Source organism: Trifolium pratense, linkage group LG1 (assembly GCF_020283565.1).
Source record: "Trifolium pratense cultivar HEN17-A07 linkage group LG1, ARS_RC_1.1, whole genome shotgun sequence".
Taxonomy (NCBI): Eukaryota; Viridiplantae; Streptophyta; class Magnoliopsida; order Fabales; family Fabaceae; genus Trifolium; species Trifolium pratense.
Window position 1 is genome coordinate 52451551 of NC_060059.1, and position 72089 is coordinate 52523639.

The following is a 72089-nucleotide window of genomic DNA, read 5'->3' on the forward strand; positions in this document are numbered from 1 at the left end:
ATGTGTATAGTTGTGAAAAACACGTTTTCACAATTTCGCAAAATGAGTGCTTCAAATCGGTCTGTTAATAACAATAGGGCGACATCTCATGCATTTTCAGTTAAGTTTCGCGGTAACGACGAGTTGTTCTGCGTTGACCTGTCGAACAATTTAACGACTATTCAAGCTCTTAAACGCCAGATCGAAGTCATGTATCGCTTCAAATACGGCAGACAAATCAAAATAGAAAAAATTGCGTATTACGAATCGACAATCGATCTGGCCAGTGATAATGTCGGTGGATATGATGAGCAACCGCGAAAATACGAGTGGAAGGAGTTGAAAAATGATGACGATGTGAACGACATGTTCAATGGGGTAGAAGTGGATCCGAAGTATCCACGTTTGTATGCTACCTTAGTAGTTACAAACTGAAATTTGGTTATTCATGTTGTTGAATTCTCAGTTATGTTGTCGTTGCATTTTCGTTTACGTTATCGCTGATTTTTCAGTTATGTTGATGTTGACTTTTTAATTAATGAATGCTTTTATGTTGCACATTTTTTATGCTCCATCTAAATTTTCTAAACGCTCGTCAAACGAATCAACACCCACCTACCGCATTTAAGCCCACCTAACTCCGTTAACTACCAATCCACCTCATTAACGCTCACCTACCGCCATAATGTGCACCAAACCCATCTTTAAATTCACGTGTTTTGTTGAATTCAACACTCGACAGAAAAAAAATAACGGGAAAATGGATGTCTCACTCACACAACGAATGAGATCTACTCTTGCGGCAGTTTACTTCGGCGATGGAAAACCGCATTTGTTTCGAATAAATGACGGTGAAACGTTCGAAGGTCTGAAACAGCAGCTGTACCAACTGAATCGCACCGTCAACAACCCGAACGACAATAGAACGGTATCAAATCTCCTGTATCGAAAGCCATCAATTGGTTCTGACGGACGCGTTGCTTTCACTCGTATGGCTGTTGAAAACAACGATGATGTTGAAACTATGTGTTCAATCTTCGAGCAGTACTCCTCCACGGGGCCTATCGAGCTAGATGTGACACTGACAAGATCAGTTGAAGCCATCCTTGCTTGTCTTGTTGGGCCGGAAGACCCAAATAGGCAAACTAAGTGATGCGACCGTGTTGTTATCGTTTTGTTTTTTAATTTGCCTAAGTGTGTTTTCCTTTTCATCTTTGTTGTGATTTTTAGTTTGCCTAAGTGTGTTTCATTTTCTTGAAGTTATAGTTAATACTAGTCGGTGTAATTTCAAAGATTTCGGTGAGATTGAATACCAAATTTTATTTCGGTAAAAGCATACCAAATTGTTCCCAGATTTCGGTATTTAGGTACCGAAATTTTGACTCGCTCACTGGAAATAGGTAGTTTCGGCAAAACTTTACCGAACTCGGTATTTCGGTAACTGAAACCCGAATATTACCCAGATTTCGGTAATATCCTCCCGAACTTTTCTCTGGCTCACTGTTTTAGTATGTTTCGGCAGAGTTTTACCGAAATATATCTTTTCCCAACAAATGACTTTAAACTATGTATCACCCGTGGGATCATATCCACGCGAAATCACCTGTTCGGATATAATCGTATTTCAAATGAAATTCATACATTCCAATCCAAATCTAATAAAAAAACAAATTAAAATGGAAACCGCATTCAATATAAATCCATGTTCATACATCCCAAGCAAAACGAAATTATACGGACAAATTGTTCCATTGTACACGGTCGGTTTAAAAAAAAAATAAAACATAGCGAAAACAAAAAATAAAAAACTACAAGCTGCTTGTTCCGGCATCTTCCGTTGTTGTCTTCTTCTTCTTCTTCCTCTTCTTTGTTCCTTCACCCGAGTCTCTTTTCCTCTTCCGTCGCACCAAATATGCATCTACAGGCTCCAAATCAGTGTAGGCTTTTTCAATAACCACCAAAGCATCGGCCAAATTGAGTTGACCATCGAGCGCTTTCCTCAAATCCGCTCGAACCTTCTTAGTCACTTCAGACACGTCGCATTCACCGCTCACGTTGTCCTCCTCAAGGTTAGCATGTGTTGGTGGATCCGCTTCAACCGGTGGCAATATCTTCGGATGAGAAACACGGTATAACCATGGAATGTATCCGGGTACGGTATCAAATGCACGCACAACTTTTGGTCCTCGCATCTCCTCTGTCACATAGTTGGCAGTCAGGTAGGAAGCAAATGCATCAGCAATCGTAAACCGATTCATACCAGCCTTTGCAGATACATCAGGGTGCCTAGGGATAGACTGGACATGTCCGAATTGTCGGAGGACACGCTCTGGCAAGTGTGGATTGATAATAGCACTTCCACACATAATCCAACCAGTGTACCAACTGCTATCTTGAAAGGGTCTGGTTTGCCGGTGCTCCTCATATGGGCAAAACACCACTTCATCCATGCGCATTGTATCCAATGCGGACCTATGCTCCCCTGGAAATTTTGGTCCTTTTAAAGGCAAAAATCTTGCCGCATAGGGATTGTCGTGGATGTATTTTGGATCAACAAAACGTCCACTAAAAGTTTTGAAATGCGCCATAATCCCGGCCTATTGAAAACACATGATATGGGTAAGTAAAATATTTAATTATAACAACCGATATTCAGTTAAAAGGCAAAACGCATTTTGAGTTTGTATGTATACCTGAAATAGACAATTATAACCACCATGATTTCCACATCTCGGGCGGCTTGCAGCATCCAAGTAGTTGTACAGATATGCCAGCCCAGAAGCACCCCAATTCCATGTGTTAACTAAACTGAGGTCTCGCAAGTAGGTAAGAAAAATGACGTCCACGTACTGCATACTTTTGTTGGTGAAAATGGTTCACCGATCAAGTATAGCAGATAGCATCTAATGGTGCATTCCCTGAGGAATTCAACATCTTCAGCAGGCTTCTTTAACCTTTCAGCTTTCAAGGCATCCCTCAAATTATCGATATACAAATCCTTCAACGTCTTAAACCCTATATGTGCTCCTTTCATTTTTTTAAACTCCTTCTTGCACTTATTGATAGGGAAGTTCAGATACTCTACGCACATCTCTTCACCATCTTCCTTTGTACATGACATTCCGTTGTGGTCGAGCATTTTTCCGGTAATCGGAATATGAAGCAATGAGGACACGTCGTCCAAGGTTATAGTCATCTCACCAATTGGAAGATGGAAAGTACCGGTCTCGGGATGCCATCGCTCTGCAAATGCTGTCAACAGCCCCCAATCGGTGTGATTGTAACTTGTCCGCCGCAAGGTTTCGAGTCCGGACGCATTAACGACATTCCAAAACCACGAGTACTCTTTCGGACATATCTTGAATTTATTGATTTTTTTCCCGTTGTTCATTACCCTCAAATACCGGGATTGGAGCTGCAAAACATTACACTTCATTACACTTCATAACAATCGACATCGAAAATAAATAGTGTTATCTGAATTGTAACTTACCTCTCCTTTCCACAACGGGACAACAACATGTTTTCCAAATCCCGGCAACAAAGACAAGTCAGACGGACCACCATCATAACATGTAACTGGTGGTGGTTTTACTCGTGGTGGGTTCCTTCCTTGTGTTACTCGCGTAACCTTTTTCCGTGGTTTTTTAGGTTCTGGTGGTGGTTGTTCAGACTCCTCTTCCTCCTCCATTTCCTCTTCCGTTTCGTCATCCACTTCTTCTACCCCTTCGTCCTCCCCCTCTTGATCCGCTTCCTCGTCAACTTCTTCTTCCCCATCATCATCCCCCTCTTTACCCGCTTCCTCGTCCGCTTCCTCCGCTTCCTCATCCACTCCTTCCTCCCCTTCCTCTTCCCCTTCTTCAGAAAAATTTTCTTCCACGTCTTCATTCTCCTCTTGCGATTCTGCATCCTCCAGTCGAGGCTCATCCGTCGTGGTTGAAACTGCTTTCCCTTTAGCTCGACTTGGAATTTTATCTACATTGACCGCAGCCTGTCTACGTGCAGAGCTATGTGCTTTGCTTGCACCGCCACGTCTTGTTCGGCCAACTTTGTCGTCCGTCATGATTCCTACAAGAAAACAGTCACCATAAGTATCTACGAAATCAATACTCATCGGTTACTCATTCAAACAATTTTTATACATAAATCAATACTCATACAAGCATTTTGTCAAACACTACTCATACAAGCATTTTGTCAAACACTTGGTGCACATTAACAAGAATACAAATCCAATTCATATGCCCTAAAATAAATTACCCTATACAAGTCCAATCATACAACCCCAAATTTAGTGGAATCAAAACAATAATCACGAGCATTATCAAATCAAAATAAAAAATAAAAATAAAAAGAAGGTTTTAAGTTTGAAAATGAGAGAGTTGAGTTTGAAATCTTACTTGTAGAGATGAGTTTGGTGACTATCAGAGAGAAATTGAATGATTAGAAGATAGAAATTGTCGCTCTACTGGTGAAACCTTCAATTTGCGATTGAAACCTCCAAAATCGCCCTAGCCTCTGTTACAAACCGTTTTCGCGCAAATGGCGAAGGTTTTAAGTTTTTTCTAATATATTAGTTAGTTTCGGTAACTGCGAACCGAACTACAGCGTTTTCGGCAGTTGTTTACCGAAATTCACACAGATTTCGGTAAATAGTCCCCGGAAATTTCATTGGTTCACTGGAATATGATCTGTTCGGCAGAAAACTACCGAAATGTATATTCGGTTACCAGGTACCGAAATCTACCCAGATATCGGTACGTGGATACTGAAATTTTCATTGGTTCACTGGAATTAGGTTGATTCGGCAGAAAACTACCGAAATGTATATTTGGTTACCAGGTACCGAAATCTACCCAGATATCGGTACGTGGATACCGAAATTTTCATTGGTTCACTGGAATTAGGCTGATTCGGCAGAAAACTACCGAAATGTATATTCGGTTACCATGTACCGATATATACCCAGATATCGGTAAATGGATACCGAAATGAATTGCATAATTTTCTTTTTTTTTTGGGTCTTGCACATTTATGTAACGTCATAAAATATCATAACATAGCTGAGTATTAGACACATCACATTAACGGAAATTAAAAAAAGGTAACGGATAATTAAACGTAGTCAAATACACCAAATTGTTGAAATCAAACTACATCCAAATTCGACAAATTTAAATAATAAAATTACATTAAACAACAACTGAGTTACAATATTAGCTAAGCCTACTCTCGAGTGTTGTATCGTCTCCCTCTACCCCGCTTAAGTCGCCGACACGTCAAAACAGGGTTAAGCAAATTCAAAATCCTCCGCAAAGTACCATGAACAGGAGTTCCTTCCACCGCCTCACCTTCGCGAAGTGACCTCTCCACCTCATCCCTAACACCACGGCATACCTGAAGCATATTAGGGTCATTCCTTGCTTCCGCGGCCTCTATCAACACCTCTAAGTTAGGTGGCCTTGGTGGTGACGCCGGAGCTTGTACGGGTCGCATACCTGGATGTGACACTTTGTAAAACCATGTCATGTATCCAGGTTCATGGTCCCATGCGCTAACCACAGCCTGACCCCTCATCTCTTCAGCAATCATCCTCAAATCCAACTCCTCCATAAAAACGCGATCAATCTCACATAGGCTCATCCCCGGAGTCGCAGGCAAATCCGGTTTTCTTGGAATGCCTTGGACATGTTTAAATTGTCTAAGCACGCGTTCAAGCAAGTGCTTTGCTTTCAAATTACCACATCTCAACCATCCAGAAAACCAGCATGAATTTATCAAAGGGCGGACGTGTCGGTGATCATCATATGGACTGAATACGCAGCCGTACGTCTGAATATTATCCAAACTGTTTCTATAGCTACTTGGTTCCCTATGTCCAGCTCCGGGAACAAACTTTGCATTTCGAGGCATGCCCTCAGAATAGATAGGATCCTGCGCCCACACACTAAGTCCCGGAAAATGAGAAATTATCCAGCCCTGAAAGCATGACAAACAAGTTTCATTATATTGACGGGCATTACATATCATACATGTTGAATAATTTTCGTAAGCGCACGTTTATGTTACCTGAAGCAAAGACATGTACCCAGCCATCTGATTCACTGTCACCAAACACGCATCATCCAGATAATGTTGCAAATGAACCAGAGCAGCAGCACCCCAATTCCATTCACGGACAGCCGACAAATCCTGAAAATACTGCAGGTATACTACGTCCACGTAGTAACTGCTTTTGTTGCTAAATATGGTACAACAGACCAAAAATAGCAAGAAAGCCCGTATGGTCCTGTCCCTATACAGCTTAATCTCATGCGCCGACTTACCTTCAGCAACAGCTTTATCAGCTAATCCGTGGTTAACACTATAGATATCCTCCACGTCAGAATGCTTCAGATGGAGCCCGTTCATTTTGGCAAAATGACCCATAACAACATTCCGATCAACTCCTAGAAATGAATTAACCATGTCAGCCGCTTCATCCCTTGACATTTTGCCATGGTTCAGAAACTTTCCCTCGATCGGAATATGCAACAGACACTGGACATCGTCCAATGTGATGGCCAGCTCACCCAATGGAATGTGGAATGAACTCGTCTCCGTATGCCATCTTTCAACAAATGCCCAGAGGAGCCCGTAGTCAAGCACGCTAAAATTAGTCCGGGTAAGCGGCTCCAAACTCGATGCTTCAACCACATCCCAAAACCACCTGTCCGTGCGGCGGGACAGTTTTTGTATATTAATAACTTTTTTTCCGCTGGCGATGCAACGTAAATTTACCGCTAAAATCTGAAAAATTCCAATAACACAAAAAATTATCGAGCTAACGTAATCACAACATTTTTAATAAAATAATCGTCGTATTTTAAATTGGTTTACCTCTTTGTCATTTGGGTCTGCATACCATATCGGAATAGCCATATGCTTATCGTACTCCGTTAACAAGGACAAATCCGTCGGTCCTCCTCCAAAACCTACTTCATCATCATTACGTGAACACTTTGGTGGTTTTCGGCGTACTGGTTTGCGCCGTTGTTGTCGAGGTGGTTGTTGCGGTGGGTCTTGCGGTTCATCTTGCGGTGAGTGTTGCGGTGAGACTTGTGGTGAGACTTGTGGTGATCCAAGATCATCATAATCAAAACACGCATTTAAAAATTGGTCGGCATCAAATTCATCTTGCACCACCAATGATTGTCCTAGACGTGTCCGTCCACGTGTATGCGACCCACCCGCCTCGGCATCATGTGTACCTTGCCCTGGAGTTGGTCCTTTGCGACGACCTCGTTTGGACGGATGATTTGCAGCAAGCTCTCTACGAGCGGAAGCATGTGCATTGATTGCCTTTCCATGCCTACCCCTAGGTAGATTTTCTTCCATATCTATACATAGATAAATAAATTCACAATCAATACAAACAATTAATCTATGATAAATTCATACTTATAATTCAATCGAACACATGATTCTTGCAACAATGGAAACATAATTCAAATGGAAACATGCATTCATATTCACTCGTACATTTTGACAAACACTTAGAGTACACTATAACTCAATTAGCTTCATATTCACATTTAACTCAATTAGCAACATTCATTCATGCTAGTATGTAACCAATCTAACAACTAACCAATAATCAACGATTCAAACAACATAATCAACAATTTAACTCAATAATCAGATATTGAAATTTTGGAATTTTTATAGGGAAGAACAAAAAATGAATTTGAAATGTCATGGTGATGAGGAATGCATAGAATGACAAATAAAGGAAAGAAACTTACTTGATGAAATGTGATTTGAAGTTGGATGTTGAAGTTGGCCGCAAATGTGTAGAAGAAAGGAAGAGAGGAGTTTTGTGGTTTGTTTTTCAAAATAAAACGAACTTACTGAAATTGTTCATATGTAAGACAACTTCGGTTAATATCAACCGAAGCAACCCTACGGTTAATATCAACCGAAGCAACCCTACATTCGGTTCGCAGTTACCGAACGATGTCAACACCACGTTCGGTTCGCAGTTACCGAAATGTTTCAACATGTCAAAAGACTTCGGTTTTTATAAACCGCAGTACCCCCCAAGGGTAAAAACGGAAATTCAGGGGGTATAAAAGAAATGAGGGGGGTCGGGAGAGAAAACTTCAAGATCTATAAAGCTGGCAGCCCAATTACATTTTAAACCCAACAACACTATCCGTTATCCAAGCTAAGGCGCCTCGCCTCATGGTGCATTGTCCATAGCCCATAAATGACCTGACCCCTCTCCATGATCACTGTATTCTTATATATGCTCCCCACCCATAGTAGATAAATGACATCTATCACAAGATATTCATGACTCATTCTACTCATACAATAGGAGCACGAAACAATTATTCACATCATATCCTTTATATACATGCACATGCACTCATCCTCAAGGTACACACATTTCACCCATTTCATATACACTCATCTTGAACGCATGGCCGATTTTGAGGTCCAGGGCAAATACTAAAAATGAACCCCTAATAAAAAATGCGTTTTTTTAACAAAACATCATTTATTTAAATTGTAAATAATGTTAACAACATCAAAAATAATTATTTATTTGTGTAACTAACATAAAAAAATATCATATATATTCTGCAACATTGAAATTGATTAACAAATAAAATTGATAGTGTAACTAAAAAATTAAGAGATAATTAATAAATAAAATTAACATTTAAACAACAAATAAATGAATAACAAAATTGATAGTGTTTTGATGATCTCAAAAAAATTGATAGTGCTTTTTAATAAAAATTACAATTTAATTTTATAAATTAATTCTTTATTTTCAAAGTAATTTTTCAAAGAAAATAACAAAATATAGTTTTTTTAAATATAAATAAAGTAGTAAAGTTATTTATGAGTTATAAACTAATTTTATTAATAAAAAAAATCATCATTTTGTAAAAAGAAATAATTTTTGTATTTGTTTGATTTATAATTTTTATGGTGGTATTGAATCATGATTGTCATTTGTTTTTTTATTTTTTACAGATTTTTTTTTTTATAAGCAAAAAATGAATTATAAGGAGTACAAGGGGTACTCAACCCTTACAATTCAGAATAGATCACTTTACATGCGTTTTTTTATTTTTTTACAGAATGATTGTCATTTGTTGAAAGTTGAAACCTAATCTATCTTGATATCTTTATCTTTATCTTTATCTTTATATCTTTATCTTTATCTTTATCTTTGAAATCTGGCACGCAGTGAACACAATGCTGCACAAGATGCTATAGCATACGTTGCAGCAAGACAGTCGCAGAACACAGGAAATAAATAAATAAATTGCAGAATAATAAATAAGACAGATAGTTGTTAACCCAGTTCAGTGCAACGTCACCTACTCTGGGGGATACCAATCCAGGAATGAATCCACTATAATAGCTCTAGTTCAAAGCCCTCGACCAACACCCGGTACTTGACTTATCACCTAGACACTACCCGTGCAATCCTACCTAAGAACCTCTTAGATAATGAGACCCCGTCCCAAATTCCCTCTAACAACACGTACCATGTTGCTGTCAATAATAACGATCAAGATGGAGACACTCTCCTAGAAACTAGACCACACTCTTGCTTAAAAGCTTTTGAGTGAATCACACACGCTAACTCCGTGCTTCAAAGCTTAGGAGTAGCTTACAATTAACAACCAAAACACAGTCCTAAACTTGCATCAAATTGACACAAGAAAGGCTGACAAAAGACACAAACTCTAAACCTTAAAAACTCACACTTTGTAAAAAACACGGTTTAGAATACACGAGTTGTAAAGGCTTGAGGCTTCACATATTTATAGTCTTCAATTGTCTTGATGTCCAAGTTAGGTCTTCAGACATGTACAGCTGTAGGAATTTCGGCCCAACCCTAAATTAATTTCAAAAATATAATTTGTTTGTTTCATGTTGTACCAAACAAAAAAAAAACGCAAAAATATAATATAATTATATTTTTGTTTTAAATAATGTTCCTTCAGCCGACTTCAATAAAACTTGCTGAGCAAGGCTCGTTTTGCCCAGACGCACGTGCCTGAATATATAATTGAAGCAAATCTTGACTCAGATTTGAAATAAAAATTCTGCACGAAAAACAGAGTATCAGGATGCTGTACGATGATGCTACAGCATCGCGATCCAGCATCTGGCTGGTTGGCTTTTGCAAAATGTAGCCAATCAAAACACCAACAATCTCCCCCTTTGGCAAATTTTGGCTAAAACAACCTTAGGCCAGTGCATAGAGAGATACAGTCTAAACTTTCCTTCGAGTCAACATAAGCACACAACTAGGAAAGAAAGTAGAACGATGCTAAGCTATTTAGACTTTCCTTCGAGTCAACATACGCACACAACTAGGAAAGAGAGTAAAGAAATTCATCAGATGAATAGATAGCTAGCACGTAAGCATCAGAGGCATGCAACAGCGGAACATAACACATCTTAGCCTCAAAGTACAGATAGAGAGAAATAAACTCTCACATAGTGGATTCAAGATAGGAGAAATAAACTCCTTAAAAATTAAGTAACGCCACAGAGAATAGGAAAAATAAATTCCTATATAAGCATGCATATTAAAAGTAGTAGAAAAATAATTCTACCTACTCTCCCTCAATATATGCATAATCTTCACTCCCCCTCAAAACATGCATATAAACCAACATGCTATACTAGATGCTATAGCATTTTTCATCACATCATGCACATACACATACATATTTTACTCCCCCTTTTTAGCCATAAATTCTGCTATACTAAAGTCAGTACAATAGAATAGGAGCAAAACACATATTTCCACAGAGTTATCAGATCATAGAGAACATAGAGTGCAGAGAGAATCAGAGCATAGGAACTCATAAAGTGCATATACAAACCATCAGGGCATAGAAAACCTGGAGTATCAGACCCAAAAGACATGGATTATGCATGTTACAATCCAGAGAGCATCAGGGCGTAGCCCAACAAATTAAAATCCGAAAGGATATGCAAATAAAGCATAAGCAAGTCATATAGAAGGACTAGCATCAGTGTCCTCCTCCTCTACCTCAGTATCACCACCTGTATTATCATCGAGAACACCAGGATTGACATTGGAAAACACCTTGAGGTCAACAGTCATTTGCTTCCTAGGCAAAACATCAGTTTGACTGATTGACAGATGATGCAGCACAGTCTGCAGCATGTGTACCCTCAAACAGTCTAAAATCAAAAGACAAATCACAACCTCTCCTACTAGGAACACCAGCCTTAGTACAAATGTCAGGATGTTGAGCTAGAATAATGTCACACATCAATGTAGGAAAGACTATAGGCATCTTCACAGTACATGACTTACCATGCAGAACAGTTTCATCAAGAATATAAGAACCAAAGTCAAAAGGTGATCTGGTCCCTACAACATATATAAGCCGAGCCAAACCTGTGGCCAGAGTATTGGAATGAGTAGTTAGAGCCCAGTTGTAGTTTTCATCAATCTGGCTGCATTAATCAAATCAACAAGCTATTGACATTGTAAAAAATCTTCACTTAAATTCCTCTCCACAGCAAGCCTTCTTTTCATCACAAATTTCCACCTGTCAACATTTTCAATATGATGAAAGGAAATGTTGTCAATGGGTACAGGGGTTACATCTTGAGGGATCCTCTTTTTCTTCACAGACTTCTTTGAGGATGATGCAGGAGATGTTGTAGCATGTTGGTCTTCCTCAAACTCTGAATCACTAGAGGAAATAGTCTTCCTCTTAAAAAGCTTCTTCTTTGGCTCAGAGGGCCTAGTAATCTTACTCCACTGTCTTTTAAGACCATAGATTTTCTTTTCCTTGGCAGTCTTGACAGGAACATTAGAAACAGCTACACCTTTACCAGCATTGCTCCTTAACCTCCTAGTACTAGAAGCAGGAGTCCTCTCAGTAAGGTTGAGATTGTCCACATAAATAACATTTGAATCTTTCTCAGCAGATTCATCAACATTCAAAGGAACAAACATAGTTTTACCACTATCATCAACATAAGGGATCACATAGATATCATGAACAAAAACATTATCAGTAGTAGTTGCTTCAGAACCCTTTTCTTTGTCAGGAACAATAACATCATCTGGAGACTCGGGTATCACGATGTTATCCAAATTTTCCCGTGCTGCAGATGTTGTAGCATCATGTGCAGCATCTTTCTCAGGAACACTCTTCTTGACATGTTCCAACACAAAGTCATCTTTGACCTCAGTTGGAGCGTTAATATCATTACCAACAAATGTTAAACACAGCAGGGGAGAACACCACATAACTTTCTCTGACAAATACTTTCTCACCACAAGAAACATCCTTATCATCAACAAACACACAATTCTTACCAAATCTTCAGATGTTTCAACATTACCCATAACAGCGTGCATTACTAAATAAGTTAAAGATAAAATTGCACGACACACTTGCAATAATTGCTATAACTCTTCAGATAGGCAAATCCCAAGTTTGCCTCGCAATTTTTCAAATTGGACCGCATCTAGAGCCTTAGTAAAAATATCAGCCAATTGTTCTTCAGTTGAAATATGCTCAAGAGTCACAATACCTTCTTCAACTAGGTCTCTAATAAAGTGGTGCCTAATATCAATATGCTTCGTCCTGCTATGTTGGATAGGATTCTTTGAAATATTGATGGCACTAAGATTGTCACAGTACAATGCCATAGCATCTTGTACCACATTGTACTCCAGCAACATTTGTTTCATCCATAATAGCTGGGAGCAGCTACTACCAGCAGCTATGTACTCAGCTTCAGCTGTAGATAAAGATACACAGTTCTGTTTCTTGCTGAACCAAGATATAAGATTGTTGCCTAAAAAGAAACAAGCTCCTGAGGTGCCTTTTCTATCATCTGCACAACCTGCCCAATCAGCATCACAATACCCCTCTAGCATAGACTTGTTCTTGTAGACCCACTTGGTACCAATCACATTAGTATTTTCTGGTCTAGGAACTAAGTCCCAAACTTCATTCTTCTTGAACTGATTTAGCTCTTCTTGCATAGCATTTATCCAAAACTCATCAGTGAGGGCTTCCATCACTTTTTTGGGTTCAAACATAGAAACAAAACAAGCATTAGGAACTAAGTCAAGTGTCCTTCTAGTAGTAATTCCATGATTAGGATTACCAATAATCAGATCTGTAGGATGATTCTTTTGAGTACGAATGGATGACCCTTTCTTTGAAGTAGCAAAGATTGGTTCAAGTGTAGTAATCTCTGTATCATTCTTGAATTCCTCAATAGTTTCAGAATCTATACTACCTGGGATAGATGTTGTAGCATCTTCTGTATCATCTTTCACAACTTCACTTGAAATATCATCTATTACTACATTTATAGATTTCATCATGGTTTTGGTTCTGTAGTTATATACTCTGTAGGCTCTGCTATTTGTTGAGTATCCCAAGAATATGCCTTCATCACTTTCAGGATCCATTTTAGTTCTTGGTTCTCTATCAGACAAGATATAACATTTACTTCCAAACACATGAAAGTACTTAACAGTAGGTTTTCTACCTTTCCACAATTCATACAGAGTAGATGTAGTTCCAGATCTCAAGGTGACACGATTATGAATATGACAAGCAGTGTTCATAGCTTCTGCCCAAAAACCATGAGAGAGTTTCTTTGCATGTAACATTACTCTTGCAGACTCTTGTATAATTCTATTCTTTCTTTCTACTACACCATTTTGTTGTTGTGTAATGAGAGATGAAAATTCATGGATGATGCCTTCAGAGGCACAAAAGTCAGAGAATCTAGAGTTTTCAAACTCCTTTCCATGATCACTTCTGATCTTTAACACAACATTGTTTTTCTCTCTTTGAAGTAGAATACATAGATCTTTGAATACGTCAAAGGTCTCTGATTTCTTTCCAATAAAATTTATCCAGGTATATCTAGAGAAATCATTTACAACAACATAGGCATACCTTTTTCCTCCTAAGCTTTCTGTTTGCATAGGTTCCATCAAATCCATGTGTAGAAGCTCAAGAACTCTGGTAGTGGTAAGATGCTGCAGCTTTGGATGTGGCTTCTTGGTTTGTTTTCCAATTTGACATTCACCACAAATGCTTCCTTCTTCGATCTTGAGATTTGGCAAGCCCTTGATGGCTTCTTCAGGTATAGCTTTCTTCATGCTTCTTAGGTTGAGATGACCAAGTTTTTGGTGCCACAATTTTATTTCATCTTCTTTCGTGATTAAGCATGTCGACACATTTGCCTCTTCTTGGGGAACCCATAAGTAGCAGTTGTCTTTTGATCTGACGCCCCTCATCAAAATTTCACCCTCATCATTTGTAACCAAACATTCAGACTTGGTGAAGTTTACCTTCATCCCTTGGTCGCATAATTGACTGATGCTTATTAAATTTGCAGTCAATCCTTTTACTAACAACACATTGCTTAGTTTAGGCAAGCTATTACTGTTGAGCTCCCCTATACCAACAATTTCTCCTTTAGTACCATTACCACAAGTTACAAAACTAGTTGAATAAGACTTTAAATCAACAAGAAATTTTCCAATTCCGGTCATGTGTCTTGAACAACCACTATCGAAATACCAGTCTTCCCTTGATGAAGCTCTAAGTGATGTGTGAGCAACCAGAGCAGTAATCTTCTTCTCAAGTTGAGTACCATCACTGGTCTTCACATTCTTACCTTTAGGTTTCCATTCTTGTTGAGTGGAGACAGTTGTGGAAACTGGTTTAGGCTGATGATGCCTGTTAGGGTATCCAAACAATTTGTAACAAAAAGGTCTTATATGCCCTTTTCTACCACAGTAGTGACATATCCAAGAGTGATGTTTTCTTTTGTTCTTTGACAAGGGATGCTGGTTATGATGTTGTAGCATCTGTTGAGGCATCTTTCGCTTATGATTTTCTTTTGGATGCATGTACATGAGATCTGAGCTGTAACCTTTGTGTTTGTTGACATTCTCATAACTAAGCCCAATATTTTTAGGCTTTAGAACATTTTTCTCTAAGATTTCTTCTAGTTGACCATCAGCTTTATGAAGTTTATCAAGATGATCATCATCTTTATACAGCATATCAGAGAACTTTCTCAAACGCCAAATGTCAGCATTTAATTTTTCATTGACTTCCTTAGCTTCATCAAGATCAGAGGATAGATAATTTACCTTCTTCTGGAGCTCATCCATCTTTGAAATATTTTCAAATTTTTCTGCCTTCAATTGATTGATGGTTACCTTTTGTTTCTCAATGACTCTGCATATTTCTCCACTCTTGAGGCAGAGTTCTTTGTAAGAATCAGCAAGTTCTTCGTAGGTTACCTCTCCATCACAAGATTCTGTATCAGATGTAATAGTACCTGTTAAGACTGAGATATGTTTGGCAGTCACAGATGCTGTATCATCTTCCGAGTCATCATCATCAGACCAACTGACAGTTAGTCCTTTCTTCGTTCTTTTCTGATATGTTGGACATTCAGGTCTGATGTGACCATATCCCTCGCATTCATGACATTGAATATTCTTGTTTAAGCTTGACTTTTCATCACTCTTAGGTTTTCCTTGATTCACAATGCTGCGCATAGTTCCTGGAGCATCATTCTTAGAATTTGGTCTGGGTCTTTTGTCCATTTGTTTTAGAACTTTGTTGAACTGTTTTCCCAGCAACTCCATAGCTTCATAGATACCTTCATTAGATTCTTCATCCTCCTCCAGATCTTCTTCATCATTTTTGGATGAAAAAGCAATGCTCTTATTTTTCTTTTCACTTCTTCCATTTGCGGCACTTTCATAGGTTTGGAGTGATCCAACCAGTTCATCCAGCTTCATCTGAGATATGTTTTTGGCTTCTTCCATAGCTGTGACTTTCATATCAAATTTCTTTGGAAGAGATCTGAGCATTTTTCTTACTAACTTTTCTTCGGGAATTTTCTCCCCCAAAGAATCAAATTGATTATCATAATCTAGAATAGTCATATGAAAATCTTGGATTGTTTCCTCATCCTTCATACGTAAATTTTCAAACTGAGTAGTAAGGATCTGTAATTTAGACATCTTTACCTGAGGAGTACCTTCATGAACAGTTTCAAGAATCTTCCAAGCTTCCTTTGCTGAGACACATTTTTTGATCAGCTTGAAGATGTGTTTGTCTACCCCATTGTATAATGCATATAATGCTTTTGAGTTTCCCAAAGCAAGCTCATCTTCTTCTTTAGACCAGTCCTCCTCAGCTTTTAGTTCAAGTGTTGGCTTTCCATCTTTGTCCATGACCACAGGGGGGTCCCATTCTTTCAGAACAGCTTTCCAAGTTTTTCTATCCATAGATTTTAGGAAAGCAATCATGCGTGATTTCCAATAATCATAGTTGGAGACACCAACGAGAAGCGGTGGTCTGCTTACAAGCCCTCCTTCTTTGTCCATGTTGCCAGACATTCTCCCTGGAGCTCACCCTATAACCAGAAAGGGTGCCTGCTCTGATGCCAATTGAAATCTGGCACGCAGTGAACACAATGCTGCACAAGATGCTATAGCATACGTTGCAGCAAGACAGTCGCAGAACACAGGAAATAAATAAATAAATTGCAGAATAATAAATAAGACAGATAGTTGTTAACCCAGTTCAGTGCAACGTCACCTACTCTGGGGGATACCAATCCAGGAATGAATCCACTATAATAGCTCTAGTTCAAAGCCCTCGACCAACACCCGGTACTTGACTTATCACCTAGACACTACCCGTGCAATCCTACCTAAGAACCTCTTAGATAATGAGACCCCGTCCCAAATTCCCTCTAACAACACGTACCATGTTGCTGTCAATAATAACGATCAAGATGGAGACACTCTCCTAGAAACTAGACCACACTCTTGCTTAAAAGCTTTTGAGTGAATCACACACGCTAACTCCGTGCTTCAAAGCTTAGGAGTAGCTTACAATTAACAACCAAAACACAGTCCTAAACTTGCATCAAATTGACACAAGAAAGGCTGACAAAAGACACAAACTCTAAACCTTAAAAACTCACACTTTGTAAAAAACACGGTTTAGAATACACGAGTTGTAAAGGCTTGAGGCTTCACATATTTATAGTCTTCAATTGTCTTGATGTCCAAGTTAGGTCTTCAGACATGTACAGCTGTAGGAATTTCGGCCCAACCCTAAATTAATTTCAAAAATATAATTTGTTTGTTTCATGTTGTACCAAACAAAAAAAAAACGCAAAAATATAATATAATTATATTTTTGTTTTAAATAATGTTCCTTCAGCCGACTTCAATAAAACTTGCTGAGCAAGGCTCGTTTTGCCCAGACGCACGTGCCTGAATATATAATTGAAGCAAATCTTGACTCAGATTTGAAATAAAAATTCTGCACGAAAAACAGAGTATCAGGATGCTGTACGATGATGCTACAGCATCGCGATCCAGCATCTGGCTGGTTGGCTTTTGCAAAATGTAGCCAATCAAAACACCAACAATCTTTATCTTTATCTTTATCTTTATCTTTATCTTTATCTTTATCTTTATCTTTATCTTGATCTTTATCTTTATCTTTATCTTTATCTTTATCTTTATCTTTATCTTTATATATATAAAAGTTGTAATGCCTCTAACTAAACCTAATTTAACCCTAATCCTAACCCTAATAATTCATATTAAGAGGGGTGTATTGGATTGAGATTTCAAGAGACAATTTTGTTAAAAAAAGTCTGGAAGATTTTAAAAGACTTTGTGACATTATATTGACTCTGTGAGATTTTAATAGACTTTTTTAAAAGACTTTTTGTAATCAGGATTTTAAGCACAAGATTTCAATGGATTTATCATTTAGATTTTTAAGATTTCAAAGGATTTTATGGATTTTTAAAATTTCAAATGACTCAAATTTTTTTTTTGAAGACTCAATATTCAATCCATAAACCGACTAATCCGAGAGACAAACATCAATCTCAGTTTTCATAAACTTTCACCACCATGTCAACATTCAAGTTTTAAGAAGATTTTGACAAAAAAAAAATATGAAAACTGTTTCATGTAGGAATTCTAAGAAAAGTAATTACGTTAAAATCTTAAAATCCCAGGTACAATACTTATTTGGATCTGAAGCCCCTTGATTGCTTAGATCGGTGCCAGATTTGTGCGATTTCTCAGTCTTTAAAATTGAGTGGTTTTAAGGTGTTAAGCATAAAGAAAATTGATCATGGGTGAACAATAATATGATTCCAGGATGATAGCATAATAGTGATTAGAGGGATGAGAAGAAAACAGTAGTATAGAACACAAGATCAAGACTGATCGTCGAACTGGCTGACGGCATAATAGTATATATGAACTATACCAAGTTTTGGTGAAGAAAAAAAAAAACTGACGGCAAAAAAAGTCTATGGAAAGTTGAGAAAGTCTTGAGGGTTTGAGTGAGATTGTTTGATGAGTGTTTTGTGTGTATTTTCAACTAAAAAGTCCATCAAAATCCATCCCAAAGAAGAATCCATCAAATTCTCTAGACTTTTGAATACCAATAGACATTTTAAAAGTAGTAAGAAATCTCAATTGAATACCAACAGATTTTATTGCCCTGAAAAAAAAATCTTGATTGTTTTAATTGAATACCACATGATTTATTTAACTTTTGTAAAAGTCTTGATTGAAATACCATAAGACTTTTTTATTATAAAAAAGTCTTTTAAAATCCTTTGAAATCTCAATCCAATACACCCCCCTAAAATGTTAAAAAAACACTCACCAGAATTCGAACCCATGACCTTTTAATTATATTTCTTTATATACTTACCACTAAGCCATATCAATTATGTTGAAACAATTTTGTAACCAACAAGTAATCAACATCATGTAATTGGATACTTTTTACACTTAATACGTTTTATTTTTCTTTCTAAAAACAAAAACCACTTTTTTTTTCCATCTAAAAAATCAAATATGTTACTAATTTTTTTTAATCTTTTTTATACAAAACGTTTTTTTTATACATATTCGTTTTTTTATTAAATAAAAATCATTAATTAAAAACACATCAATATATAGATGAAGTTTCACGTGTTTTCTGTTTTCATTGCCAATATGGATCATCAAAATAGAGAAACTCAACTTGCGCTACGTTGTTTAAAATGTTTTTATTGCTTTCATCTCTCTTTTATATGTTTTAACTAATCATTCTCGCCTTTTTTTATATTTATTGATGATTTTTTGTTGTTATTAACACATAGCACCATTGGATCCAAATCCAATAACTGACTTGGAGAAATACGTTAATTATTGTCGGAAGTATCAAACTTATTATGTTGAATTTCATCTTGATGAAGTAAGTATACCTATTATATCATATGATTGTATGTGTGGCACCGGTCCGACCTATTTATCTCGCTGTCGTCCATGAATATGTTGCCGCTTTTGCTCACCTGTTTCTTTGCTTTTGGGATGTATGTTGCTTTTGTCCATGAATATCTTGCCGCTTTTGCTCACCTGTTTCTTTTGCTCACTAAAATGGTAATTAATCTCTCTTTGTAACTCCAAATTTAGTAGGGTTTGATTCTATGGAAAGATAACTCGATTATGGTCATTTCGGTATCCGTTTGGTGAATTATTCATCCAAATTGAGTTGTGTACGAAGCTTTGAAGTTGTGACTCAAAAGCAGATTTTGTGCAGAATTTTGGGGGACATACCTTCACTAAAACGGTAATTAATCTCTTTTTGTAACTCCAAATTTAGTGGGGTTTGATTCTGTGGAAAGATAACTCGATTACAGTCATTTTGATATCCGTTTGATGAATTATTGATCCAAATTGAGTTGTGTGCGAAACTTTAAAGTTGTGACTCAAAAGCAGAATTTTAGGGGGGCAAAATCCAAAAAATTATAAAACAGGGGGTAAAAATCCGCGTTTTAAAATAGGGGGTAAAATTCCGATTTAATCAAAACAGGGGGGCAAAACTGCATTTAAGCCTATATATAGATTTCCCTATTTGGGGAAGTCAATAAGCTAGCTTATAGCTTATAATTAAGTTAAAAGATATGTTTCATAACATTTTTAAAAAAGAGCTTATAGCTTATTTTACTAGCTTATAACTTATTTTTCAAACACTATTTTAAGTAGCTTGTGAAAAAAAATTAAATATTAATTAACATATCTTACTAAAAGAAAAGATTTAGGGACGGAAATTAGAGAGAGAATTAAATCACTCACTAATTGCCACGAAATTTGCGACGGATTAGTGCAATTTTTAGAGAGCTCAAATTTACAAACATAAGTGACCGAATTTGTGATTAATCAATTTTCTTTATGTCATTTCATACTTATAAGTTAGTTCAACCGTTAATTTACTAAATACTATAAATTCAATCAGCTGATTTATTCGCTATAATCTAAAAGTTAGCTTATAAGTTATCGGCTATAAGTTAGCTTATCAGCTATCTGCTATATTTTACCAAATAGAGCCTATGTTTGGTAAGGTCAGATTGTGAGCTTATAGCTTATAAGCTCATATGACCATAAAAGACATGTTTGATAAAAGTTTTAAAAAGAGCTTATAGCTTATTTTAATAGCTTATATAGTTTATTTTTCAAAAGCAATTTCAAGTAGATTATAACTTATCATTTTTTTCTTCAAATATTAGTAATTAAACGTATCTTTTTTATGTCATTTCATACTTATAAGTTAGTCCAACTGCTAATTACCAAACATTACAAATTCAATTCAATCATCTAGTTTATTCGCTATAAGCTATAACTTATAATCGCTTTAAATTCATTTGTTATATAAGCTAACCTATCAGTTATATTTCCACAATTTTTTTTACCAAACAGAGCCTATGTTATAGATTCACATTCAGGTAAAGAATTAATATAATAAATTTCGTATTTATAGGTTGAAATAAACTTTGGGACACGACTACTTCTTTTCTATTTTTTATCATTTTGGGTCCTTATATGCTACTCCCTCCGTCTTAACTCTCAATTGCTAAGCAAAAAAAGTTACTTTTTTTTTCCTAAATTATAAGTATAAACAACTAATTGTTATCATTTTTAATATTATTTTTATTTATTCTTATAAAAGTTAATGTAAATTGCATTTAATTTACTTTCTCTACTTTTTCTAATAATCTAACCGATTAAAATTCCTTTGACATAATTTTAAATTAACTCTATGGTAATCGAGTTTAAAAACTATTCTAGATTATTTGCAGAATACTTTGGATTACTTAGTAATAAATTTGTTTGAAAAAAAAAAAATTCAAAGAGCCTGGTTTAGAACATTAAGTTCCTGGTTAAGGAATTAACTCAGGTAAATTCATCTCCCCCTTAGTTTTACTTTTCCTTAAATCAAATTTAATATAAGAAATAAACTCCTCCTTTAGTCATCAACAAATCTAAGTAAAGATATTTCAGAAAACATAATCAATCGTAAGTAAAGATATTTCAGAAAACAGAACAAATTTAAGTAAAGATATAAGTAAGAAAGAGTCGATCCTTACTTTACAATGTGATTTTGTAAGAATAAGTTAGACTCAATTTTTTTTTTAAAGATAATATCTCAAAAATTCGTTGAGCCACCCACCATTTATCTCCGGACGTCGAATCCAATAATAGTGAAGAAGGTAAGTGAGTGTGTTAAGAGGTTGCCCAACTAATTAGAAGAGTCGGTAAAATTGGCACGTTAGTGACAAAACGTGACAATTTTTGTAAATGACAAACGGTACCTTACATAAACTGTCGCTTGGACAATGTTTTTTTTTTTTCTTTTAATGGCAACAAGGAAAATGCTCTTATTCCAATGAAGAGACATAAAAATACACGTTTATTGGTTATTTTAGAGCAACAATAAACGATTGTTCATCTAAATATATTCCTTGGCATCAAATCAACAAAGAAACACTTCACAACAGAAAGCCTAGAAAATTAAAGAATGCATGCAGCAGAATAACAAATGCACATACATATTACAAACTTTGTAGAAGATCCAAATTTATTCTTGTACCAAATTTTTCCACAAAAGTTTATTCTTGTACCAAATTTTTCCACTTGAATGCTAACTGAGAAAAAGACTTTGTAGAAGATCCATCTTCTTTGAGTGCACTATTAGCAGCTTCTTTCAAGTCCTTCATTCTATTGCGCAATTTCTCACCTTCTTCCCCTACAATGAGACACTTGATTACCTCAGCAATTTCTAATCTTTCCACAATGCCATTTTCATTAACTCTTGGCCTCATTCCCACTTTTATGCCATCACTCAGCAAAACGGCATTCATTCCTTGCTCAGCAAATAGAGGCCATGTGATTAATGGCACGCCATGCATCACACTCTCGAGGATCGAATTCCAACCACAATGAGTCAAAAACCCACCAACTGAATTGTGACTAAGGATTTCAATCTGGGGTGCCCATGATGGAATGACCAAACCTTTCTCCTTGGTTCTCTCTAAAAACCCAGAAGGTAAAAATTGTAAAGGGTCGACATCATTTTGTGCCGAAAGATATGCAGCGTCGGATGAACTACCTGTAGGTGCTCTTACTACCCATAAGAATTTTTGATTACTGAACTCCAAACCCATAGCCAGCTCAACAATTTGTTCCTGTGAAAGTGTACCCATATACTCCCAAAAGAGACATACAAAACTGAACAAGTTTTTTGTTTGTCTAACCATGACAGACACTCCAACGGGCCATTAGCATCACCATAACTTGTTACTTTCTGAATGATGGGTCCAACAGGATAAACAGAAGTGTTTCCCTTTGCAATTGCATCCTCATTTAATGCATTTATAGGACCCCTTTCAATTTCTAAGAAGCTATTAACCAGAATACCATCAGCATTACTTAAACTTAAAAGCTTAAAAAGTTGGCAGAAATATTTGTAATCCTGAGTTGATCTATCTTGAACATGGGTAAAAATATCCCTACCATGGAATGGTACACAACCAGGTAATTGGATAGGATTTGGAAGATCTTTGTACTCACATGATGTTTCCTCATCCAACTTAGGAAAATAGAAGCTCAAAGATAGTGTAGTACTTTTATGAACTCTGTGTCAAACAAATATGTGGTTTATACAAGCTAAATCTTTTAATTGATAATTTGGCAAAAAAAGAATTTTAAATTCATTAATTTTTTTTTTCGTTATCAATTTTTCCTTTTTTTGGCAAAATCTGATTTCTTATGTTTCTATGGTCAATATTTCTATATAAATGTTATCCTGACACAATTCTGTCCGGTGGACAAAAAATCTGGTTGAATGAATATAAAGCACACAATATTTCTTATGTTTATTCCAATAATAGCACGTACTACAACAACATTATTGGGTACAGAAATGTCACATGTGTGTGTGGACAGCTATAAAAAAAATTAAAAATTAAATAGAAATAGAGATATAAAGGAATACTTAGTATATTGTTGTATTTCTGGGATGGAAATGTTGGAATAACATTTCTGTATTGGGAATGATTCCCTTGTTTTTTTTTTCTTTGGCCATTTTATAGGGGAATGAATTCTTTCAATTTTATTTTTTTCAATTTCCTTAATTTTTTCAATTTTTACATTTTAATTGATTTTTTTTCTCTCTCCTCACAAATGAATAGTTAAGATTCAACTATTTTCCTCAAGTATTCTCATTTTATAGTACGCCTTGTTTTCTTGTGATTGGGTGTACCACGTACACATGTGTTTTGTGTGCATATAATATTTTTTTAAGTAGTTTAGGGACTTGAAATTCAATCCTTAAAATGGATAAGCGGGATTATCGAGGTTCGAATTTTTACCCCCTACATATATAATGTCGAGCTAAAGATAATGAGACGTGTGCATATGACATTTCTATTATTGTATGATATTAAATTTTGACTTTTCAAATATATTAAAATATTAATGTGTTTAGGCTATATTATTTATTAGATAAATACTTTTTAAATAGGGGGCTGGAACCACATGATGTCAGAACTGACCCCGGTTCCGAACCATATTCAATTGGTGGTGAAAAACCAAAAGAATTTAAAAAATTAAACATTGTTTATAAATGAAATCGAAGAGAGTATATTATATTTAGAGAATGTTAACTTGTGGCCTAAAGACACGTGTTAATGAAACTAATATAAAGAATATATATATTTTACAGAAAAAGAAAAATATAATAAATAAAAATAAAAGATTCTTATAAAATGGACCAAGCCTGCCACCGGACGTTTTAAATGTAACATAGATTATTCTTTCTCATCTCAATATAATAAAGTGAGAATTTACATATGCATTAGAGACGATCTTGAAGCCTTTGTTTTGGCTAGGTATGACCAATTTACTCCTGTGTGTGCGGTTCATATTGGAGAAGCTCTTGGGTTACTCTCTGCTCTTACTTGAGTTCATGAGTTAAATTTGGGACCGGTTGATTTTGAGCTCGACTCAAAGAAAGTAGTAGACATGTTCCATGCACGTACACATGATGCTACTGAATTTGGTGATATAATCACGCATTGTAAGAGTATTTTTTCCCAATTTTATTATAACTCTCGTGTTAAGTTTATTAGGCGACAAGCAAATGAGGTTGCTCATAGTTTAGCTAAGGCGGCCACATCTTTAGCTAGTCCCCAAATTTTAGTTGATATACCATATTGTATTGAACACGTTCTGATTAACGAAATGCTAATTGTTTAACCTAGATATTTATCTAAATGATTGATGATTGACAAGTTATACCTATTCAAATGATTAACTTTTCTATTCAAACATACAACTGATTTGGCTACCAAAGAATGGTCTTATCAAGAAAATACCCCACAAAAATCGGTTTCACTACCCAAAGAACAACTGTTAATGTCGTGGGATCATTGAACACCTAAAGTATGTAAATAACTTAATTCAGCCACTTAATTCAAACTACTAAACTACTATTATCAAGTAAATAGAAATAATCTAAAGTGTATGCTAAATAGAAATAGAAGGCTTCAAGAGACCAAACACCCAACCATTTAACCTGCAATGTTTTAAAGAAAGCCTGTCCTAAAGAGAAATTCACTGGTTATGAATTTCTGCCATATATAAGTACCTAGAAACATACACCTAGCAATATTGCCTATGACATACACAATAGTGAAAACCTGGACAAAGCTTATTATAAAAGAAAGTGCTTCATCTACAAAGGTAATTCCACCACAGTATTATTGAAATGGTGCAAACTAAATCCAATGCTAGTGATTTTGATTTTATGTGGTATCAACACGAAGATAATGGATTGAGGGTTGAGAGATCACACCTTAGGAGATACAGCTCAGGGCTCAGGCAAATTTAAGTTGACACGTTTCACATTCCCTTCGTACATTTGATAATCTTTTCATAATCTGGCACTTCTTTTGGTCCAAGGAAATATCAGAAACTATCATAGTCTCTAAAACCAGACCATTTCGCAAAGCATCTTAATCAAGGAAACTGATTTGTACCATATCAACTATCAAAGGAACATTTACAGAGTAACCTCATTCAACAAGCTTTCCTGTTATCACTTGGTTACAAAAGCTAGAAACTCAAGTTATGATATCACAATCCAAGTACATTCTTAACATACAACTCTCAAAGCAACATAACATAGACCAAAATAACCACATGCCAAGTACAAAAAAAGCACAACAACAACAGAGAAATTTGTAATACTTAACCGGAAAAAAATCACTAAATGGTATAATAATTTTCAACAACTCCTGCAAATATTTTCTATTCATTTCCAAACATTCATATCCAGAGATAAAAATTTACCTCATTGATAGCAAAGAACTTGACCATTGCCAGAGGCGTCTCGCACACATGTGCGAGATGTGCGATGGCATCGGGCCTCAAAATTTTGAGGGTCTCAACTCAAAATTTTGAGGTCCTATAGTATTACTTATATATACCTATAAAATATCAAATGTGTATTAATAGATTGATTTTTAGGCCCTAAAATAATAGTTATATATTGCTAATGTTCATAATATATCATAATATCATATGTATCAATAGATTAGTTATCTATAATCATAAATATAGTTCTAGTCCATTTTAATGCATACAATTTGATCTTAGATTAGGATGTTCCTTTTTGACGTTATATACAAAGATAATTATTTTGTATTTCTTGTTCCATTTAATTTAATGCAATTGATTTAATATAGATAATTTATATGTATAAGAATGATTTATTTTTTTTATATTATATGCAATTTAAATCAACATTTTTTTTTAAAATTATATTTTTTTTATTAAGGGGTCATTTTTATATTTTGCACAGAGTCTCCTAAAACTCGGAGACGCTCCTGACCATTGCTCTTCTTCACCTTACTCAAAAAATACCTAGTCAAAATCAATAAACCCAAAATTAAAACCAAAAACATTCAATTTCAGAAATCTAAAAAATTAATAGATCAATCAAAATCTTATATTACACTACAGATCTAACTAAAAGAAACCATAAACCTAAAAATAAATAAAAAAATTACAATCATCAAAAAATCGAAATGAGATTTATATTTTGATTACCAGAATTTGGACTTAGCACGAACTTCATTAGTAGCCCAAAGTTTCATACGAAATTTTTTTGGGTTTGGATCTGATTCCGTTGGGAAACCTCTCCCGACAACCTGGTACCGATGGAACTACAAAACCAAAAACAAACAAACACCGTTTAACAAACATTAATCGAATCAACAGAAAATACGAATAATTTTGTGAATGATGTGTTTAGGGTTTCCGTTCGAGAGTGAGCTTCGCGTGAAAGGGATAGTGAGATTTAGTGAGAGGGAGAGGGAACGAGAGAGATGAGCGTTCAAGAGATGAGAGAGTTCAAGAGATGAGAGAGTTCGAGAGATGAGAGGCTCAGTTAGGGTTTTGGTTCAAGAGAGATGAGCGAGAGTGGTGACTGGTGAGGAAATGGCCAGCGCATTAGTATAATTTCCACTTGAAAGATATTTTACATCTGGGGGATATTATGGTCAGATGGAAATTTATTTTAGACAATTTTCGCCATAATTATACTGCCACCGCGTTCAGTTATGCTTCTGATACATTGAAACCAGATGTAAAAAGTTTTTTCTATATATTTTTCACTTCTGTGGATATTGAAACCAGATATAAAGACTACTCCATATAGCTTTTCACATCTGACATATGTTCCACATATGTAAAATGCTTATGTAATATGTCATTTTTCTACTAGTTTGAGGATATAATCCCAAAGAATTATTACAAGTGTGAAAAGTGTGTGCGTAAGAAAAGGAAAGCTTGCGGCGCACAATGAAGAAAGTGTGTGTTCGGGAAATGAAATGTTCTTGGGTTCGTGAAATTTGAGTATGTTGTTTTAGTTAGTTTATGTAAGTTTTGAAATAATCACTTCTTAATTTGATTACGAGTAGCTTCATCATTGATGGTAATCATTTATATTTTGATAGTTCTTAGAGAAAGTAGGAAACATTGGTTGTACTTATTATTTGATTATAGTAGAGTAATTTTTTTGTCTGCACGACTCATGGTTTTTACTCTTATGTTGAGAGACGTTAAAATTGAGTTGTTCTTATTTACAGTTTTTACTCATTTTATTGCTATTATTGTTGGTGTTATAGTTGTGCTCAAGATTATCAAAATTGGACCGGCCGGCCGGTCGGACCGTGAACCAGTCATGAAAACGGTTCGGTTTTGAGTGAAAAACGGATAGGAAACCGACCGGCAAAAAAACACGTGAACCGGTCATGAAAACGGTTCGGTTTTGAGCGAAAAACGGATAGGAAAACGACCGGCAAAAAAACGCGTGAACCGGGGTCAAACCAGGACGAACCGGTGAATCGGCCAGGGCGGTTCAAACGATTTTGTAGTTTTTTTTTAAAAAAAAAAAACAGGACAAGAAGACGTCTTTTAACTTCTTCTTTTAAAAAAAATCTGAAACAAAACAACGACGTGGAATATGAAATGTTTTTGTTTTTCATTTGGTTTTAATTATAAATTTTATTTTATTTTGACTTGTGATATTTTATCTTTTTAATGTGTGAAATTATGAAATATATATTGAGCAATTATTCATATATTTTTATTTATATATTAATTAAAATATATATTTAATTAAAAACTGTTCGACCCTGATTGAACCTGGTCCGACCAATTGAACCTTGAACCGGTGAACTCGCCAGTTCGATGACCGGTCCGATTCTGACAACCTTGGTTGTGCTGGATAATTTGGTTGTTCATATTTCACAAGAAATAGATAATTTAAACACGTGGCAACGACGATATAAGTGTATGGATGAAAAAAATGCCATTTGACAGGGAACACAAAGAATTGAATGACTTACGCTTAAGAGAGAGTGTTGTGGCAAGTAGAGCTGGGTATACGGACCAAGGTCTGCGGGCCAACCCGTTTAACCCGCAGCCCGCGCGGTCTTAAGACCATTTTTTTTTGGCCCGTTTATATTTTTGCCCGTGTGGGTTGGACCGTTAAAACCGCGGGTTATGCTGGTTAAATCCGCGGGTTCGCGGGTTAGCCCGTGGCCCGCATTCTTTTTTTATATATGTAATTAATTACAAAATTTACCATTTATAAATAATTTGGTCCATATCCAAATCCAACACTTTTAACAAAAAAAAAGAAGTCTAAACCTAATTATAAAAAGCAATAACACACTCCTATTTTTACTCACGTGGACAACAACACAAAACATCATGATCCAATTCAAGTGTTACAATGGAGGCATCGAGCAGGAGTGACTATTTAGTATTTTCCTTCAGTTTTCATTTAGTTAATTATATACATTATTGTTTTGTTTTTGAATCGGTTGGTGGTATTAGATTTTTTGTTGTACTTTTAATATTAGTTTGGACTATTAAATTTCTTTTTTATATTTTGAACAAGTTAAAGTTCTTATTCAATATCATCTGGGTTTATTTTATGGATTTGAAGTATGTGTGGAGAAATAATTACGATAAAAACGAGTTGAATTTGATTTTAGTTGCATTATTTTCAAAGATAAGATAAATAAACTCAATGATATATCACAAACTTTATTTATTTTTATTTGTTAGTTCAAGTTATAACATAAAATTATTAATAATATAGTTTTTTTTAGCTTTTATTATATCAATATTTTACTAATTTTGTTTATTATTTTGAAAAAAGTTTTTTTTTTTGTAATAGTCCGCGGGTTAACCGTTTAACCCGCGGGCTTACGCGGACCGAACTCGGACTTAATTTTAAAACTCGTTTATATTTTATGACGGGCTTGTTCGCCCCGTTTAATATGCGGGCTTATGCGGGGCGGGTTAAACGGGGCGGGCTAGCCCGCATATCCAACTCTAGTGGCAAGTGTTGTAAGTTAAGTCTCGCATCAATTATATCAGATTTAGAAAAGCCCATTTAAAAACAAAACAAAGTGGCAATTTTGTAAATAAGTGACTAATTCTCAATTTACGTAATCAATGTAAATCGGCCTAAATGATATTGTACTGTATAAAACTTTTTGATTTATAACTTTTTTTAATAAAATAAAAAAGCAGTATTGAAATCTGAAACCCTAGATGTACCCTAGATGTTTCTCTACAGAGCTCCCTCTTCTTCTCCGCCACTAGAAGCCTCCCTCTTCTCCTCCTTTATCAGGCATCGAGACTATTTTCCCCTTTAGTATTTAGTAAGTATTTTATCTAAATGATTGACAAATTATACCTATTCAAATGATTGACTTTTCTATTCAAACATACAAGTGATTTGGCTACCCAAAGAACAAGATCTGCCAAGAACATACCAATAAAAAAGCAAATGTATGTCACCAAATAAACAAGTTAACATGACGCAAGAAAAAAGAAAAATGGCTTGATGCAACAAAATAAAAACAAAAACATCAAAATTCCAAAAGATGAGATTTAACTAAACCCTATGAGAGTCATACTAACGATATATATGAGATTTAACAAATAAAATTCCAAACCAATTCTACCAAATACAAAAGATTCTATAATCCATCATCCCCTCTGCTCTGTTAAATGAAGCATTAAGAAAAATAATACAAATAATAAGGCGAAATTAATATGTGGTTTTATTATTAATAAAAAAAATAAAAAAAATTATTAATTTATAAATGGCCAGAGGCTGTCATTAAAATACCAGTAAGTAACATCATATTGCTATTGAGTGTACGAATGGAAGAAACATCAACTATTTTTTCATTAGCTAAGCCACGTTCACACATCTCAACTCCATCTGCAGCATATCTAGCAGCCAAGCTTATAGTTTTCGGATCTTCAAACATCACAGCCTTTAACTCGTTAACTACATAATCATAATCAGTGGTTGCACATTCTTTAATAGCTTGAGAAGAAGGATATTTATTCATCATTTCTTTAATGGAATTTTGGGCTTTTAACGCCTCCCCTATTGCCACCATCTTTGCAAATAACTGGCAAAAAGTAAGATAATCTTTCGCCAAAGTAATTTCAGGGTAGACTTCTATAAGTATCAAGCAACGTTGTTCAAAGTCTTTTGAACCTCGTTCTTTACATACATTTTGGTACAATTTAGGGCTAAATGTTGGTGATGCATGAGAAATAAAGATGACTGAAACGACGAGTAACAAGAATAAATATTTTGAAGGTGACATTCTCGCTTCTCTGAATAATAATGTATAATGATGGATGATAGAAGTTCCTTTACAATTCTTAATTTATAGACGCTAGAACTTTCACCCGTGCGGTGCATCAATCTAATTAGTCGTAGTATACTAATTATTATGTATGTATCAATCAAATATTTGATCTTCGTTTTAATTTGGAATGGACACAAATTTCAAGGAGAAAATCACTAATCAGTATTATTATTTTTTTTAATTTTAATGTGATCATCATATTAAAAGAAAACAAGATTTTTTTTATTATAATGTAATCACATAAATAATAATTATTATTTTCTTAACATTCTTTTCTTTTTAAAAAATGTATTCGTTCCTTTTTCTTTTTTTTCTTTTTGCAAACCACACTATTTCATTTTTTACTAATATTCAATGTATTTAATTTTGATAAAATAATCTAAATCATTTTTTAACATTAGTGAAAAAAAATAAATGAAGATGAAATTTGTGTCTTGTGAATTTGTTAGCCAATGAATGAATGAACCCTTAGTGAAAGCGAAGATTTAATTTTTATGATAGTTTTTTATCAAAATAAAAAATTAAATTTGGAATTAAAAATAAAATTAATTTTAATAAAAAATTACGTTTGATATATGTCATATACACTAAGAAATATTAAGAAATTATTTTTTGATGATAGATTTATTCATATATGTCAGTTTTGAATTTAAATTAAGAAATATGGAAATTGAAAGGTGAATACGGTAAAAATGATATTATATTAAAGATATTAATTAACTTCTAAAATTAAACTACGTTAAATATATTAATTAACTTCCAAATTAAAAAATATGAGAATGGAAAGGTGAACGTCTTAATAAAAAAAATGCCAAAAATAAGAAATATGAAAATAGAAATGTGAATGTCTTAATTAAAAAAAATATTGATCGGTCATGTTAGCTTAGCTCAGTTGGTAGGGACAACACATTACATATGCAGGGTGTCTGGGCTCGAACCGCAATCATCCCACTTATGCATATTAAGGGTGAAATTTATAGTCACTAAGCTACTTGATTAAGAAAAAAACGTGACAAAAAAAGGGCATCATGGGGTTGTGTTTTATTTTTTTAAAAAAATGAATAAATTTATCATCATAATAAAATCTTTTAGTATTGAACAATTTAAACATTAAAATTTTAGTTAAAGTTTTGTATCACTTAAAATTACTGATAATTAAAATTATTACGTAATTTTTTTAACACAATATTTATTTGATATTTTATATTCAAGTACTTTTTTCATGTTTAATAAATAAAGTAAAAATTTGTTTATCAACTTTGATGATATTGATTTTTTGGCAAAACGACCCTATATATATATAATTTTTTACTAATGTGTTTTTGGTAATGAGTTTTTTTTGTAAACCAAAGGTATCTTCCGCGTGCAAAGGAATTTTGACTAATATTGAATGTGTTTAATTTTGAGAAAATAATAAAAAATCAATTTTTAATCGGAGAAAAATGTGAAAAAACTTTAATTATCATTTATGATGATTACGTTTAAGTAAATATATTTTGTAATTGCACGTTTAAGTAACTTCTAAAATTAAGAAATATTAAAAAATCATTTTATGATGATAAATTTATTCATATATGTCAGTTTTGAATTTAAATTAAGAAATATGGAAATGAAAAGGTGAATACTATAAAAAAAAATTGTATAAAAGAGGACCAAAGCCTAAAAATACTGTTTGGTGAACCCACTTGGGTTGGTATATTGGTATTGGCTTGAGACCTGGAAGTGCGCTCCTCTTGAGGTCTGGGATTCGATTCTCTCTGGTGCCAATTTGTGTTGGCTAATTTAGCTTCTTCAAAAAAAAAAAATATACCGTTTGGTGCGCAGGATAAAAGACATGATAGGATAACTATATCATATCCTGTCTCAATCCAATGTTTGGTGCGACAGCAAGATATGATAAGTTAATCCTGAAACTTATCATATCCTGTCTCTCAAGTTAAAATTATTATCCTGAATTTGAGCTGGGTTACCGGCAGGATAGGATAAGAAAATAATTTATTGATAATTTTTTTTAATAAAATATAAAATAAAAAAATATAAATTAATAAAATATAAATAATAAAATAATAAATATAAATAACAATTAAATATAAATAATTAAATATTAAATAATAAAAAATATAAATAATTAAATAATTTGGTATTAAATTTAAAATAAAATAATTAATTTTTAAATATATAAACAATTTTCTCGTAAGGGTAATTTTGTAATTTACATAATCTAAAAAAATAAAAATTCTACTAAAATTACAATATTTTAAAGTAAAATAATTATTAAAAAATTGCAAAAAAATGATATTAATTTAAATTTTATAACAAATTAAATATAATTCTTTTGCAATGGTAGTTTTATTATTACATATGAGATATATCATATATTTATTTAGCATATCTAACATATATAATTGAGTTATTTATTTGATTATGATTCATATAAAAAAAATTAACTTTTTTATTTTCTCATGATGTTTATTTAAAAATTATATAAAGTTATTTGATTACTTATTTATATTTTTTATTTATAAAATTTAAGTTATTCCAATATAAGTTATAAAAATAATAATTGTTTTAAGAGGGTAATTTTATCATTTAAGTATGCTATATATTTTATCATATTATTATGAGAGAGTATGTATTAAAAACATGATATGATAATTATCATGTTTGTTATCCTGTGTATACCAAACACATGATCGGATAACTCAGGATAACTGATATCATGCTTATATCTTATCCTATTCTTATATCATTCATGGACTTGGGCCCTCATTATTATGAAAATAAAATTATCATTCATGATTTCTTTTCTTGTTTTTTTTGACAAATATCATTCATGATGATTATGTTAAATTTTTAATAAAAATGTTTAGACTTAGCTTTTTAATATATTGTTTTCGTAAATATATATTTTTGAGACCTAAAAAATCATCGTACTCAAAATTATTGGTGTACTAGTCCCACACCCGTGCGATGCACGGGTGTTATGCGGTATTTTATATATTATAATGTTGAAAAATTATTCGTATAAATTGAAACAATAAGTATTATGAAAAATTTACAATGGATCCTATTGCATCTACCAAAATAAGTTGGTAATCCATAAATTGTCATGTCACTATGAAAACGATTTGTGGTCATACTCATACACTGTGCATTTGATTCTTAATTGGAAACAATAATTCAATATATAGTATAAAAGATTAATTAGTGTGTATAATTTAGTAAAAACTATTATTATTAGTTGAGTGAGTGTATGATGAAAAGTCATAGGTATATAAATGTAGGCATATGAAAAAGTGTATAGAGATGACAATGATGTAAGTAGAAGTGATGTGACATTATTGAGTGGTTTAATTGGATATAAGTGGCTGACGTAGATTAGAGTTAGATTAGTGGTTGCACAACTATCTATGAATTATATATATAGATATCGTTTTTAAGGAAAGAATATAAAATCAATAAAAGTGCTTCAAAATTATTGGTGTATATCTTTTTTAAATAAGGAGTAGAATACAAAATCACTTTTAATAAGGAAGAATATAAAAGGCTTAATTAGTAAAATGGTCCCTTAAAGATATTTTTGGTTTCAGATTGGTCCCTTAAAGAAAAAAAGGTCCAAATAGGTCCCTTAAAAAAAAAAGTCTGAATAGGTCCCTTAGGCTATGTTTGGATTGATGGTACATAACGGAATGGAGCGGAATGGAATAAGATGGAATGGAGCGGAGCGGGATGGAATGGAGCATAAAATGTATTCCATTGTTTGGACATTTTGTATTCCATCCCATACACCCCAAATTGGAGGGGAAGAAAAATAAGAGAAAATGATGGAATGGGATGGAATCCATACCATCACATACCACTCCATTCCATTCATTTTTAAAGAATCCAAACAATGGAACTTCACTTCATACCACCACATACCACTCCATTCCATCTCATACCACCAATCCAAACAAAGCCTTAAAGACATCTCCGTTAATTAGTTTGATCCTATTTAGACCTTTTTTTAGGGACCAAACTGATTAACGGAGATGTCTTTAAGGGACCTATTCGGACTTTTTTTTTCTTTAAGGGACCTATTTGGACCTTTTTTTTCTTTAAGGGACCAATCTGAAACCAAAAATGTCTTTAAGGGACCATATGTAGAAGACTTTTGATTGATCGCAAGTGGCTCGCCGTCGTGGTATAACTTGCAAGGGGTTTCTGCACTAATTAGGTAATTTTGGGGGGTTTTATTTGTTGGTTTGGCAGTTTAGGGATTTTTAAATTGGGATTTTCAACAATTCTGATTTTGTACTTCTTAAAATGGGTTTGAATTGTATTTGAGATTATAATATAAGTTTTAAATTGGGGTTTTAAAACTTGGTCTTCTTTGTTCTCCAATTTCTGAATCTAACAACGTGGTGATTCTTTTGTAGAGTTCCTTGGCAAATTAAGGTATTTTTCATTGTCCTTCTAATTTTTTATTAGTAAGTTGATAAATTTTGTGTTTCTTTTTTATGGCTTTTGATGCATCGAACTGGATTGTAGATAGAGTGGTTGATCAAGGTTGTTTTATGATTCTTAACTTTCAATGTTATTTCTATTCTTACTTAATAATTCTGAGTCCCAAGTTACTCTTACATATCTTGACCTATTTCACTAATAACATTTTAAATTTGTTTATCAAATTGAAGATTTTGTAAAAAACAATTACAATTAGTGACAATAGATGTATATTTGTGAACCATCTATGATATTTGCATCGTGTGGTGAACCACTACTAATGTTCATGTTATACAGTTTTATGATCTTTTATTTATTTCAATGATTTGTAACTTTTGGAATGTACTTATGTAGTTTTATGGCATTTGGAATGTTTTTATTTTCAGCCTCCGGTTCCTACGGGAAGGGAACTTAGTAGTCCAGAGTTCGGGGCAAGTTCTGATATCAAGTGGTTTCAATCCCCTCCCAAAAGCAGTTGCGGGATATCGAATCGTGATCCTCCCCACCAAGTTCAGCGTCAATTACCACTGCACCAACTAACATTTGATACTTGTAATATTTATTATAACAATTTAAATCATATATCTGACACGTCACAAAACATCACGGGGTCGGAGTCTAGTGATGTACTCCATCCGGACACAAATATAAGAAGAAAAAAAAAATTGGACACAAATATAAGCAAAAGTCAACTACTTTTAAACTAATTAATACTACTATTCCTAATATACCCTTATTTAATCATTTCACTTTTTAAAAATTTATGTATAAATCATTTTTCAAATGGTAATATAGTAAACTTAACTCATGGTTTGTGTTCTGGGCTGAGCTTAGACGCTCGGTTAGCCAATCATACGCGCTTGTATAGCTGGAGCACCATCTGATGCGCGGACATATCATGGATGCTCGTCATTCCAACGGTCATATTCCTTGGACGTCTGTAACGGCAAATTCACCGGAATGATGAGCATTAACTGCTCATCAAGGCTCACTAGCCGTTTTCCGGCAGCCACTTGATGACCATAAATGCCATCAAGGGCATTGGCCCTACGCTGGGGGCTATATATACGTGATCTCACTCTATTCACAAGGTACTTATTCATTAGCACAAAAAACCTCTGCTTCACTCTCACTGACTTGAGCGTCGGAGCACCTGCAGGTACACAACCCCCCTCCGTTTCAACAAGGGCATTCAAGAGCACAACGCCGGCGCGGTCGTTTTTTCTGATCAGACACGATCAGTTTGCATTAAATCAAGAAAATTAACTACACTTAACTAAATGTCTTCAACACCGCATAAACGATTATTTTTTCTTATATTTATGTCCGGAGAGAGTAAATATATAAGTTTAATTCTTTCTACATTCATCATTAGTTACAGAACAAAAAGTGTAGCAAACACCAAACACCAACATAGTGTTCTGAAGCAAAAAGGACACAGACAGAGATATAAATATCCATTAGATCAGATCTAATTAATTGAACATAAAATTAGGAGTGCTTTTTATGGTGCTCATCTGGTGGTTTCACAATGAGAATAGGTGCTTTTGCATGATGTGCACAATAGTCGCTTACACTTCCAAGAAATGCTCTGCCACCAAAAAAAAAGAAAAGAAAAACACATTAATCATCCCAAAATTTAATACTCCCTCCGTACCACAATATATGTCACTTTGTGAAAAAAAATTATATCGCAATATATGTCGCTTTATATTCTCAATGAAGCCTTTAATATTATTTTTTCTATTATATCCTTAACTATTTAATACTCTTTCTTCTTTCAATTATTCAATTTATTTTTTCTAGAGAGGGAGTAGTACTACCAAAATCCCTTCGTTGGAAGAAGTAAGTTTATTGAATAAACCACTTCGTTGTAGGACACTCAAATAGATCTATAACTTCATAGATATTTTAAGAAAATCCTTAAATTGTCAAATATTACTCATATTAGTCATTCTCAAACTATGCTAGAGACTAAATTAATAGGAAAGATAAACTTAGAGACAAAATTAATAATAGTAATTAGATAAAAGAAAAAAAATTAATCGTAAATGGTTAAATATAAAAAATTATTAAAATTTTCAACGATAGCTAATTTTTTTATTTAAAAAAACACCAGAACTAAAAATGCGTGCAAATGTGAGTTAAAGTTAGATATTAGATAAAAAAATGAAGTTATGCCACTAATTTTAGAGTTAAATATAAAATTTGATAATTTTTCAAGCAAGAAAAACTTATTTAATCCAAATTAAAATATAAGAGCATTCAACAAAACAGTGTACCTTTGAAGTTTGCCAAGGCCTCGACTACCCATGATTAAGAGATCAACTTGCATTTGTTCTGCAGCTTGGCAAATCATTTCCCTCGGATCTCCATTAAGAATTACACTTTCTGCTTTTATCTGCAATTAATTCCATTAATGAACATTTTCAACGGATGTATAGAGCTTCATAGTAAGTAATTTTTCGGTCATATTAATCCATAACCTCGAAGTACTTTTTTTTTTTTGACACAACCTCAAAGCACTTGTTAATAATATATAAAGAAATGTAACCTTTTTATACTTTTAAAATATTAAATGTACAGATTTTAACATAAATTTTTGTTATTAATATGTATAACTAATGTCTCAGAATTTTCCATAATTTTTCCATAGTTTTATTTAAGGACAAAGTATATATATGTACAAAAGTAGTTTTACCATAATCACTTATATATATGTTCAATCAAAATTTTTGTTGTGGCAAGTGTGAGTTAAATCAAACATTGTTTAGAAAAGTGGAGGTTGAACATTTTATAAGTAAGGAGACCGATAAACTTAACGCCTTAAGATTTTGGATTGAAGTGTGATGTTGTATAGTTGTTTTTAAACCCAGTGCAGATGATTCCCTAGCTTTCCTCTCGTAATCCAACAGTGGTATCTAAGCCTATGGTTCGACGAAGGGTTCGACCGAATCCTTGTATCGAAAGTCTTCTTGACAAAGGTGTTCATGTTGTGTGGAGATTGTTGTGGCAAGTGTGAGTTAAGTCTTACATTACTTAGAAAAGTGGAGGTTGAACATTATATAAGTGAGAGAACCTATAAACCTAATGCCTTAAGGTTTTAGATTAAAGTGTGGTGTCCAACTCACTTGTATATTTGTTTTTTTTTAACATGTGACAGGTTTTGAACCAAGTACTTCTTGCTTATTAATTTCTCAACCAAGTGACCCAACAACTTTATCTCGAAATGTCTGCATTCAATACCTTAAAAGTATTCAACAAGTAAAACCAAGTTGATCTCCTAATTTCATACTCTTCTTTTTTATACCACAAGTGCCTCTTGTATAGTTGTTCTTAAGCCAAATGTAGATGATCCCCGACTTTCCCCTCGTGACCCAACAACTTTATCTCAAAATGTCTGCATTTAATACCTCAAAAGTATAAAAAGTTATTTTCCCAATATTAATTTTATTTTCATTTCCTTTTCTAGTATGCTTAAGCTTAACAAGTTCTCCAAGGACATTGTTTAGTATAAGCCTTAAAAAATTAAGAGTGTATGGGATGAAAATTGGAATTAAAAAAATAAAACACATGGAGCGGAAATCAATGGAAAAGCAAAATTTTACATCATTTTATAAATATTATAATTTTGAAAATAATATTATTTATGCATCACATATCCATTACATCGTGAGAATGGATTCTCTCAAGTGTAATTACACTTGAGAGAATAAAGTATAATCTAACACCGTCTAAATTTACTTTCTCTAAATTTTTATATGTTTCTCTCTCTAGATCAATGGTAACAAATCACACTTTATTTTCTCAAGTGTAAATTACACATGAGAGAATTCATTCTCATTACATCACCATTACATTATTTTATACTCCTGATAAGCTTATAAGGAGTAATGAAGAAGTTCAACTCACGGTGCACGATGCTATTGTAAACCCTATAAATTTAGGTTACTTACTACCTCCGGTTCTTAATATAAGAGAATATTTACTTTTTAGATTCATTGAATTTTTAATGTATTTGGTCTATATTATAGACTAGATACGATCAAATTTCAATAAATCTGAAAAACAAATTTTCTGAATCGAAGGAAGTATAATGCAACTCTTCGAAACCCTCTTTATGTTCTAGTACTCCTCCGATCATTTTAAACCTGATATATTAATTTTTTTAATGAACTTAAAATGTAAAAATTTGTTTATATATGAAATTAGAGGAAGTATGTGTTACTCTCTTAATACCATGTTTAAGATTGGACATATGTAGTGTCAAGAATATTCATGATATTAGAGAAAAACAAGAGAATATTTTTAGAAGTTTATATCAAAAATAATAAAAATGATACAAAATAAAAAAGTGAGTATTCGACTACTTGACAAAAAAAAAAAGTGAGTATTCAAATGAGTCCACATGGACACATGGTACCTTATAATATATATTAAGGCTCTGTTTGGGAAGGTCAATAAGCTAGTTTAAAGCTTTTATTTTTAGCTTATAAGCTAAAAGCTCTATTTGGTAACAACTTTTAAAAACAAGCTTATAGCTTATTTTACTAGTTTATAGCTTATTTTTCAACGCTATTTCAAGTAGCTTGTGAACATATAGCTTTCATATTTTCTTCCAATCTTACCCCTACAATCTTACTTGGAAAAAAAATTAAATATTAATTAAACATATATTGTTTATATTATTTCATACTTATAAGCTAATCTAAGCGCTAATTTTAGCAAACACTACAAAATCAATCAGCTAGTTTATTCGCTATAAGCTAAAAGGTAGCTTATAAGTTAACCGCTATAAGCTCACCCGCTATTTTTTAGCGGGCAGAGTCTAAGTAACAAATGAGTATAACTATTTATATTATTTCAAGTTGAAGTATGACCTCATAATAAGAGTTTAACATATCTTTGAGAGATACTTAAATCATCTTAAAATTGAGTGAGTTTAACTTCACTATGCAAAACCATTTTCTTAAGGCATATACGATTCCCAGTTCGCTTTGGTTCACTATTGGAGATTAGGGACAATTTGTAAGAACATCGGGTCATGCTCTAGGACCACAAGAGACGTCACATTTTCACCAAAAACCTTGTCAACTCTCTTATAAATTTAAGATTCTTCTCATTCAAAGAATTTAGTACATGAGGGGTTAACTCCGATTAGTGGAACTCAATTGATAGTAGCTGGAAACATTGATTTGCTAGGATTTGCTTGGTGTGGATTCGAACTTTAAATACCTCAATTTTTCACATTTAAAGTATACCGTATACGAATAAATAATTAAACTATTTGACCAAAACAACAAGTAGAAAAGCAAAGTGAAAAAGGAGGATTACTTTTTTTTTTTTTTTACCTGCTTATCCTTGCATATTTGTAAAGCCCGTGAAAGAAGAGCTGCAGATCTTTCTTGCTGGCCTTTCTTGACTGAGTCCACAACTACAGATGCTGGATAAAATGCTTTTGAAAGGACAAAGTATATTAAACAAGAAAAAACACATCAAAAACCAACCTTACAATTTATAATATTTTTTTAAAATAATTTAGTGGTTAGAATTTTCCTTTTAAAGTGAAAAGTAGAAGTACCAGAGTTCGAACCCTAACCATATTAGGTATAATGTCCCTACCAACAACAACTACTGAGGGACAAAATTACATTATAATAGATATTAAAATATCATTTTTCTAATTTTTTTTGGTAGAGTATATTTCTAATTTTATAATAGATATTAAAATGAAATAAAGTGAAAGTAAAAGATATACGAACCAGCACCAGATGGTCCAATAGGGTACACATAGTTATGGAAAATAGGTTCAACATGAACAAGAAAAAGCATTCCCTCATTTTCATTTGTTGATGTTCCTATAGTACTAGTACTAGTCATAACATTGAAGAGGTTATCAAGGGCCCAATTAAGAGCATAGAAGCTTCCATCACTTTCATCTATTGCTACCATAACCTTCATCTTCATTCTCCTCTCTTCTGCACCTCCCCTCACTTGATCAACACCTCCACCTAATTCTTCCATATTACCCTCTTTCCTTTGCTAGAAACTATAATAGAAAAAGAAAGATAACATGGTTTGATTTAAAGTGAGTGTAAAAATATTGAAAATAATTTTTTTTTCTTAAATTAAATAATATTTTATTGATTGAAAGTTTTATTTATGTTTTCTTTTTTCTTTAAATATTTTTTCATGCATATCTTAAACTAAAAAGCACTTCGTGTTATTCTGTGGACACTTAAACTTAATTGACTTGATACTTGGCACCACCACCTATTCCATGCTTGCATGACGAGTGAATACGTGTAAGCCTTCCACATATATATTAGCCAATAGATTCATGCACAAAAGAACGAATCTAATACTATCTTCGTCTCTGATTATAATTATAAGACATTATTTCATCATTGCACGTATGTCAATTCACAATTTTGATCACTAATATTTTTAATTGTTTATTAGTAAAAATGATAAAAATTTAATATTTTTAAAATACTCATCAAAATAAATTGAACAAGATCGTATATGCTAATATTTACATTTATATATTATTAAAAAAATACAGTCAAAACAAGATAAATGAATAGTACATTTTTGTCAAACAATGTCTCATAATTATGGACGGATGTAGTATTAACACAATTCTTCCATTACCCTTTTAAAGTGATACTCCCTCCGGTCCTTTTTATAAGGAACACTTAGGGCAAAAGATTTGGTCCTTTTTATAAGAAACTTTGACCAATTTTCAAATGTTTTAAATGTTCAATTTCATTTATGCCCTTATTTATTATGAGAGAGATTTTAAAAATAAGTAAGTTAGTTGAATAAAGAGTAATTAAATAAGGGTATACATGGAATAAATTAAAATTTATAAGAGTATTAAATGAAAATAACTATGTTAAATGTGCTTCATTGGTCTGTGTGATTTTTTCAAAGTGTTTCTTATAATAAGGACCGGAGGGAGTAGTTTTTACTTGACAACTTCTCTTTAGTTGATTACCAAAAAAAATGAATCTCTTAAAAAGAGGAATCTTTTCCGATTCCCACATTCCTATTGACTATTGTCTATGGTGCTCATCGATTTCGGAATCAGATGCCATTTATTTGGAACTTGCCCCTTTGCGAATGCACATTGGTACAAAATCTTCAAGTAGTTTGGGATTTGTTCGTTGGTTCATCCGGATCGTTTTTGTTTATATGGGACTATTTTGTTTGGCGGCGGGACGTAGAAAAGGTTAATTTAAAGGGGTTAATATCAGTGTGGCATGCTACATTGTGGCATTATTTGGAGAGCTAGGAATTAATTCATCTTCTCGGCCAATGTCCCGGTCCTTGAAGAATGTTTAGAAATTATTAAAAGAACTTCTTGAAAGTGGTTGGTGGGGAACAAAAAGGAAGGGACATACATCTTATATGAAGAGAATATCAACTCAATGGATTGTATTTTTAGATAGGACCCCTTGTTGGAGTTATCTTCTCTTGCTTTATTTCAAAATTTGGATGTAGTACTATTGGTACTTCTTTTTTTCGTCCAATATAAATATAAAACAATATGTGATATAAAAGTGAGGTATATTCTACCTGTCGTGAATTCGTCCTAAAATCTCACTAATGAAAGAACTTGATGTGTGGAGCAATAGAACGGCAACCAAATAATTAAGCGGAATAAGCAAAATAATAATAATAATCGATAAACAAGATAAAGGAGAAAAAAGAACACAATGTTTGTTTACCCAGTTCGGTCCAACAATGACCTAGTCTAGGGGAGAGAACAACCCATTGAGTTACAAGAATTAATTCTACCCAAATCCGAATCTCTTCCCGTAGCCAAGAGACTCAATTTGATAAGTGTTTCCCAAGGTGTACCAAAAAGATAGTTCGTCCACCCTAGAGTTGTACCAAGAGAAAACTCTTGTTCCTCTCTAAAACCCTAGCCATTGTGTGGCGGCAAACCCTAATCACTGCCTCTATATCTCTACTCTCTTAATTTTCTATGAATAAATCAACCTCTATTTATAGAAAAAATAAAAAACTAGTAACAAATCTATTTTAAAATAAAACAAATCCAAGTCAGAGTACCGTCCAAGAAAATATTTTTTCCAAAAAAATAGTAAAACAACACATGCTATCAAAACGCGCTGCGCCTGTGCGTGAGAATGCAGAATTGATCCTAGTTCTGCACGCCTGGGCGTAAGCAAGCAGAATCTCCCAAAAGCATGATTTTCTGACTTCTTGTTACCGAAATTTCAAGGCATATCCAACATACCCTTAATAATTTGAGGGTATTAATTCAACAATAACCAATGAAAGCTTATAAAAAAAATATATATAACCAATGAAACAAGCGCATAAGTAGATTTATTTCACATGTACATAGCTTGTTTTATTGATTGAAGGTAGCCTAGTGACTAAAATTTCACCTTAAAGATGAATAAATAGAATGTTCCATAGTCGAACTCCAGCTCCTATATATATATATATATATATATTGCGATATTACTACCAACTGAGATAAACTCACCTGCCAAATTTAAATACCAAATTAATGTGTAAAAATTTATAGAGTCGCATCATCTCAGAAGAAGATTGAAACAGCCGGTAGAAAATAAATTCTGAAAATATTGACCAGGTCGTTTATTATTTTAGTTCTAGATTTTGTATAAAAATGGATACACGGGAAAAACTTCATCAAAATTTTGGAATTTTATAAAATGACACTGTCTTGACTTTTTCTTAAAAAAAATATTCGTTTCATTTCATATAATTAAAAATCAAACTTATGGCATACTCCATGCCAAGAAGACACACTTATTTATTAATTTAAAATAAGATATCCATCAACATGATCAGATTAGACTCCTAACAATAAATAAAATTATTTTTCCTTCAAAAAATAAATAAATAAATAAAATTATTTTAACTAAATTTTTATGAATGTTTTCTTTTGGGTGTGATATCCGGCATGGCATGGGAGCACGATTATAAAAGCTTCCTCTTTGAGAAGTTTGTCTAAATTGAATTTTCTTAAAGATAATTTATTATTAAAAATTGATATTTTTAAACGTTCATATAAGATTCATAATTTTAAAAGGAGAAATAAACTACTCTATCCATTATATATAATATAAACAAAAATTTCATCAAATTTTGATCAATATCTTTGACATAAAATTTTTATTATATAAATAAAATTTAACTACATTTGACTTCTTTAATAAATTTAATAAATTTAATAAATTTAACTTGTGGTGTACTTAACCTTTAAAATTAATTATATTTATCTAACTTTTTTATCGGCGAATTTTTATTTATAGGTGACGCACATTTTCACATTCATATAACTTGTTCATATTGATTGATTGTAAATATCCTCAAATTATCAATATGTAAATTAGAAAAAAAAAAAAATTATAAGGCTAAATTACAATTTTGCCTCCATAATTTTCACACACTTGCAATTTTGGTCTTTTAACTTTCATAATAGCACAGTTGACCCTCTAATTTTTACAAACTTGTAATTTTGGCCCCTTAACTTTAATTTAGCCCATTTTGCATAAGAATGACCCTCACAGATTTTGATCAAGTCAACACACATGTTGCAAGTGACTCACATACTACATCAACATAATTTGCAATGTAGATAATGACTCACATGCCACGTCATGACATGTCATGTGACTCATTGTCCACATATAAAAGATGCTGATGTGACATGTGTGAGTCGCTTGTCAGCCACATGTGCGTTGACTTGGTCAAAGTTTCAAATCACAATTGTAAAAGTTAAGGGCTCAAATTGTTATTTTGAAAGTTAAAAGGCCGTTTGTGAAAGTTTAACCCCAAAAATGCAACTTAGCCTTTTTATAATAGTGGTCATAGAGTATTAATTAACATTTAAGTTTTTGTTTTGACAATAACTAAAACTTATGTTATAATAACTAATGTTTTGTGTATGTAAGTGTGTGTATATATATACTAATCCCGCACCCGTGCGATGCACGGGTGTTATGCGGTATTTTATATTATAATGTTGAAAAATTATTCGTATAAATTGAAACAATAAGTATTATGAAAATTATAATAATAACATCAACAACAACAAAATAATAATAATAATAATAATAATAATAATAACAATAATAATAATAATAATAAAAGTGATGTAAATATAAGATAGATATTTAAGATGTATTTATACATTTCGAAAAGATTACAATGGATCCTATTTCATCTACCAAAATAAGTTGGTAATCCATAAATTGTCATGTCACTATGAAAACGGTTTGTGGTCATACTCATACACTGTGCATTTGATTCTTAATTGGACACTATAATTCAATATATAGTATAAAAGATTAATTAGTGCGTATAATTTAGTAAAAACTATTATTATTAGTTGAGTGAGTGTATAATGAAAAGTCATAGGTATATATAAATGTAGGCATATGAAAAAGTGTATAGAGATGACAATGATGTAAGTAGAAGTGATGTGGCATTATTGAGTGATTTAATTGGATATAAGTGGCTGACGTGGATTAGGGTTAGATTAGTGGTTGCACAACTATCTATGAATTATATATATAGATAGATATAGATAGATGTTTATACATTTAAAAAACTTATTTATACATCATATTTGAAGTTACTTTGGTATTTTTTTCATTAACATTGATTAACAATATCTTTAACTCATTCTTCAAAATAACTATGGAAATGACAACATATAATTGACCATGAAAAACAATCGATGTTGAAACATAAGTTTTTATTTATATTATAAATCTCATTGGAGGATTCTGAGTTGGATAAACTACTTCATTATCTCTTACCAAAAAACTACTGTATTATTATCGAATTTGACATTTATATTAATTTGAAAATGATTGCAGCAAAGATAAACTAACTTAACTCATATTCAAATATTGAATATGATAAAAATCATACAGGGCATAACAACCATTAGTAAATTTTAGGCAAAATTACACTACAGGTCCTTTATCTTATTTTTTTGTAACATTTTGGTCCTTTATCTTTTTTTTGTAACACTTTGGTCCTTTATCTTTTATTTGTAACACTTTAGGCCTTTATGTTTTTTATTTGTAACACTTTAGTCCCCTTTTTTGTAACAGTTTGGTCCTTTATCTTTTGTTATTTGTAACACGTTGGTCCTTTATTTTTTATAAATAAATAAGATAAGGACCAAAATGTTACAAAAAAAAGATAAAGGACCAAATTGTTACAAAAAAAAGATAAAGGACCAAACTGTTACAAAAAAATAAGATAAAGGACTTGTAGTGTAATTTTGCCTAAATTTTATTTTATCTATTTTTTTTTTACTAACATTAGAAAGTAGTCCTGACAATCGACCAACTCCTTATATTTACAAAGATTGGACAAAAGATTATTAGCAAAAACATTAACTTTTTTGAAAAAAAAAACAATAAAATACACAAAATAATAAAATGAACAAAAAAAATTAAAATGAATAATAACCTAAAACAATAATAATAATAATAATAATAACAATAATTAGATTTAGTACTCCACATTAAATGGATGTAAGTGGATGATGTGGCTAAATGAAAAGTTTTCATTGGTTTGTGGATTAGGGTTTAGATAGGCAATTCCACAACTATCTAGGATTTATATATATAGATATAGATATATATGGGGAGGGATCAAATTACACCGGTGTAACATTTGAGTAATGTTACACCGCTCAATAACGCTTTAACGAATACAAATTTTACAAAATCCACCGTTGGATTGAATGCTTATATCGTATAGATCATCCATGTTAAATTTTTACAAAATTATAAAATCGTTTGATACGTTTTTTAGATAGATCAACATTAATGGTTTATGCGTTTTTATTGAATACCGTTAATCTTGATCTATCTCAAAAACATATAAAACGATTTTAGATTTTTATAAAATTTAACATAGATGATCTAGACGATATAAGCTTTCAATCCAACGGTGGATTTTGTAAAATTTGTATTCGTTAAAGCGTTATTGAGCGGTGTAACATTACTAAAATGTTACACCGGTGTAATTTGATCTCTCCCCTATATATAGTCAAATTACAACAGTGTAATATTACGGTTCAATAACGTTTTATTGAATACAAATTTTATAAAATCTACTGTTAAATTGAAATTTTATATCATATATGTCATTCATGCAAAAAAGTTCAAAAGTTAAAATAATTTGATATATTATTGAGAACTATTAAAGTTAACGGTGTTCAAAACAAATTCATAAATAAATTTGATATGTGAATTAAACCTGTGTAATTTGTAGGAGAGCCCGGATACGAGGAGGTTGTAGAATCGTTAGATGGTCATGAACACGACGAAGAGGTGAGAGAAATTGTAGGAGAGACAGGGCATTCTTTGGCCTTATTTGCAAATCTTAATTCAAATGGCAACAATTCTATTGTTGAGGAAACTGATGATGGAAGTCAACAAGAAGGGGAAAATCAGTTTAATGCTAAAGATAATATGCTATTATCACATCCAAAGGTCATTATCCCCACGTGTGATCGAAGCAATGAAAGTAGAACAGGGCCTACATCCACTAGCCCAGCCACTGCTAGTTTAGGGAGAGATAAGGGGGACAGTGGTGCCATTAGCAAGCCTGTAGGAGTGGATGACATGGGTTGCGTGAAGCCCAAACGAATTTTAAAAAAATTAAGCGATATTAGTGGACAAAACACGGGTGTATCACATAGGACAGGGGGAACCCATGATGAACCAGTCAAATATGTCCCCTCTCGGTCGAAATTGGCTGCAACCACCCAACCGCCTGTGTGTTCTCGCAATCCAGCAGGGAAGATTAAGAAATCAAGGATTATGTCTAATTCTGTTTCATCCGCAGGAGCTATCTTATGCTGCAGCTCTTTGCATTCATCAGACATAAGGAATTGCAACAACTTGATCTTGAAACAGAGAGAAAAGGAGGTGACCTCAAAAGTTTGGAACGGAGCCAAAGACTTAGGAGTAAAAGGAGGGGCAGATGAAGCAGAATGTATCCGCCAGATTCATAACAATGAAAGTAGAGATGTCGAAGGCAGACGTCAAAGGGAGCAACTTAAGAAAGTTCCTAAATGAAGATTGTCTCTTTGAATATGAGAGGATGGGGAGGGAGTGCTAAGAGAAGAAGATTAAGTCAATTTCTTAAAAAAGGCTCGTTTGATATTTGTATGTTACAAGAAACTAAGAGAATGCATTTTGATGATTCAATAATTCATAATTTATGGGGGCACCAAGATGTTCTTTGGGCAGCTAAGGAAGCAGAAGGATTATCTGGTGGTATTTTAACAATTTGGAATTCTAGTTTATTCAATTTATTAAATATTTTCTATGGAGATGGCTTTGTAGGGCTTTGCGTCGATTGGGATGGTATGCGGGTGAATATTGTTAATGTGTATTCTCCATGTAGTTTAGCGGGAAAAAGAAAACTATGGGAAGACCTGTTGCATATTAGAAGAGGTGATAGTAGTGAATGGTGTGTTGGTGGTGATTTTAACGCTATTTTACGCTCATCTGAAAGAAAAAGCGGAAGCACAGTCACTAGGTCGAGTGAGATTAATCTTTTTAGAGATTTTGTGGATGAGATGGAACTTATTGACGTTCCTGTTTTAGGGAAGAAGTTTTCTTGGTTTAGTTCAGATGGTAAAGCTATGAGCCGTCTAGACAGGTTCTTGCTTTCAGACGGTTTCTTGAAGAAGAGTGGAGTCACAAGTCAATGGATTGGGGAACGTGATATTTCCGATCATTGTCCGGTTTGGCTTCTTTGCTCGCAAATTAATTGGGGTCCTAAGCCTTTCAGGGTGGTAAACGGATGGCTAGAGCATCCGGATTTCAAGGCTTTTGTGGAAGCTTCTTGGCAGAGTTATAATATTAGTGGCAAAAAAGCTTTCGTTTTGAAAGAAAAATTTAAACTTTTGAGGGAGAGCTTGAAGAATTGGAATAAAGAGGTGTTTGGCTTTCTTGATCTTAATATAGAGAAGACAGTTAGAGATATTAATGAGTTTGAAGGTCTTTTGGCAAACTCCGATGGGGATTTAGATTATCTCAAGCTAGAGGGGCTGAATAAGGAATTTTGGAAGCAACTTCATTTTAAGGAGAGTCTACTCAAACAGAAGTCGAGAACAACATGGATTAGAGAAGGTGATTCAAACTCTAAATATTTTCACCAATCCATTAAAAGCAGAAGAAGACGTAATCAATTAGTGGCTCTGAAAGATGGCGATCATTGGGTTCAAGGAGTAGATGATGTTAAGTCCTTTGTAAAGAATTTTTTTGAAAAGAACTTCACTGAGGAATGGAGCAACCGTCCCCTTCTTGATGGCATTTCTTTTAACTCTTTATCAGATACAGATAACCATACTCTTTTGGCACCTTTTTCTGTTGAGGAAGTTCGTGATATTCTGAGCAACTGTGACGGGAATAAATGTCCAGGTCCTGATGGTTTTAATTTTAATTTCTTGAAGACTTGTTGGGATGTGTTACAAGCTGATGTGATGGAGTTCTTAAATGAATTTCATAGCAATGCCATTCTTCCAAAAGCGATCACAGCTTCTTTTTTGGCGTTAATACCAAAGAAGGACCACCCTCAGGTTCTGTCTGATTATAGACCTATTTGTCTTGTCGGTTGCTTATACAAAATTCTTTCTAAGGTTTTGGCAGCTCGGTTAAAAAAGGTGATGGGAAAATTGATTTCAAAATGTCAAACAGCCTTTCTACCTAATCGTCAAATTTTGGATGGTGTTTTGGTTGTAAACGAACTGATTGATTTGGCTAAGAGAAGAAAAGACAAGTGCTTGATGTTGAAAGTAGATTTCGAATGGGCTTATGATACAGTGAATTGGAATTTTCTGGAGTATATGATGCGTCGTATGGGGTTTGATCAGCATTGGCTGGAGTGGATGAGAGCTTGTATATTTAATAGCTCAATGTCGGTGCTAGTAAATGGTAGTCCTACAGAGGATTTCTTAGTTGGCAAAGGGCTGAGACAAGGTGACCCGCTATCTCCATTCCTTTTCTTGATAGCTGCGGAAGGACTCACTCGATTGATGCAAAAGGTTGTTGATAATAGTAGTTTCCATGGGTTTAAAGTTAGAGATGATCTTCATTTTCACACACTCTAATTCGCAGATGATACTGTATTGATCGGTGAAGGAAATTGGGATAATTTATGGTCCATTAAAACGGTGCTGAGAAGTTTTGAATTGGTGTCCGGATTGAAGGTTAATTTCTTCAAAAGTAAGCTTTATGGAATTAATCTTGATGATAATTTTTTGTCCGCCGCATCCTCTTTCCTACATTGTGAGGTAGATTCTATTCCCTTCCGTTTTTTAGGCATTCCGGTGGGTGCCAACCCAAGGAGGAAGATAACCTGGAATCCTATTGTGGAAGCAATGAAGAAGCGTCTAAATGCTTGGAATGGTCGGCATTTATCTATTGGTGGAAGAGTAACGCTTATCAATTCGGTACTTTCTAGTCTACCTCTTTATTTTTTCTCTTTTTTTAAGGCACCGTCATGTGTTTTAAAAGAATTGGTTAACATTCAACGGAAGTTTTTATGGGGTGGAAGTTCCAATACAAAGAAGATTTGCTGGGTTAGTTGGGACACTATTTGCCTACCAAAAGACAGAGGTGGGTTGGGTATTAAAAATCTTGATTTATTCAATCAATCTTTACTTTGTAAATGGAAATGGAGAGGAATTAGTGATGAAAATGCTTTGTGGTCCACTTTGTTAAAGTATAGATATGGGAATATGGTAGATAATTTTATGTCGCAATCAACCAACGATGTAATAGGACACTCATTGTGGTGGCGCGATATCATGAAGATTGGGGGAGTTGTGAATGGGGATTGGTTCAAAAAAAACGTGAGCAATGTGTTGGGTGATGGTCTTTCTTTGAGATTTTGGCATGATGTTTGGTTGGGACCAGTTTGTTTTAAGAGTTTATTCCCTATTTTGTTCAATAAAGCTTTGTATCCAAATATAGTGGTAGGTGCTAGTGGTATGTGGCAAGATCACACTTGGGTGTGGAAGATGGAATGGAGTTCGGTATTATCTGCAGCTGAGCAGGAATTAGCGCAAGAGTTAGACACTTTGTTGACAGGATTTTTCCCTTACCCGAATGACAAAGATAGAGTTAGATGGAACATACATCAAACCGGCCAGTTCTCAGTCCATCTATCCTACAAATGACATGCCATCTAAAGTGAGTATATTTGGATGGAGATTATTATTATCTAGACTACCAACTCGTATGGCGTTGGCGAAAAAAGGTGTTATTGTTAATCCGCGTGAGTTGTGTTGTGCTTTTTGTTTCAGAGAAGAGGAAGATATTGACCATGTGTTTTTCAACTGTTCTTTTTCGCAACAAATTTGGAAGGGAATTTTCGTCTGGCTGAATGTGGATTTTATCCCCTATGAAGTTTGTTGGCAGCACTTTATATCCTTTGGTGCTTTGGTGAAGAATAAGTCTTATGCAAAAGCTCGACATGTAATTTGGTTGGCAACCACGTGGAGCTTATGGCGAGCCCGTAATAATATAATGTTTAGAGGAGATGTCATTAACTTGCAATCCTTAGTGAATCAAATTATTTATATCTCCTGGTTTTGGTTTGTTGGTAGAATAGCTTCTAAGTCTTCTCTTGTATTTTCAGATTGGTGTAAAGATCCATTATCTTGCATTTTTAGCATCTAATGGCTTCTTTTAGAATTGTAAGGGTTGGGTACCCCTTGTACTCCTTATAATTCATTCTTTGCTTATCAAAAAAAAAAAAACCTGTGTAATTTGACTTCTCCCCATAAATATATATTATAATAATAAAAAATGGAGAAAATTTTCAAGTGAAATAAATAATAAATTTTTATTCAATTTTTCTTTTACAAAATTTTATTAAATTTACCAATCATTAATTGGTTCAGTGGTGATTGACGCTCAACTTAGTAGGAAGGGTCACAGTTCGATTCCAACAACTACAATAGGGAGGGATTGATAATAGATGAGGGATTGATAATAGATCTCTCATCATATGATAATTAATCTTTTTCCTTTTTGTTTTTCTAAGGATTGTAAGTAATCTTAACTTCCAAGACATGTTTCTTCCATGAAATTTCATAACACTATAATATTGGCTCCAATTCAATACCTTATACGAGTTGAATATTCTACTCATGAATTAATTAAATAAATAAATTTTGCTTCCTCCTTACACAAAACTAATCTTCAATTGACTTGACTTTACTATATAACACCTTCCTCTCTGGCATTCATTAAATTAATTTGCCTCTCTCTTTATTCTTCTTTCATTATTCCAAATTTTTATTATTCATGATTGTTACCGCTCACATTAATAATAGCTATTTTCTTGTTCTTTTCCGCGCCGGCAGTAACGAACATTGGACATGTAAGTATCAACATCTATATAGGACCTTATTTTATGACATTATTTTTTATTATTTCGTTTTCTATTTATATTGGAGACATAACATTTTTTTTCTCCTTCTTCTTCAGTTTGTGAATACCACAATGGGCACTAGTTCTGAATATTTTGAGAAATTCACATGGAGAATTGAAGATTTCTCTAAAAAGAATGGCATGAAATTAAAATCTAAAGATTTCAAAATCCGGGGTTATACATGGTATGCACCTCAAAATCGATTAACAACTCATTCAGATTTTTTATTTTTATTTTTAACATATAGTATTTTGGGTTATATCCCTGAAATTTTTTCGTTTGAATTCATTATTTTTTTCAATTTTTTTCTATATGAAGTCAAATATTTACCTTTTCTTATGTGGTATCATAATATATATGAGTTAAGACAATAACTATAGGACAAAATAATTGTGTATTTTTGTTAATGGAATTATTTTTAATTTAATTATTAATCATATCTTATGTCTTCATCATATGATAGGAGGATCCTTGTTCATCCACTGAGGAAGGATGTTGACCATTTTACATTTTATTTGATGGTGGCTGATTCTTTACCACCTTATGGATGGAATAGAAACACATTTTTCAAGTTGGTTCTAATTAATCAACTGGATAAGAAAAAGTCCATCATAAAAGGTACCAACCCAGATCTTCATTTTCTCCTTTAAAAATCTTGTGATTTAATTTATAATATCAAATTTCGAGATGATTCAGATTTACTATGGTTAATTAGTCATATGGTTAGTAAAATCGTCTTAGTCGATCATCAAGATCTGATGACTCATGTTCAATTTATTTTTTTGATATATGGAAAGTTTGATCTTAATGGGACGATTATGACTTACCGACTGTGTGACTATATAGATTACAATTCCAAGTTTTAGAATTCTATATTCTATTTTGAGATATTTTCCATCTAATGATACTATTTTTATTAAATTTAAAGCTTATTTTTCATATGCATATTTGTGATTTTGTAGAGACTCAACAAAAGTTCAATGGAGGATATAGGTGTTGGGGTTCATTTTTCCTAAATCTTAAAGACTTCAATGACCATAGGAAAGGGTATCTTGTGAAAGACACATGCATAATTGAAGTTCATATTTGTGTCTCCAATTTTGCACCCAAAATTCATGACATCAATTCCTTGAACCAAAATTCAACTCCAACAATAGATCAATCCTCAGATGAGAGGGAAATACTTAGTGCAATAACATCAAGTTCTACTTCTAGTCCAAATGAAGAAGGCGAAATTAAAAGTTCGGATTTAACACTAAGAGAATTTCTAGATTTCGATAGCTTAAAACCCGAAGAAAAATATCTTATTCCACTCTTAGACGAAGTTTGCACTTGGCGTCCGTCTTTGATACAAAGTCAAATGAATAAAACTCGTTTGTTTCGACAATGGGCGTTTACGTCATTAGGTCAAGTTTTGCATTTTCTTAAGACGAAAAATGTGAAAGAAATGAGTGAAGACGATATCAAGAATCTAAGAAGTGTGTGGGAAGAACTTGCGAAATCTTCGGAATTTGATTTGAGTTGGTTAGAGCCTTATGTTCAATCTGCTTTAGGTGTGAAACCTCATTTGGAAAGAGCAAAGAAATTGAAGAAATTAAAGGATAAAGTTGTTGCTTTGGATATTAAAATGAAAATGCTTAGGGATGAATTAACAGCTTCACAAGCACAATATGAGGTTGCAAGGAGAAGCTTATCAGAAGTAAGAAATGGTTTCAAAGAAATGAATATTAATGCTCCTATAGGTTATGCTATGTTTTAATTAGTTTTCTTTTTATAATTATTTTATTCTTTAGAATTTCACTTCTTAAGATGAATAACCGGAGAACTAAGATTAATAGTTTTATAGTACTAATTAATTAATTCATTAATTTAATTTATTGTATAACATGGTGAAATGTTTTAGTTTTAGAACATATGCATATGGTGAAAGGGTAGAAAGTTTTATTTCCTGCATCCTTATAGTAGATGGAGTGAAACTATGGCTCTGTGTATGATAATTTAAACAATAATGGTAATTTTTTTGGTTTTTTTCTTTTCTGTATATTAAAACTTCTGTGTTAACTTGTAAAATATAGTTTAATTTACATGATATTTAAATTTGATTTCATATGACTACAAGAATACATATTGTGCAATAAGAAAATTAGCTAATCATAATGTTTGACTAGAGATAACAGAGAATTAAGAATTACACATAAAATTCCGACAGTTGAATGATGCCACTGTCGGTTGAATAAACCCAATTCTGCAATCCTATTCTCTATTTAATGCCTTGTGTGCATGTATGCTCCCTTTTGTGAATCAGCGCCTCCTTTATATATATTATTGTTATGAATGAAATGACATAAGTTTTCTTGCGTCAAATATATATATATATGTGTGTGTGTGTGTGTGTGCGCGCGCGCGCAGAGTAAGAGACAAAGGTAACTTATAACGAGAGTGGATTCTCTCTCATACATAACCCATCCAGTCCAATCATATGGCCCTTAGATCAAAAATTAAAAAATTAGGAAACAAACTTTTAAGGGTAGTGATCCACACTTCTCCCTCTCCAGTTCAAAATAAAATTGAGGGAATCCTTCCTCACATGTAACATAGTCTCTCCTTTTTTCACGTGAGCAAGCCTCCTCTCAATTTTTCTCAATTTTCACTTTTCAACCATTGATTAACTTTACACCATTTCTTTTAAATTTAAATAATATTATTCTATATTTTGAATTTAATGACTTAGATTCCCACATTATTTCCTCAAGTTTTTTTCCAACATGAGAGGATCATTTCTCGGGCATATCATATGGGCTATGGGCTATGGGCTAGGCATAATTAAAGATGAAGATCATTAGTATCTTCTTTTGTTTGACATGCTGCCAAAAGGCTCTTATTTCTCTCTTTTATTCCAATTGTGAGTTTTTGAGTCTAGACACTTGAATTTTTTCTTGATGTGTAAATTATACAGACAAATGTTTTTCCTTTAGAACTTACATTTATTCTTAACAGTATTATATATAAAGCATAAAAAAATTAATATTTTTGTGATAATCAAAAGAGAGAGTACAACTACAAACAATTCTATATATAATCCATCATATCCCATTTGTACTTTTCAATCAAATATGCTATAATTGACACCAAAATCCTTTAAGAAAAATAGTACAACAACAAATAAGATGAAATATGTAATATTTTAATATAAAATTATTGATCTATAGATGTGATGAGGCTGACGTTAAAATATCAGTAAGGAATTTGATATTGTTGTTGAGTTTATGAATGGAAGAAACATTAACTAATTTTTCATTAGCTAAGGCAGTTTCGCATTGACCAACTCCATCGGCAGCATATTCAACATCCATGCTTATCATTTCCGGATCTTCAATCAACACAGCCTTTAACTCACTAACCACATAATTGTAATTAGTAGTTGCACATTCTTTGATAGCTTCAGAAGAAGGATATTTATTCATCATTTCTTTAATGTAATTTTGGGTTCTTATTGCCTTATCTATTGCCATCTTTGCAAATATCTTGCAAAAACTAAGATTATCCTTGGCCAAAATAATTTGAGGGTAGGCAACTATATGTCTCAAACAACGTTGTTCGAATCTTGGATTACCAAGATCTTTACATATATTTGAGTGTAGGCTTGGTATCGATGTTGGTAGAGTGATTGCATGAGATATCATAAAAACCATTGAAATGGTGAGGAACAATGATAAACATTTTGAAGGTGTCATAGTCATTCTCTCTCTTTTGTTAATGATGATGGACGATGCCTGTCTCCCGAAAAGTCACTTGGTTGAAGATTTATTCTTCAACCTAAAGGAACTCAGTTCAAGACTCGGCACTATGAGAGAGAATAATGATGGATGATTGAATGTTACTTTATTGTTCTCGATTTATAGACACTAGTGTAATTGATCCATTCCAAAAATACACCTATAACAAAAAATTCTATAAATTAACTTAAACAATTTCTTTCTTTAGAAAAGATTAAGAAAAATAGCACCCCTCCTCCTATTCTTAGTTTATTGTTGTTACAAGATGTTTCCAAACTTTCTTTACCGTGTTTTTGTTTACTTTTTCGTGAGGCTTAACCTCTCCTTTAAATAAACAAATCCATTATGTAACCAAAGAAAATCCATTATAATATTATAAAAGATTTATTCAATAATTAACTTATGAAATAATTATCATATTGTACACAAATTAATGAATAAAATATTTTGAAAATGCAAAACATAATAAAAAAAAATTATAAATTTATTGGAATAAATTACGATAAAATTAAATTACACAATATTATAAAAAAAAGTTGAAATAAAAATAAAATGTAGGTTGATACATGCATATATGCCAAATAAAATTAATATTTTGAAAAAATAAAAAATATTCAGAATAAATGGGAAAGCGACAATTTTTTTTAAACAATACAAAAAATTAACTTTTTTTTTTTGTGATAAATTAAGAGTATCTAGATATTAAGGTAGGGATATATATTCCAACTTTTTTAGCACTCATATCCTTCCTCTTCCTCTACCTATAGTTCATATTATATTAACAAGAAGAAAAATAAAAATCAGATAGTTACAAGGGGGACTAGGCCTTACCCCAAAGAAACAAGATGAAAAATCAAAATTCAAGTAGTATTGTGGAACTCTTGGTTTATCCAATAAAAATTCATCCCGGAGCATAGGTGGTGAATAATCCAACCACCTCATTTGCGTGTAAGCATGGCCCAAACTTGCAAATTTATCTGCGCACACGTTTAGCATAAGTCCAGAACCACTACTTCAGAGTCTTTCTTTACATAGTCCAGAGTTTTGACATTCAGAGTCCTTTAAATGTGAGAGTGCTGAATCACTCCTCTTACTATCTCATAATCATCTTTTTCATTACTTATTTTTTGCACACTTAATAAAACAATTAATAAAACGGTTAGTGCACAAAATTGTTCTCTTATATTGCTTTGTTTTCATCAAAACTCAAACACATTCCTCATCTTCCTTGTGTACTTCTTCCTCACTCTTTGGGGTTTCAGCTACCTCTTCATCATCCTCAAAGTTTGTACCTATGTTGCCTAACTCAATTTGGATTATAACTAATTCAGTTGACGAGGCTTCAAGTGCTTCAAAGTCCTTTTCTTCTACAAATTCAATCCAAGTTTCCATAAGGTATGAATGTCTTCTAGTCCTTTATGAATTTGCTGAAATACTCACAGGCTTCATAGAATGGTCTATTATGGCATGTGCTAGCTTCCATGATGAATATAAAAATCTGATAGCATTCATATTGGTTCCATTGCACAACCATATATTGCTTAATGAACTCAAAGAGACTGAATAGTAGTTAAGCACAATGAAAACGATAAAGATCATAGTTTTAATGTGATCAAAATAAATAAAGACCGAATCGAACAAGATCACAAAAAACAGAAACAAGATATGATCTTCAACAAATCAGAATAAGATCACAAGGTAAGACAAGTAGTTAGACGCTATCGATTCCCTCTCTTATTCCTACTTGGTAATTGGAGTTATATCTCTTGCAATTATTTCTATTATCTGGACAGATTAATTCTAATATAGTGAAATGTATTTTCGCATCCTAAAATCACCCTATTGCAATTGAAGACACTGCCACTAAACCAAGTAGGGCTGGAAATGACTCGAGTCGAAGCGAACATTGATTTAACTCAACTCGACTCGTTAAGAATTGGTTCAGCTTGAAACTCGGCTCGAGTTCGATTCAAACTTTTTCTTTAGCTCAAAATCGACTCGGTTCAAGTTCACGTGCAACTCTGTTCAGCTCATTAGCTCGAATCACATAATTCAAAAAATAAAAACTTTTTAATTAAAAATTTAATCAATCACTTCACATAAATGATAGATTTATTTTTTTTTTTTTGACAGAAACATAAATGATAGTTTTAAAATCATAAAATTAGAAGGAAAACTTATCAAGTCTCGTCGAGTAATCTTCTCCAACTAATAATTATATAATTTGCTCTTACATTTTACTAATTCTCGATGTGGGACTATGGACTTGTTTTGATAAATAGCTTACGAATGCTCATAGTATCAGAGTTTTCAATACGAGAGCTTACGTCATAAGCTATTTATGTTTGCATATATCTCTTAAAATATAAACTTGCAAACCCTAAACCTAATTTGTTTTTCCTCAACTTTTATCTTGCAGTTTTTTATTAAAAAAAATACAATTTTATCTTGACTTGAATTCGAACCCACAACCCTTTATTGCAATACCATTTCAACCACTATGGCAAGTAGACCAATTGTGATTAAAATTATGCACAAAGTGTTAAGCACCATCAATTTTCAAATGAAACATTTCATACCACAATAAAGCATCATCAAATTATACATTTGTCAAAAAAATAATTATACATTTTCTTAGTGGTTATTTTACGAAAAAACTTACATTTTTTTATCCTAATTAAATATTTTTGGTTTTTGATCGATTTGGTTCATATATATTCCTATAAGAAAACCCCTTTCTAAAAACACTAAACATATATATTAGGATTTTGACTAAAGTTTAGTCAAATTTTGTTACATAATTGGTGAAGATACAAATAAAACTTTCAGTGTAGTCTATAGTATTTCGCAATATACCATAACTTATGTTGGATGAACATTTATCCATATTTTTGTTGAACTAATGTTTAATGTTTCTCGACTTTTTTCATAGCTTTTAGTATTAGAGCATCTCCAATGGTGATACCACTTTGGGTATCATACATTACTAACAAATGGTCATACAATGCTTGTAATACTTATGCAACTGATACATATTTTACTCCAATGATAATACAATAATACTACTTTAAGTATATTATTAACAAGTGGTCCCTATTATATTTATTTATTTTTAACTTAAATTGATGGTATTAAATTGATGATACGATACCTTAAATAAGATACAGTATCATCAATTTTGATATCCTAAATGTCACGTCATGAAACTCAAATGATAAAAAAATTTAAGGTACGGATCATTAGTCTATGAAACTCTCTATCATACTCTTATTGAAGATCAGGCCCGGTTTTGGGCTAGGGCAACCAGGCCCCCAGCCCAGGGCCCAACATTTTTGGGGCCTTAATTTTATTTTTTTTCAAGCCCAGCAATTAGATTTTAGGACAAATACTTGTTATGGAGAAAATGTAACAAGAAATGTGCTTCGGCCCAGTGGTTTGAGTTTCGGTCCTAAGTCATTGTAGGCTGGTGGGTTATGTGTTCGATTCCAACCAGCCACAAAATTTTTTCCTTTTTTTCATTTTAAGAGATCAGAGAAAATGGGGAATTGAACCAATAATATTAAATATTGTTTCAATAAATGACCATTTAAATTTTAAACAACTATTGTATTGAATTGTGTATATTACTAAAAAAAAATCCCTTGTGTCATTTTAATAATATATATCAATTCATACAATACATCACATAAACTCTTTTTTTTTTTTTTTACAGACAAACTATTTTAAATTTTTTTTCCCTACAAATACAATCACTCTATTTTTTTTTTTAAAAACTATTTTTTTATAAGGGGCCCATTTTTATCATTTGCCCGGGACCTCTAAATACTCGGAGACGGCCCTGTTGAAGATGATCTTAAAATTTTATATTTTATTTTTTATTGTTTCATATTACAACTAATTAGACTCATGCACCGCATGAGTCAAAGTTCTAGTGTTTGTTAAAAAGTACTTACATAAATTGAAGTGTTTGGATGTCTCATCACATAAATAATCGTAAATTTAAGATTAACTTTGCATAAAGATAAATAAATTTAATATTGACTCAAAAAGATAATTTTTTTAAAAAAAAAAGGTGGGATACTTTTAAAAAGATAAGTGTAAAGAAAAAATATAACCGTAAAAAAGATGCCATTAATAATGATTCAAAAAATAAATTCTAAAAATATATGTTAATATTGTGCAAAATGAAGCAGACAGGATTCGAAGCGGGATCATTTTTCATAAGCTTCATCTTAAGCCCAATAATAAACATATTCTGAGAGCTTATTAGAATATGCATAAGTAGCTTATAAAATTGTGATCATTTTTGTTAATTTACCCAAACATTAATATACCGACTTATATCGGTAAATAAACCAAACGTAGAATATTTCAACTTGGGTTAATTGGAAACTTAAACTAGCTATATAAAAACGTAGAATAACATTCAAGTTTTTTTTATTTTGACCAAGTACATTCGTATAATCTTTAATTTTTAGTTGTTAGACATACATTTTTTCTTTAATTTCTATTTTGATTTTTTAACATTGTTACTCTTTTTAATTTTATTTATGATATTTTTTAGGTTATACTTTTTGTTTTAACATAAATCACCTAAATATATAAAATCAATTAATATATATATATATATATCGAGTCAGTTCATGAGCCTAACGAGTCGAATTATATATAGTTCAAGTTTAGTTCATTTAGTTAACGAACATAATTTGCAGCTCAAGTTCAACTCATTTGGTTCATGAAAGCAGTTCAACGAACCAATTATCGAGCTGAGTCTCGAACTTTGTCCGAGTTGGTTCGGTCATTGCAACCCTAAAACCAAGGAAAGAGAAACCATGTTGTCACATACGTGTTGTCAAATTCCTACCGACCTTAATTGACCGGTTGTAAAGCATACATAAATTAATTAAGTGGTCGTTAATCCTATAGCTTCTAGCCTCGGGTGCTTGAGTTACTTTCCCGATGCTGGCTAAATTAATTATCCCAGTTTCAGATTTGGGCCCTGTAACGATGCAACTTAATCCTAAGGACTATTCATAATTATGTGTGCATTCATATATGAAAGTATAGTAGCATAGGAGATAATTAAAGATAATAAACTAAATAGCAAATAATATAAACTTTTTCAAACCAATTACACGGATCAAATATTTTTAGGGGAATTCATCTAGGCGACATAACCTAAGAAAATTAGTTACTTCTAAGCATAATTAACATAATAAAAGAGTTACGAAAATTTCACATAAACCGTAATCTCGTTGAAGCGCGAGTAAACAACTCTCGATGGTGGGAGATTTCCTTCCTAGAGAGCTCTTGACTCTCCTTCCTTCTTGAAGTGCCCTCCTTGAGTTGATTCTGCAATGTGTTGTTTCTTGGATGAATGAATAATTGTGGTGGTGAAGGGCTTTATTTATAGGTGTTTTGGGCTTGGTATTTACGAACTAGCATGTGACATCGTAGTAGCATCATATCACGATATCTCACATTGTGGCAAAGTCCCACACAATTGTAGCATCATATCATGGCATGATGTACCCCATCGTGGCCCTGCCACAATGTAACTGAGTAATTGAGCTGATTTTCTTCAATTTTAGTTTCTTTTTGTGTAATTTCTCCAACTCTTGTTTCTTGATAAGTAACTTCGTTTTCATAGGTATTTGCATACTTTTGGTCTTGAAAACTTACTAAAATAACTAAAAACTATGCTATAAATTATATAAAAATATAATATAAATTTCTGTCATCAACCATCCCATGAGACTTAGGGATTAAAGAATGACAATCTTTGTTTTTTGAAAAGGCAAAGAAACAGGTCCATCCCCATGGAGAAACAGATGAACAATACTCCTATACTAAGCAAACATTCCAACTATTGTAAAGTACTGAACACAAATTTCCAGCTACACATCAGATCAAGGAATACCAAAGCTGCAGACTCACCCAGACTAAAAAGAATCACAGCAATGTTGGAAGGAAGCTTTAATAGGTGGAGAAAGTGTTTAAGTATTTGAGAGAGGATATGAAACTTGTTGGAAGGGAATGCTACTTATATTATTGAGTGTTTGTAATTTTTGGCTTGATTTACAAATGACTAGCTCTCCCCTATTTATAGCCTTCAAAGGAGAGTTCTACATACTTCAAGAGACTCTTCTACATAATTCTATGAGAGAGTTCTACACACTTCTCTCTACTACTACATACATTTTCTACTATGACTTCTACTTATTTCTACATATCTCTAGAACATTCTTTAGACTTACTACTTATTACTAAATTTGGGCTTAAACTTCCCAAGGCCCAAAACTAACAAACCCAAAATCAATTTACATATTCAACACCCCCCCTTAAACTTGATTTTGCTACTCCAAGTAAATATCTTAATTTGACAAAGTGTTCACGCTTGAGAGGTTTGGTGAAGATATCAGCTACTTGGTCATCTGTCTTCACGTACTCCAACTTCACATCATTGTTAGAAACACACTCTCTAATATAGTGGTAGCGTGTGTCAATGTGCTTACTTCGATCATGGAAGACTGGGTTCTTTGCCAAAGCTATTGCTGACTTGTTGTCCACGAATATCTTGGTCGGCTCCTTTTGCGGCAAACTTAACTCCTTTAACAGGTTTCGCAACCAGATTGCATGACAAACACATGAAGTGGCCGCCACGTACTCCGCCTCACATGTGGAAAGAGTGACAATCGGTTGTTTCTTTGACATCCATGTGAAAGCTGTGTTTCCAATATAGAAAACAAAACCGCATGTACTTTTTCGGTCATCCACGTCTCCTCCCCAGTCACTATCGCTATATCCAACGAGCTTGTAATCATCAGAAACAGAGTAGTACAAGCCTAAGTTTGTTGTACCTTTGATGTAGCGAAGAATCCTCTTTGCTGCCTTCAGATGAGTTGTTGTTGGATGCTCCATGTATCGACTACAACTCCGACCGCATACAAGATGTCAGGCCTCGTGAATGTTAAATATCGTAAGCTTCCAACCAAGCTCTTAAAGAGTGATGGATCCACTGTTTCACCTTCCTCGTGCTTTGATAGCTTGATTCCACATTCCATGGGCGTGCTAACTGGGTTTGCATCATCCATCTTGAACTTCTTGAGTACCTCCTTAGCATAACCTTCCTGAGTGATTAGGATTCCATGATCCTCTTGTTTCACTTCAATGTCGAGATAGTAAGACATTAATCCAATGTCGGTCATCTCGAACTCCTTTGTCATATCTTTCTTGAACTCTTCAAACATGGTTGGATTGTTCCCCGTGAAGATCAAGTCATCTACATATAAGCACACAATCAAAATATCTCCGCCTTGCGCTTTGATATAGAGTGCGTGCTCATATGGGCATTTGATGAAGTTCTTATCTTGGAAATACTTGTCAATTCGAGCATTCCAAGCTCTTGGGGCTTGTTTCAACCCGTAGAGTGCCTTCTTTAGCTTCAAGACCTTTTCTTCTTCTCCCTTGACTTCGTAGCCTTGTGGTTGCTCAATGTAGACTTCTATGTCAAGGACCCCATTTAAGAAGGCTGACTTGACATCCATTTGATGTATCTTCCACTTGTTTTGAGCTGCCAATGAAATGATTAGTCTAACAGTTTCTAATCGAGCAACTGGAGCGAATACCTCGTCATAGTCGATGCCGGCTCTTTGACTGTATCCTTTTGCCACCAATCTTGTCTTGTATCTTTCAACTTCTCCTTTGGAGTTTTTCTTTGCTTTATACACCCACTTTACACCTATCGCCTTGTGCCCTTTTGGAAGTGAGACCAACTCCCATGTTTCATTCTTCTTTATCGCCTTGATATCTTCGTCCATGGCAGTTCTCCAAGTCTTCTTCTCAAATGCTTCTTGGAAATTCATGGGCTCGCAATCCGCAAATAGACAAAAAAGAGTAAGATTGTCTTGATTTTCGGTTACCTCGTAAATCTCTTGCAAACTTCTAAAGTGAGGAGTTTTTTCACTTGAGCTTTCTCCTTCTTCAGAACTCGGGGTTGGTGAAGTCGGCGGAGTAGCAAGATCTTCTCTTGATTCCTCTGGTTCCACATCGTCTTCTTCAAATTGTGGAAAGAAGTTGTAGTCCTTATTACTCGTTTTCCAATCCCACTCTCCTTCTTCATCGAAAATGACATTTCGACTAATGATAGTCTTCCCCGTATCAGGATTATAGAGCTTATAGCCTTTGGAGTTGGCATCGAAACCAATGAAGATGTACTTTTCACTTTTGTCATCCAGTTTACTTCTTTTCTCGTCTGGTATATGAGCGTGAGCTATGCTTCCAAAGACTCTTAGATGGGAAATTCCAGGCTTTCTTCCACTCCATGCTTCTTGTGGTGTTTTTCCCAACACGCTTCTTGTCGCAGAACGGTTTGATAGATAAACCGCGCACGCAACAGCTTCTGCCCACAGTTCCTTTGGTAGTCTCTTGCTTCTTAGCATGCTCCTCACCATCTCAAGGATTGTCCTGTTCTTTCTCTCTGCTACTCCAATTTGTTGGGGGGATCTTGGTACCATCAGTTGTCGTCGAATGCCATTGTCTTCACAATACTTAAGGAATTCGTTTGAAGTAAACTCTCCTCCTCGGTCGGATCTTATGGCTTTAATCACGAGGCCACTTTCCTTCTCAACCAGGGCTTTAAACTTTTTGAAGTTTTCAAACACTTCTGATTTCTCCTTCAAAAAGTATACCCATGTTTTTCTTGAAAAATCGTCAATAAAGAGAAGGAAGTAGTTACTCTTACCGAGTGATCTTTGGCTTGATCGGACCACACACATGAAGGTGTGAAAACACAAGAAGGGGGGGTTGAATTGTGTTTTAGCTAAGTTAAAACTTTTTCAAGTTCTTAACTCAACTACGTTCGCAGCGGATAAATAACACAAATAATAACAAGAGAGAGAGAAAAAAAAACACAAGCAGTTTATACTGGTTCCTCTCACAAAACGAGAGTAGTCCAGTCCCCTTGCACTTCCAAGGGAGTTCACTATAATCACACAAGATTACACCTGCTCAAGCACACAAGCAAGAGACTTCACAACTATGCTCAAGCACACAAGCTTAAGACTTCACACTTAAACACACAAGTTTAAGTTACACACTTAAGCACACAAGCTTAAGTTTCCTCAAGTAATGGTAAAGTATATAAAAATATACAAATGCTCTTAGATGAACCTAAAGTGAGCAAATACAAATAGTACAGAGTATTTGGCTAAAGTGCAAAAACACTTGAGAAAGGTTCAGAGCTTGTATATCACAGAGTTCAGAGTTTGTTCAGCGCACGTTCAAATCTTAATAATTGTATATTATATTGTAGCTGAATCTTCTAGTATATATACCACTAGAAAAGAGTCGTTGCAAAAAGATCCGTTGGAGTTGATAACCTTTTGTCTTCAAGCAGTCTGTCTTGATGCAGTTTGGTTGTATCCAAAACTAAGAAAGAGTTTCAGTTACTTTGACTACTGCAGAGTGGACTTTCCTTATTCAGCTAACAAAACTGAAGACCCACGTTCTCAGGTTAGGACAGACAAAACAGAGGTAGCTGAACTGATCAGGCTTGAAAGGTCCTTTTCTCCATTGGTAGAAGAGTTGACTGGTGAAAGGAATCTTTCACAGCTTTCAAAGAGATCTTCAGAGGTTGATGAAGCTTGTAGACAGATAAGAAGTTCTGAAGTCTTCATCCTCTGAATGTTGAATCTTCTGAAGTCCAACATCTTCTGAGCGCTTGTGAACTTCTGAGTTCACATCCTCTGAGCTTCACTCAGAGCTTATATGATGCTTATATCTGCGCACTTAAAATAAATTTTTAGTCCTTCCAATTGTTTATTAATACTTTGTTATCATCAAAACCTTTATAGATTTAGGGGCAAACATTTTTAAATCAATTTTGTTCCAACAATCTCCCCCTTTTTGATGATGACAAACATAAGTATTAATTGACAATTGTTGTTAAATTAACTTATCATGTTTCTCTTAGGTTTATGAGGTTTGCAAGCTCCCCCTAAGATTGATACTCCATAAAGTCTGAACTTTATGTTTTATCCATGATATTTTAATTTAGTATAAGATTAAGATGTTTTGAAATAAAACAAATTTCATATCTTTCTTCAGAGTGAGAGGTTTGCAAGCTCTCCCCCTAAGTCTCATAAGGCTAAGTTAAAATTGCACTCTTAACTTATCCTTACTTATGAAATTTATTTCAGTTTCAACTAACTTAGTCTCCTCCTTGAAATACGTAAAACAACTTAAAAGTAACAACTTTTAATATAACAGATAAAAGCGAGATAAAAGGCGTGGTTTCAGTTTTGGAACTTATCAATTAATGCGTAACTACTCCCCCTTTTGTCATTATCAAAAAGTAAAACAAAGTTATAAAACCAAGACAGTCAAAGAAGAAAGAGTGGTTGTTACAAAGGTGAATTAATTTTACAAACAAAAACCAACGCGCTCAAGGGTTTATAAAAAGGAGCAATTTAGCATGCCTACTTCACGTAAAATCAAGAAGAAACAAGTGAAGCAAGAGAAAGTAGGAATAATGAAAAGATTCAGTTTACGCATCGCAGAGTTTAAGAGAAAGAAGAACGAAGAGAAACGCGAAGACGAAGAGAAGGATAAAAAAGACAACAAGAAACCACAAGATGCTGAGATAATAATCATCTCATCAGACTCTGAAGCTGAAGAGAATGAAGATGATGCTGACTATGTGGAGTTCTTGGCTAGCTATGTTCCAGAAGAGGAACAAGAAGAAGAAGAACAAGAGCAAAACCCAGATCCCATTGAAATATCATCAGAGGATGCTGAGGAGAAATCAGAGATTTCTTCTGAGTTTTATCCATCTGATTAGGATTAGGTTGTCTTTTTCTTTTTCTTTTTACCAATGTACTCTACATTATCAGATCATTAATAAAAATTTTCGTTTTTAAAAGCATCTTGTGTTCTTGTGTTCTTATTTAGCAAAAAAAATATCAAGTGGACATAAAATAATTAATCAATCAAAACATAAACAAAATCTTGAAATAGATAAACCAGAAAAAGTGTTCAGAAGGTAAACAAGGAAATAAACATGACAAAATAAGCAAGCAAAACACAACATAAAAAAAATATGAAGAAAATTGTGCATAGAATCCTAGGGTTTCTTAAGAAAGGCTAAGAGTTGGTCAAATTTATCATTCAAAGATCCCACATTGGAAACTAAACCATCCACCTTGGTTTCCAATGTCTCTTGAGCAGCTCTTTGACGTTCTAGACCTTCTTGCTGTTCCCTCAGGGCTTCTTGAAATATCTGCAACTGTTCTGCCATCACAGGGGCTTGATCTTCAATCACAGGTGCTTGTTCTTCTACCAAAGGCGCCTTGCCTTTATCAGAGGGTTCACCATCCTCTGGATAGTCAATCATTAGCACATCCTCTTGATTCTGAGAAGCAAGCACATCTTCTTGTTGCACCTCATTTGCCAACTGGGCAACTCTTGCAGCAGCTTCTTCTAACCTTTCAGACTCAGATCTCTGAGCTTCAAGACTCTGAAAAAGCTTGGAGTCTATCCAGATGACTCCAGACTCTGAACTCTTGAAAGCATTCAGACGGTGTTCAACTGCAGCAATTTCTTCCAGCTTAGCAAGTTCAAATCCATCATGATGAAACATGGTTAACCTTTTCAATTCAGCCCTAGCCAGACTTTTCTTTAAGAGGTCTATCACATCCAAATCTCTTCTTCCAACTACAGCCTTAACCTTTGCAGCAGCAACATCCAAAGCATTGCAAATCCTTGCCTTAATGCTTGATACTTCGAGATCCACATCAGAAGGACAAACTAAGAACCTGTCCTTTATTGAAGATAATCTAAGCAAGTCTTCATGAAATTGAGTGGATAGATTTCTAAAAGTGTTGGATAAAGATGGTGAAGGATTGGGAATGGTAGAGAGATTAGGTATTTCAGGAGTAGGGTTGTCAATAGTCACAACTTCTACCTCTGAAGGCTTGGGAGCACAAGTGTGAATACGCTCAGGAGAAGCATGTTCAGCACTTGGGTTAGGAAGGGGTTCAGGGGTTGGTTTAGGAGCAATTTGTTCAGGGGTTGGTTCAGGAGGTGGAGAGGATTGTTTTGTGGAAGAGGTTGGTTTAGTGACAGGAATATCTGGTTGAGGTTCAGATTGTGGAATGTCAGGTTGAGGTTCAGGTTGAGGTGATGAAGGTTTTGGAGGTGAGCTAGATTTGTGTTGAGTTTCATGAGAAAGAGGGTGATTATTAAGAGGGTCAGGGCTCAAATGTTTTTCCAGTTCAGATAGGGGGTTATCAGAGGTTATCAGAGGTAAGATAGTTTTGAGTGGTTTGGTATAACCTAATCCAATCTCATTTTCATTAAAGACATACGTAGAAGATTTACCTTTATCTTTTGAAATAGGAGCAGGTCTTTTCCTCAAACGAGCAGCAAGAGTCTCCTCATCAGATTCAGTCTCATCTTCAGAGTCAGATTCCTCAGATGAACTGTCAACTTCAACAACCATAGGCTTTTTGGAAGCTCCTTCAGCAGCCTTGGTTGCAGTTTCTTCATGCTTCCTCTTAGTTCTTTGCTCAGCCATAGATTGCTCAACCTTAACCTTCTTCTGAGCCAAAAGATCTGGTTTTTCTTGTTCAGCTTTCCTCTTTGGCTTCCTCTTAGGGTTATACATGTTTACAGGAGCTGGAGGAACCATACTTCTATCAACAACCAAACCTTCTTTTCTGAGCACTTCTAAGTAGTCCTGAATCACATGCTCAGCATCAGCTTCAGATATAATTGGGTAGCCTTCTACATACATACGATCTTCAGGTCTAACTCTAAATTCTTGTTTAGGTTGAACCAGCTTGGTGTTGATTAAGTGCATCTTTGTTAAGAAGCTTGCATTCAGAACTTCTGGTAAGAGCTTCTGAGCCATAAGTTCTGGATAGAACTTCTTCAGATTCTGAACAATGTGACCTTGGTACAGAAGATCTGAAAGCAATCTAGGATAAACAATAGTTGTTTTTCTCTGAGACTTGCTTTGGAAGATGGCTTCACAGATCCTCTCAAAAAAGTATTTACCCAGATTTACTTTCCTTTCAGTCAGAAGAAAGTAAATCAGATGACGATGAGGCCACGAGATAGTATCAGTACCACCAACTCTTGGACTGATAGTTGACAAGATAATCTTGAATAAGACCCTGCACTCATCTGTCAGACCTTTAACCTTTCCCTTCAACTTCATATCAATGCACATCCTGTGCAGAAGTTCTTCTCTGAATCTTGTATCCTTTTCGAAATCATCCAGCACCAAACCAGAGTTGTCCAAACCCAACAACGCATTGAAGTGTATTGGAGAAAAAGTAAGATTGATACCACAGATGTTAGACCTAATCTGTGTACCAGTGAACTCCAAAAGACCCATCTCCTTCCTAGTTTTTCCTTTCAGACTAGGATTTCTTTCGATTGCGGCAAGTTCCTCTTGCTTAGCTTCATACTTAGAGAAAACTCGCGCTTTCATCCAGAATTTCTTCAAAAGATCTGGATAGATAGGACCATTCAACATGTCGAAGTACTTGTTCCATCCTTGAGCAGAGAAGTACGGTTTCATATCATACCCATTTTCTTTCAAACTGTCAAAGTCGACCATCTTCTCAGGTAGTAACGTTAGTTGCGATTCTGGGAATTCCATTTCATTTCCAACAATCTGAAGATGTCTAAACATGAACGGTGGAATCTTTGATGAAGACGAAGACGAAGCACCAGCCATTGTTGGAGATTAGGGTAAGGTTTGGAAGACTAACGAGAGAGAAAGAAATTGTGTTGGAGGTTTAGAGAGAATATGAAAGTGTAGGTTGTGAAAGTGAATAGTGTGCAAGTGTATTGTGTAAGTTTATTTAAATGAGTACAGTTAACACGAAAAATAGCAAATTTGGGAAGTTACGCTAATTGACAAAAAGTTGAATACCAAAAATCATCATTAACCACCCACTACCTGACACACGTAGACCACGTGCAGAAAATTTACTCGGTAACTGCTATTTTAATGGACAACTGTTCAGCAGTGAATACTGAACGTTTCCCACTAAAATAATTCAGAGCCTCTGAGTTATTTAAAATTCTCTATCAGAGTCAAGTACTTCAGAGCTTGTGTTTCAGATGTTCTGAATCATAAGTTCTGATATACATAACCTCTTACACTTTAATTGCCAAAAACAATTTTTCATTCAGAGATTGAAAACATGTTCAGATGTTTCTTTATAAAATCAAATCTTTCAACAGATAAGGCTTTAGTAAATATGTCAGCCCATTGATTTTCAGTATCAACAAACTTAATATCTATAATGCCTCTCTGAACATAATCTCTGATAAAATGGTGTTTAATTTCAATATGTTTGGCTCTAGAGTGTAGGATAGGATTTTTAGATAGATGAATGGCTGCAGTGTTATCACAATATAAAGGAATATTGTTACTGCTTACCTGGTAATCTTCTAACTGATATTTTAACCAGAGTAGTTGTGTGCAACACTTAGCTGCTGAAATGTATTCTGCTTCTGCTGTAGACAAAGCTATAGTAGTTTGTCTCTTACTAGCCCAGGAGATAAGGTTTTCACCAACAAATTGACAATTGCCACTTGTGGATTTTCTTTCAATTTTATCTCCAGCATAGTCAGCATCACAGAATCCATTTAGCACATAATCATTGGATTTCTTATAGAGAAGTCCAAGATTAGTTGTTCCTTTCAGATACCTAAAGATTCTCTTTACAGCTGTAAGATGAGATTCTCTAGGATCTGACTGGAATCTTGCACATAAGCAAACACTGAATAAAATATCTGGTCTAGAGGCTGTCAGATAGAGTAAAGAACCAATCATACCTCTGTAGATCTTTTGATCTACCTTTCCTTCATCATCTGACTTGCCCATGTTGGTAGTTGGATGCATAGGAGTATTCATTATCTTGCAGTCATCTAAATTGAATTTCTTCAGAAGTTCTTTAGTGTATTTTGATTGATGAACATAAGTTCCTTCCTTCTTCTGATTGATTTGAATTCCAAGAAAGAACTTCAACTCTCCCATCATGCTCATTTCAAATTCATCCTGCATTATCTTAGAAAAATTCTTGCACAAAGCAGCATTAGTTGAACCAAAAATAATATCATCAACATAAATTTGAATGATTAAGATGTCTTCTTTGGTTGTCTTTCTAAAGAGTGTGCAGTCAACCTTTCCTTTTTCAAAACCTTTTTCAAGAAGGAAATTACTGAGTCTATCATACCAAGCTCTTGGAGCTTGTTTCAGACCATACAGTGATTTCTTCAATTTAAAAACATGTTCAGGGTTTGAGACATCTTCAAAACCAGGAGGTTGCTTAACATACACTTCTTCAGAAATAAAACCATTTAAGAAGGCACTTTTAACATCCATTTGATATAAGGTTATTCCATGATTAACAGCATAAGATAGAAGTAACCTGATTGCTTCAAGTCTAGCAACTGGTGCAAAGGTTTCAGTATAGTCAATCCCCTCTTGTTGACTATAACCTTGTGCAACCAATCTAGCCTTGTTCCTTACCACTTCACCTTGTTCATTCAGCTTGTTTCTGAATACCCATTTTGTTCCAATAATGTTCTTGTGTGAAGGTTTAGGCACTAAAGTCCATACATCATTCCTTTGGAATTGATTCAGCTCTTCTTGCATTGCTACAATCCAAG

General features: G+C 33.6%; 4 protein-coding genes and 1 pseudogene across 4 annotated transcripts; 1 reads left to right on the forward strand and 4 right to left on the reverse strand.

Moving 5' to 3' along the window:
- Nucleotides 1-1787: 1787 nt before the first annotated feature.
- On the reverse strand, nucleotides 1788-4042 carry LOC123896280 (serine/threonine-protein phosphatase 7 long form homolog). The gene is made up of 4 exons (XM_045946693.1): nucleotides 3473-4042; nucleotides 2830-3394; nucleotides 2673-2782; nucleotides 1788-2576 (listed from the first exon to the last, which is right to left on the reverse strand). The coding sequence occupies exons 1-4, from the start codon at nucleotides 4040-4042 to the stop codon at nucleotides 1788-1790; spliced, it is 2034 nt and encodes a 677-aa protein (XP_045802649.1).
- A 1163-nt stretch (nucleotides 4043-5205) lies between these two features.
- On the reverse strand, nucleotides 5206-6900 carry LOC123896288 (protein MAIN-LIKE 1-like). Its single transcript, XM_045946701.1, has 3 exons — nucleotides 6859-6900; nucleotides 6049-6768; nucleotides 5206-5958 (listed from the first exon to the last, which is right to left on the reverse strand). The coding sequence occupies exons 1-3, from the start codon at nucleotides 6898-6900 to the stop codon at nucleotides 5206-5208; spliced, it is 1515 nt and encodes a 504-aa protein (XP_045802657.1).
- A 14919-nt stretch (nucleotides 6901-21819) lies between these two features.
- LOC123896297 lies at nucleotides 21820-30399 on the reverse strand (annotated as a pseudogene).
- A 6092-nt stretch (nucleotides 30400-36491) lies between these two features.
- LOC123905984 (universal stress protein A-like protein) lies at nucleotides 36492-41551 on the reverse strand. Its single transcript, XM_045955811.1, has 4 exons — nucleotides 40905-41551; nucleotides 40494-40597; nucleotides 37425-37543; nucleotides 36492-36733 (listed from the first exon to the last, which is right to left on the reverse strand). The coding sequence occupies exons 1-4, from the start codon at nucleotides 41164-41166 to the stop codon at nucleotides 36634-36636; spliced, it is 585 nt and encodes a 194-aa protein (XP_045811767.1). The 5' UTR covers nucleotides 41167-41551; the 3' UTR covers nucleotides 36492-36633.
- A 10894-nt stretch (nucleotides 41552-52445) lies between these two features.
- On the forward strand, nucleotides 52446-54664 carry LOC123905993 (MATH domain and coiled-coil domain-containing protein At3g58200-like). The gene is made up of 4 exons (XM_045955822.1): nucleotides 52446-52572; nucleotides 52680-52807; nucleotides 53087-53241; nucleotides 53586-54664. The coding sequence occupies exons 2-4, from the start codon at nucleotides 52695-52697 to the stop codon at nucleotides 54380-54382; spliced, it is 1065 nt and encodes a 354-aa protein (XP_045811778.1). The 5' UTR covers nucleotides 52446-52572; nucleotides 52680-52694; the 3' UTR covers nucleotides 54383-54664.
- Nucleotides 54665-72089: the final 17425 nt, after the last annotated feature.

Coding starts and splice junctions, on each gene's coding strand:
- LOC123896288 (XM_045946701.1), bottom strand. CDS start 6,900: ATGGCTATTCCGATATGGTATGCAGACCCAAATGACAAAGAG. Junction 6,769..6,858: donor CAGACCCAAATGACAAAGAG/GTAAACCAATTT, acceptor GGAATTTTTCAG/ATTTTAGCGGTAAATTTACG. Junction 5,959..6,048: donor GGTACATGTCTTTGCTTCAG/GTAACATAAACG, acceptor TCATGCTTTCAG/GGCTGGATAATTTCTCATTT.
- LOC123905993 (XM_045955822.1), top strand. CDS start 52,695: ATGGGCACTAGTTCTGAATATTTTGAGAAATTCACATGGAGAATTGAA. Junction 52,808..53,086: donor AAAATCCGGGGTTATACATG/GTATGCACCTCA, acceptor ATCATATGATAG/GAGGATCCTTGTTCATCCAC. Junction 53,242..53,585: donor GAAAAAGTCCATCATAAAAG/GTACCAACCCAG, acceptor GTGATTTTGTAG/AGACTCAACAAAAGTTCAAT.
- LOC123896280 (XM_045946693.1), bottom strand. CDS start 4,042: ATGACGGACGACAAAGTTGGCCGAACAAGACGTGGCGGTGCAAGCAAA. Junction 2,783..2,829: donor TTCACCAACAAAAGTATGCA/GTACGTGGACGT, acceptor ACCTCAGTTTAG/TTAACACATGGAATTGGGGT. Junction 2,577..2,672: donor GTTATAATTGTCTATTTCAG/GTATACATACAA, acceptor TGTTTTCAATAG/GCCGGGATTATGGCGCATTT.
- LOC123905984 (XM_045955811.1), bottom strand. CDS start 41,166: ATGGAAGAATTAGGTGGAGGTGTTGATCAAGTGAGGGGAGGTGCAGAA. Junction 40,598..40,904: donor TATTGGACCATCTGGTGCTG/GTTCGTATATCT, acceptor TCCTTTCAAAAG/CATTTTATCCAGCATCTGTA. Junction 37,544..40,493: donor AAATATGCAAGGATAAGCAG/GTAAAAAAAAAA, acceptor AATTAATTGCAG/ATAAAAGCAGAAAGTGTAAT.